We start from the raw sequence: 72,089 nt of genomic DNA, 5'->3' as shown, positions 1-72,089 counted from the left end.
TCATATTTCATCGCAAACTTACAAAAAATAAATATGATACTAAGAGAAACTACCACGCCTTACAAGAATAATAAACCATGGATTTTAATTTCATATATTAAATTACAAAAATATGATCAGATAATTCATAAAATACCATAAATCCCATGTTATACATAGAAATATTCAATAAATTTGGTACAAATAAAATCGATAATCCCGCCATACTCTAATTTTAAAAATGTGGGCGTACAAAATAGTATTTACCAAAATATTTTTCAATATTATATAGAAAAATATGGAAAAGAACATTCACTAATTTATACAGATGCTTCAAAATTTGACAATACGAATGTAGGTGCAGCTATTTACGTAGAAGAAAGAAAAATTACTCAAAAATTTCAACTTCCAAAATACCTAACCATTTTTGATGGAGAAGCATTCGCCATACGACAAGCTTTATTATACATTAACCCTATATTGCGCCGTGTTAATCCAAATTAACACACCATGTTGAGCGTGATACTTTGAATGTAATACCATAGATGGTGCCACTCCTCTTTTAGATGGTTTCCTTTTTGCCGTACCATCTGTTATGAACACTCATAATTACCTCTGTTGCGGAAGTAGAGACTTTCCAGCAGTTTCTATTGCAAGCGGGGATACAACGTGCGTAGATGCATTGCTTTGTTTATTTTTGAAGCAAGAGAAGTCGAAAACAGGAAAATTTTTCCTTGAAAAAATATTTTTCTAGAAGGTAAGTGTCTCTTGTTTATGTTAAGTGCTTGTAACTTATCATACTAATTCCATTTTGTATTTTATCGTCCGAAATGTGTTTGTATATTCTGATTAACATTGAACAACTACGAACCTCTTTTACTAAGAATCAAAGATTTCTTCGATAGACCTAATGGAAAGTTTGAAATGTTTGTTTCTTACCTTCTTTTCTTTGAATTTTGTTATCTTAGATCTGAAAATTCATTTTCGGCTCATGGAAAGCGCTGTTGCGCGCAGTGTATGCCTTCAATGTTGCCAACTCATGAATGAAAATAATCCGAAGTTGAACACGAAAAAAAAAATTACTAAACATAGCAACGTCATTTCCGACATCATCTTCTATTGATTTCGCTTCTTTTAAACCTCTCTCTCTTTCCTTTCTGTTACTCTTTTGTATTATTTACTGATTTATTGCTCGATAAAGATTCTTGAAGACTGTGAAAACTTTATATTTTTTACAGATGAGCAAGAATATATTTTCAGAAAAACGACTCGCTCAGCCATACATACCGCCAGACGACAATGAGGATGAGCAACTCCAGGTAAGCGATGATGATTTAGAAGGAGTTCTAGATTCAGATAATGAAGAATGACGTCCTAAATCTGAAACTTCAAAAGGATCTGAAGATATTTTCAAAACGAATATACTCGAGTATTTTGCTTTGATTTCATTGAAATCGATACTTTCAGATTAGTAAATTGATTGAATCGTTTGCATATTTTACAGATGAAACAGTAAATGCCAATTCCAGTCATTCTACAGCTGCTGGCAGTCGTCAGCCCCAATGGAATAGGATAACAAAAAATGAGCCACCTCTTCAGGCACCACAATAGAAATCGCAATTGTCTTCTCCAAATGAAGTAAAATCTCCAATTGAATATTTTCGAATGTTTTTAGTGTTGATATTCTGGAGTTAATCGTTCATGAAAGCAATTTATATTCTAACTAGAAGGACCCCAATAAACCTTTGGAACTAACTAAGTTAGAATTAGAAATATTTATAGAAACCGTTATGGGGTTCATGTCCATTATTCGTATACCAAGGACAAGATTGTATTGGAGTTCTTCCTGTAGAATTCGCCAAGTTGCTGATAACATGTCTTACGGCATTGTGTTTCACTCCAAAAAAAGTTTCTTGTAATTCATACCCAATAGGTGTGACTTCAATGTAACCATGAATTATATGTTAGCAAGTTCAGATTAAATGTACCGTGTTTCAGCATACCTTAAAGTACGTATTGTTTACTAAAGCGTTATGAACATCTGCACAATACTATATGTGTTAAAAAAGTTTGTAACGTCTAGAAGATATTTTGTATTGTATATCAATGAAAAATTAAAAATTGAGGTTCAAATTGCGCAATTTTAATTCAAATACACAAACCTCCTGACGTCATATTTTAAATATGTGAGTCACAATTTGTTATTAGTTCGTTTTAGATACGCGAATGCAGTAAGAAAAACATATAAATATTTTTTTCTCGAAAACATAAATAAATTGCGCAATATAGGGTTAAAAAAAACAAATACGCAAGGCAATAATATGCACAGATTCTTTAAGTGTACTCAACGCTCTAGGTAATACTCACTGGAATTATAAAGTTTCATGGATTATTCTCAATATTAAATGTCTCTATTCATCTTTGACTAAAGAGAACTACTCAATACGTTTTTTATTTATGAGATCACATGTAAACATAAATAATAGTGACATAATAGACCAAGCTGCTAAGAAATCATGTACAGAAGGAATTAGAATATCACTAAAGTCAGCCCAAAAAATCTAAATTCAGAACTAAAAGACATAGTAGAAAATGAAATTCAAAGTTATAAAAATCAACATACGAATCTTCCAGGAAAGCTTTATTGGAGTATATATTATAACAGAAATAAAAATTTCCATCAAATTCTACAATCATGGTCTAGAAGAGAAGTTATCATATACTATAGATTATTATTTGGTACTGCTTTGACTCCATACAAATTATACCAAATAAATAAATATATATAAAAAAAAAAAAGGAAACCTATCACTGTTGGTGCGATAAAGGTATTGGAACTATGAACCATATATTATTTGAATGTGAATTGTACCAAAATCTAAGGAAAAACTTATATGAACTATTGATCAAAGCTCATGAAAATACTCCTATTTCATATAAATATATTGGCATCTCACAATTGGAATTCAATAAAACTGATTATAAAATTCTTGATAGAAACTGGTATCAACTTATTAAAAAAAAAAATCAATTATTTCATACTATCAACTTTACAGGCATAAGCATACAGAAATCAATAATAATTAATTAAAATTAACATTATAACTCAAGAACAAGAACTATGATAAAGAACTATGATAAAGGATCAGTTATTTGAGAAAATGGAAAAACAATACATATCTATATAAAATAGAAAATTAAGTTCTATGAAGCTATATTATGATCAAGAAAAATGTAATCAACATATCAGGAATAAGAAATCAAGTTAAATTTGGACAAGGGCAATTTGGAAAAAATAAATAAATAAAGTAAAAACTTCGACTATCAACATAAGCAGTATAGCTTCAAAAAATAAACATTCAACTATGATAAAGAAGACACGAATTTGATAAACAAACACATAATAAACATTAATAGCATACTGGCTTATAATAGCTAATGCTTTATAAGGAACACCGATAATGGTGAAGAAGACAAGACAAGACTTATGCTCGTGTCATTTTGGTTATACCGTGACTTATGAATATTTAGTACAACATAATTTAATCCAATTTCTCAATTTTGGCGCAATAATAGTGTAATATTCGACTTGGCCAATATGCTGCGACTCTAATCTTAAAATTTCATTATCCTGGGGATAAGAGATGGCGCTGTAAACACTAAGTATTGGGGAGCTTTGCTCTCATTTTTTATTCAATTTTTACTATTTACAATTATTTACTTTGGACAATTTTATTATTTATTACAATCTTCATATACTGTTTTTCATTTTCAATATATTCATGCGCCGCTTATCCTTCGTTATAACATTAATAGTGTGATAAACAATTATATTTCAAACAGGCAAAATCGGCCATCGTGGCTCGCCATTTTAGTACATATTTATATTTCAAACAATTTATAATTGAAACAAATATCGTGACATAGCCCACAGGACTCTAAGGCCGGAACTTTATAAATCTCCTGAAAGGGAGAATCCAGAACAAAACAGATATTATCCTGCCAGCGAGAGTAGATGTCGCTGCAAGCGTGACGAACTTCATACGCTTGTTTTTTCATGTAGTTACCAATCTTGCCGTTAGGCGTGTTAATGAAGTAGTTGTTCAGATAACTTGAAACCCATGTTACTAGCTACTATTTAATTTATCACCTCATTTATTTTGAATCTCCGTAGTATTTGATTTGTGAATTAGGTTGATTTCATGAGTATTTAACATAAATTTTAATTTTTAAATATGTTTTAAACTTGAAAGATATGCGTGGTATAAAAGTAAAATAGTGTATTTATCCTGTACATTTTATGCACAAAACAAACATATACAGGGTGTTTCAAAACAACACCGACAACGTTTGGGAGATAATTCCTGACACCAAGATAAGATGAAAAATATAGACTAATCTGCGTGCACAAATGCTTCCTTTTGGAGTTATGGGCTGTCGAAAACATGAAAAAATGAAACTGTGGGACCTACCATAGTCGGGTCAAGATTTCATTTAGGAACTAATATGTGCGCTATCCAAAAATACGTTTCAGAGTTATAAGGTATTCACCCAACAATGTTTATTGAGGGAGTTTGGCTACGGGCATATAATTTGAAGTATTAACCAATTACCTCTATAAAAGTTGTTGCGGAAGTACTTTGGATAGGGCACATACTAGTTTTTCAATAAAGTCTTGACCCGACTATGGTAGGCCCCATTGTGTTGGAGCAATGGACCTTTAAAGTTAATTTTCTCATGCTTTCGGCAGCCTGTAACTTTGAAAGGAAGCATTTGTGCACCCAGGTAGGTCTATACTTTTTGTCTTATCTTGGTGTCAGGAATCGCCTCCCAAACGTTGTCGGTGTTGTTTTGAAACAGCCTGTATACTAGTAGTAACTTTGGTCATTATTATTTAAAATATATTTTATGAGATCTTAGAGTGGTAGTCAATATAAATTGGCAAACATTCATAGAAATCGATACCTAACCTAGTTTAACTTAAGCTAACCTAACTTAACCTAACCTAGCCTATTACGTACAAATAGCAGTGATTCTGTTCCTGCAATGCTAGATCATTTTCACTTGTTTCGCTCAAGTGCACTCTTACAAATAAATTAGTTGTGGGAATGCAAGAAATCTTTCGTTATAAATTTGATTTGGTATCTTTGTAGTTTGTACTTGAAATTATTAAATATTGCATCAGTAAGGATGTTCAGTAACTAGTATAGTAACATATCTTAATATGTCTCTTTGTAATCATAAAATTAGGAGACCATAGTGTACCCTTTCAAATTTCACCCAATTCAATCACGGCTACTATGATCAAAATTCTACTTCACGAGTGACTTTGCTTTAACGTAGGTGATAGAAAGCAAATTATTATTGTATACATGGGCGTCTCTAGCACGTTAATATTGTGGGAAGGACTAGAATACTAGTAGACCTCAAACAAATATACGTCAAAATTGTAAGTAAATAGGAATCTACTTGAATTACGAGCTAACAGAATCCTTCTCCTACCTCTACCAATACAATTCACCGTAATTTTCATCCATTACTGGTGGGCTACTTCTACAAATTTAAGTTTATATACAATATGGTTTTTAGGTAACTTCTTTCTCTTGACAGGAAATACACTTTTAATACTATTCATTAATTTAATCTTTCTTTACCACCCTTGGTTTTCTTTTATCACACGTTCTAACGTCATTGAGTTGATTTGGAGTTTAACGTCCCGTTCAGCAGCGAGGCTATATGAGACGTGGGCCTACTGATTAACGTGGAATCCGAACCACTTGAGCTCCCGCCGGGAATCGAACCCGCGTCTCCCGAGTTCTAACGTCATTCAAAATATGGTTTCTCTGACAAAGTCTAAAATATGGCGTCTTATTACTCCCAATTATATTATTTTAATTCATTATTCCCAGTGCCTCTCATTGATTCATTGTTCCAAGTTTTACGTTCATTCCAAACTAGAAATTTAGAGAGCACCAGTATTGTTGTTTGTCGTCTCACAATGCGATACAAAGAGTATCCGAGTCCTTTCTGTAACTCTTCATTCAGTGACTCACATTGTATGCTTCGTACCATAATCTTCACGATCTTCTTAAAGATTTTTCACCATTTTCCCAATTGTTTCTATTTGAAGTTTACATTTCATATGTTCGTTAATAATATTACTAAGTATTTAAATATAGGCATAGCTCCTTCATGGCTAAGTGGTTAACGTATGCGACTTTGGCGTAAGAGACCCAGGTTCGATTTCCGGAGGACGCTGCTGAAAGGGACGCTAAACGAAACTGAAATCAAAATCAAATTAAATATCAAATCACAAATTAAATCAAATCAGACGTCTATCACAGCCTCAGTCATCTAGCTACCACTGCTTTTCTTTTTCATATTTATTTTTATCTCATATTACCTTCAGAGTCTTTCCTTGTGATGTCTGATATCATGCTAGTTTTCGATTCATATCCTGCAGTATCAACTATTTTATCTTAGAGTAGGTAATTATATTAGTCCTTCACTATATTAGTCATCCTATAATCAACGTATTTCTTGATCAAATACTTTGCTCCTTTTCTAGATATTAAATGATGGTATTGGGAATCCTTTTTTTTTTGGTCAAACGTCTCTTTTCATTTCACCATCCTATATCATTTCTCGCATGGGTTTCTTCCAAACCCTGAGCTTTTCTCTCGAGCTTCTTTTATATCTTTATCCAAATTGCCAAAGTAAAGCAATTAAAACCCTTATAAATCAACGAACACTACATACACTTTTTTCTTCCTTTTGTCTAACCGCTTTCACCAATTTTATTCAATGGAAGTTATTTACATCTTTGTGTTATGTCTCCTTCCAATTTAAACTCTTCAGTTTTCTTTTCGTCGTCAACAGAATCTCTTTCATGTTTGACCCCTCAATTTTTGCAGCATGTAGCGTGAAAATAAGGTACTGGTGGAAATCATTTTATATTACTCTCGTATACATATTCATATTTGGGCGAAATAAGTACATCGATCATTGTAAACAGCACGCAGATCATAGTGTCTATAGAGGCTGTAGAATCTATAGAGTACGCAGACAAGACGAACGTAGTTAAGTATAATCACATTGTGTGTCTGCAATCCTAGAACGACGCCAGCAAACGCTTATTGTATAACTAGGTGTCTTCGAGTGTAGCCGGAGCCGTATACTGACAATGTGAGAAGACGTATAAATGTTCCATTGAGTTGTCTCTAGCATGAGTTATGACGTCTTAGTGATCCTTCGATGATATACATAATCGGAAACAGAGGATTTTCACATCCGAAGTGCACCTGGAAAGAAGGATCGTTTGGGTCGCCGTAACTGACAGGACTAATGACAGTTCAATAGGATCTACCATGGTTCCCATGTTATGATATGTACATTACACAATTAACTGTTGAAGACTGATCTACCATCCTGTATTCTTTTGCACGGTTACTCCTGACAACTGGTCAAGGCCAAGAACGTCCTTTTAGTAGCGGGAGAGACTGCAGTGGCAAAGCAAGTGAAAGATTGTGGTATTCAGGGATGAGAATAGTTTTTGGTTTGAACACAGTGACGTCCATGTGTTCGTATGTAAACTTGCAGGTGAGGGGGAAAACCAGCATGTTTCCATTTATCGTATAGGTCCCACACTAGATTTTCTGGTAATAGTAACAGAGGGGTTGATAAAATAAGCTATATATCCGCCTTTCTTCAGGGAAACATCACCAGTACGTCGTGCCTTCAGATGTTGTCTATAGTGTTCTCAGAGCATATATAGACAATTATCTTCATCAGTACAATGGGCGTCTCCATACTGCCAAGTGAACCCCTCACTCTTTACCCAGAACACTCCTTTTACCCTGACCTGCAAGTCTCTGGACCTAAATCTTACCGAACTGTGGGACATAACTGCTAATTTGACTTCGACAGTGACCATCTCTCAGACAGACATACAGCATCTGTGTTTAACGACCAGCCATGGATCTGAACTGTTGCTTGCGTAGCTGTTCAGGGTAGTTATTTGTGCTATTAAGGCGAGTGCTTACGTATCTGAACAGTCTGTATAAAAAAAAATGTAATGAAATCTTTAAGTTTTACGTCCCACGATTATGCCGGTTAGGCTAAAGGAGACGGTGATGATGAGAAATAATTGAAATGATGGAATGAAGAAAGTGGGAGGAAACGGGTGAACTCCGAGAAAATCCACGAGCACGGTGTTTGTCCACCACAAAGTCCACACGGCGCAAACTGGGATCGAACCAGGAACTCCAAGCACCGGAGGTGTGAACAGTCTGTATAATATGTTCAGGATAGGTCTATCTCATGGATGTCATGTTGGAAACAGTACTAGCTAAATCACTTTCTAGTGTACAACTTTGGGCTAAATCCGTGAATTTCTACTCAGTGTTATATATATTTCTACTTTTTTAAATACCAAAATCTTAACTCTCTGAAAGAAGCCTTATGAAGACGCTCATGATTTCATTACAACTTTAGAATATTTCGTTTTCCTTCCTCCCTTGCATTCTTAATAACATTTAAAGGTATATGTTCCTATCTTGTGGGTTTTCAGAGAGACTTTTTTTGAAAATTTATTTAGTCATTAAAAAAATAAAAAATAAATAAATCTAGACAAGGGATGGCTGAGTGACGAATGGGAGGCGGTTATCACAAAATTTTCACAGCATTGGCGTGATAATAAAAAAAATAATAACCTCCATCAAAAACAGAGAAGGCGCACAAACTGACTTTGCCATATTTTAGTTTGCTTCAAGACCATCTGCAGATCGCTGACGCACTTGACAACGTGTTTTGCACACAGCTCTTCTTCTTGTTAAGTCCGTTTCTTTTCATTCCTTGATGTTTTTTCTTTTTCTTCCTGTTTTTAACCTCCGTGACCAGACTCCAGGGGAGAGTCGAAAATTTGGAAATTTAAAGATTGAGGAATTACAGAAACCTGTATGTAGGATTATTTTTTTTTATTATTTGAACATCTTTGTCTAAAATATTCGAACTTCTGATTGCACTGATTGAAAAGTTTTGAATAGATGATTTAGTTTGAAAATTACACTTATCGAAAAGCTTTTTTGAAGTTTCAAGTTGAAAATTTGATTAATTTTTTCACTACCTGAAAATTTGAAGATCATCGAAAGATATTTACAAGTGTAAAAAAAGAATGGGAACAGTTTAGAATAAAAAAATATGGCAACACTCTTCACGAGAATTTCATCATCATGATCAATAGTACATGTCAGAACGAACTTATGTCAGGATATGCATTGTATCACCTCCGGTTATTATCGCTTTTGATACCTTTGGGTCGTACATGAAATGATAAATACAAATGATTTAAGATTATCATTTTAGTTTTTACTTTTTTTACAACACTGTTTGGTTAACCTTATACATCCGTGTCAGATAAAGGATTTGGATATTGTTTATACAGTTTATTTTGGACTTCTTGAATTAATTTGTCTTTAGCCTATAATTTGAATTCGAATTAAAATCTTCTCAGATCTGTGGCAATATCTATAGGTAGAAAATCAATGTCTAAATTGTCACAAATAAACCGTTTATCGATGCATGTACGTATTCAGGAACAGTGTCGTCAAGGTTAACACAGTCTCCATAAATGTTGTACGATATGCATTGCACATTTTTCAAAATAATACTTTTTTAAGAAATGTGCTTGTTTTGCAGCACATTTCGACAGAATATTTCACATAATCCAATGAACTTGTAAATTTTTTTTAATAAGTTTGTGACGAGTACACAATATTGCGAAACACATACATGTTTTTCTTTTTTTCTTTTTTTTTGTTACGCAAAAGCACCATTTTCTTACCAAGTGTTGTAGGTAGCTCTGCTTCATTGCTTGTGTCTAATAATTTCACAATTATCCAGTTTACCATGAAAATAATCACTAATATTGTCAACTAGTGTAAGTAATGTTTTCCACTATTCAATGTCCAATTGCACACCCAACAGTTCTACTTTGCCAAATCTTATGACAGGTTCAAATGAGGCAGCACTTATACTTTTTCCCTGCTCTTCGTTGTTCATGATGAGATAGCATACGTAAAATCGTAGCTTTTAAGATTTGTTCTTTGTTTTGAGACGAAGGGGGGGGGGGAATGATGGCATTGCACGTGGCGACAAATTGCTTAGGACACTGAGCTGAGTGATGGGAAAATATGTGATTGCAGACGGGAACTAGCTTAATTACCTAATTACCCAGGTATTGTATCAATAGTTTTCTTTTCGGCCTTTGAAATTGACGCACTTGGAACGAACATTTCATTCGCACCGACCCAGTAACTATGATATGACTTGAAATACCCATCTGCGATCTACTATGTGAATTTCTGAAACCATGAGTTACGTCTTTTAAGAATTAGTTAGGTACAGTTCCACTTCGTTTTTATTTCATACTAAGATATTTTACTATATAAAAATATAATAAAAAATGAAATGGAAACGTATTTCTTCCGTAATATCGCATCCGCAATTAAAACTTGCACCACATATTCTCTTGGTAGATTATTCTGGTAAACGGAAAAAGCAGGTTAAGGGTGAAATAAATATTTGTGTGGAAATAGAACACTTGATGTTCGACATAAGAGTTCTGGTAGTAGATGAATTAAATACCGAATGCTTGTTAGGTCGTAATTTCCTCACAATCGCCCATGCGATGATAGATTTTTCGAAAAACATAATTAGTTTTTCTGACGGGAAAGAAATTGTTGTTGTTCCTATGCTCATTGAAAAAACACATAGTAAAGAAAATAGTTTTTGTGAACCTAAGAAGATTTTGACTTATGCTGATCGAATAAATAAACCTGTTGATACTGAGTTTGGTATTTCTGTAGAAAGTAATAGCTTTTCAGATGAGAGTTCAGAGTTCGAATCCAAGCGTGACTATACATCTTCAGTATGTCCTGTAATTAATAGTTTTGTTTCACAAAAGGGTAAACTAGAACAAGAGTGGATCCGTGTTTTAAATGAACGAGACCAGACGTATTCACAGTTGAGAAAAGAGTCTAAAGATTTTCAAATAAAAGATTTGAATATAAATCAAGCTGTAGAAGAAAATTTCTTACTTGAGTATTGTGGTTTACAAATATCAGAAATTGATAATGAAATTCAAAATGCTCATGGTAATGTTCAAAGCAAACAGGAAAGTTTTGGGGATAAGGTATCAAACGATAATGCTATTTTAGAGACTGTGTGTGCTATAGCAACAATAGATGAAATCAGGGAGAAAGTACATGAGTGTGATCATTTAAATCATGAAGAAAAACAGCAGCTATTTGATTTGTTGGTAAAACATCGTGATATATTCACTGATTATCCAGGTAGATGTAACCAATATGAATATTCTATAGATGTTGACACTACTGACGCTATTGTAAAAAGACAATATACTTTACTCTACCATTTCAAAGAAAGCATTGACAAGCAAATTCACGAATGGTTAAAAGTAGGTGTCATTGAACCAGCTGTTTTGATTCACAGCCATCCTATTTTTTGTGTACCTAAGAAAAATACAACTAAACCCAGAGTTGTGGTTGATCTGACTGAGCTGAATAAACATGTTAAATTAAAACAACTTAAAGTTAACCGAATTGATGATTTATTGTTAAAATTTCAGGGTGCTAAGTATGTAAGCTCAATTGACCTTGTGTCATCGTATTCACAAATTGCTGTATCTGAGGAATCTCGTGATTTCATTGCCTTCTCATGGAACGGCCATATGTACAGATTCACTGTTATCCCGTTCGGATACATAAATGGTTCTGTTGCTCTCATAGATGCGTTAGAGAAGGTGTTAGGGTACGCATTGTATAATAAACTTGTTTCGTATATTGACGATTTGAGTATTCTAACCTTTTCTTTTGAAGAACAATTGAACCTGTTAGATCAGTTATTTACTAAACTAAGTAAAACTAACATGACCGTTAACCTTTCAAAATCTTCATTTTGTAAAACTACATTTAATTTTTTGGGTTTTATTGTAACACCTGAAGGTATTTGTAAAGATCCTTCTTATGTAGAAGTTATTCGTCAACTACCCCGTCCAACTAATATAAAACAATTACAACGAGTTTTAGGCCTTTTTGAATGGTGTTCGAAGTTTGTACACAAGTTTGCTGAATTAGCTGCTCCTTTATTTGAACTTATCAAGAAAGGAAAAAAATGGATTTGGACTCCAGAGTGTGAACATAGTTTTCAGTCCCTTAAAGGCAGTTTGGTGCCAGATGTACTACTTACTCACCCAAAACTTGATTCTGATTTTTCATTAATCACCGACAGTTCACAGGTAGCAGTAGCTGGCATACTTTTTCAAGAAATCGATGGTAAACGTAACATTATTGGATTTTGTAGTAAAACTTTAAATAAAGCGCAGCGTGCGTATACTACAACTGAACAGGAGGCGTTAGCAATAGTGATATCTATTCGTAAATGGGGACATTTACTGTATGGTAAACATATTAAAGTGTATACTGATCATAACTCTTTAGTGTATTTACATAAAATCAGAAATTGGAATTCTCGTTTAGCTCGTTGGGGTCTCGAATTACAAAGTTTTGATTTGGAAATTATTCATATTCGTGGAATTGACAATAAAGCCAGTGACGCTTTGTCACGTATAGTTTTAGCTCCTAAAACTGAAACTCATACGGTGAATAACCTTGAAGTGTTACCGTCATTCTTCGGAAATATGACCATACAGGAACTAATTGAAAAGCAACGCGAACATTCAGAATATGATTCAATTATGAAATTTCTTCAAAATCCTAATGACCCATACTCTAAGGTGAAAAACAGAAATCTTGAAAAGTTTTAAAGTTTTATAAACTTCAAAATGGTGTACTGTTGAACAGAAATTTTCATTTCCCAAATTCTTGGAGAATTTGTATTCCACATTCATTAGTTCGTATTGTTGTAGAACATATGCATGGTCAGCGAGGTCACTTTGGAATTGAAAAAACCTTTGGTTTTGTGAATGAAATTTGTTATTGGAAATCCATTAGAAAAGATATCAGTAATTTTATCAATGACTATATAGTATGTAAAGAAACGAAAGTAGAAACCTCACCTCCGGCAAGACCAATGGAAAGTATTATTGTTAATGGTCCTCGTGTACTTATTTCAATTGATATTTTAGGGCCGTACGTTTCTTCTTCCTCAGGTTACAAATATGCATTGTCAATTTTAGATGTTTTCACTAGATATTACACTTTGTATCCTATGCGAAATGCTACCACTAAATGTGTTTTACGTTGTTTAGAATCATTGTATTTTTTGCATTTAGGTATTCCTAGTGCTATCCTGGTTGATAATGGTAGCTGTTTCATTTCTTGAAAATTTAAAGAAAAAATGTCAGAATATGGAATTAAAATACATTATGTAACACCATACCACGCTTCTTCCAATCCAGTTGAGAGAATCCATCGTGAGACTAATCGTCTATTTAAATTGTTTTGTAGTGAGGATCACACTGCTTGGGAAAAATTCATCCCTCAAATTGTAATTTTGTTAAATTATTCAATTTCAAGTAGTCTAGGTGTAAGCCCTGCCAGCTTGCACTTGAATGTAAAACCTTCTGAATCAGTATTTAAGCATTTTGGTATTGTGGTTACTGAAAAGGACACAGACGAATATATTTTGTGGGATAACAAATTTGTTACCTTATACATCGTATAAGGTAACATGGCCCGGAAGTTTTGGGCAACCAGTATATATATGAATTTAATATTTATTAAAATTTGAAGTAGATCGCAAAATTTGCGTTAAGTTCCTTGAACTAATGATTTTAGTATATTTAGAGGGAAATATATGGTAATATATTTACATTGAATAATTATTCGTATATTTAGCTAAAATATAATATTATTTTGGGAAATAAGGTAATATCTGGTCGTATTTAGTCCTTTCCAATCAATTTTCATTCATATTTGTGGCTTAGGGGATCTTCAAAAGAATTCAAAATTTTTATTTCAAAAATCTTCTTTAAAATTTTTCATTTGTAAAGTCAGCCATAGTAGCTTCTTGGAGCATCCCTTTGTTTAACCTAAATTATCTGTGATTGGATCTTCCGCAATCACAGGTATGGTTGAGATTTTTCGGCTTCTTTGATCTTGAGAGATACACCTATCATCGTATAGTTACGTCACAATGAACCTCCAATTAGGGATCTTCTTCCCATTGTCATTGTCTTTTCCAGAAGCGGTGTTTAGTGATGGACGTACGATTATCTCCGTCCATAAAAAAAACGTGAAAACAGAAGTATTTAAAGGTTACGACACAAAATAATTGATACCTTTGATGTCTTTGGGCAGTCTGTGTATACAGAGAGTGTTTTGCTGTGCTCAATGGACGATGAAGCTACAGTTGTGAGAGCAAAATTCATACGTCAGGGTGTGAGTGGCTGACGTAAGCCATTGTGTTGGTGCAGCTCAATCGCCCGGATTCGAAGGAGAACTTCAATATTTTTTGGAAGACACCGTGTAACCGCTCGGTAAGAGGCGTTGGTGTGGAATGTTTCTTCAAGAGTACCAAACCCGGACTAATCAGGTAGGAGAGGAACTAGAATTCTATTTTCCATGGAGGGAACTGACCAATAAGTGTGTAAGCAGAAAATCCAAGTAGTTGTTTTCGGACGTACTAACCTGCAAAATTTCTATATTATCGGATTTCGTCATGGCTTATTCTTTTAGTGTTGTGATGTTTTATATTATGTGCTAAACGCTGCGTAGTTTTCCCTAAGTTGTACAATATACAAACTCTGCGATGTAACATAAATCACTCGTTCAATGGAGGGGGGGGGGGGAGGATTGTTCTTTTGGAGTTTCAGTGTGGATGTTTGTTACCAACAGTCCATGAAATGTGTATACTTTCGAGTACATACATTTCACCCCAAAATTATGTTTTGGATATGTAATTTCGTATATTCTTTTTCTGTTATTTATTATTTTCCGTACTGCTATATCACAGAACAAAATCCATTCTCTGGTTTGTGCTTACCTTCACTTTAGTTTGAATACGATGAGACAAAATGTATACAAAGTTTCGACTCACATTGATAACAAGGGTACTTGCATAGCTATTGGTAATGGGAGATGCTCGTCAACAACAACACGTTCGTTATGTATTTTAAATTCCTTTCACCAGAAACCAGAAATTCGAATTTTAAGCCCATAGTTTAAGACTTTTTTTTATTTTAACAATATACAAAAGTAGAGCTGAATGGTCGACGTCCCATACGTCCTCGGTAAGAAGCAGGGTGTGTGCTATATTATTAATCTGTTGAATAAAGTGATTTTTATATGTTTTAGGTTAAGTTAGTTAGATAGTTAGGCTAGGGACTAGGTTAAGTGTACTTTCTTTTCATGTAGATTTATTTAGTGTATGTACTGTCTCAAAAGAAAATGTTTTGTTGTGGAATTAAAGTGGATGAGGTCTGAGCTCATACAAGGGAGGTCACCTTGTTGGTATAAACCCTCCGCGCTGACCCTACTTTCACAACGGTATCCAAAAGAGAGAATACTAAGAAAAGAAAGTAAAATATGTAGCATACAGCCGTAATGAGTAGCACATGTGTAGTGCAAGGCTTACGTGATTTTGTAGTAAATGTCCTTATTTTCAATTTTTTTTTTTTTGACTAAACCAAACGTATGTAGAATTGTTCATGATATGTGCAGAGAATATGTAATGCAATGATAGACTTACCCATTCAGCTATGTCAAGAATTTTCCTCAATTTCCAACATTTTTTTTAAAAATGTATTCTCCTGTTATCTCTTATCATACAGAAAGTTAGTGTAAATAAAGCGTGCGAGTCGAAACAAAATCTTTCATTGTCCAGTGCAAAGCTAATTATTTTAAAACGATGTAGTATAGTAACTTCAATAGTATTGTTGGTACTCAGAAAGTAGAGTGTTTAAAGCAGTACGTGAACAGTGTAACGAAAGTAAATCATAGCGTCTTGAAAGTGTACAGAATTGGTTTCACTTAGTGTGACCGGGGTTGGAATCACAGACCTGCCAGGAAATTTCACTTCGTTAATAAGATCACAAAATTCACTTTGGCATTCAGTTTTCTTTTTTCGAAATTTCATCCCGTTGCGCGTTTTAGATTCGATTCGAGATTTTTTTTTATCTGGGTTAGTAAACACAAACATGTAGATTTTCGAAGCACCCACCGTCAGTTTCACTCTTGGGTCAGTGTCTTATTCTGTCGGATTATGGTTTGTAACCTTATCTCGCGATGGGATGCAGGCTATGAGCTGCGGATCAGGATACTGGACTGCGAGTGAGAATGAAGGGGGCTTAGAAATCTTTATATTTAGGGTCAACTTGAGTTCTATTTTCCGGAGATGATGGGTGTAGTGGATGGGTCAGTGAGTGTTGATAGCTTACCCGTCTGGGCCCGGTGGGTTCGCGTTCAGCAATCGGTGACACATTCACGCAGCCATAGTCTCGAGGAAAGGGAACATCATACAGAAACACAATATCAGTATTATCATCATTATTTTTAATTTTTATTTTTATTTTTATTTTACATTTTTTTATATTTTATATGACTTTTTTTTGTAAAAAATTAGTTATGGCAGATTTGAAAAGAAATGAAATCATTCGTAAAAGAAACGTCAAGCATAACTTAAAACAAGAAGCTAAATATAAGGTGAAGGAAAATGATTTAGTTTTCTTAAAGCAAACAAATTTGAGTTCAGCAATAGACAAAAGAATCTCAAAATTTCTTTATCTGTACAAAGGTCCCCTGTTATGTTCTAAAAAGGTCTCAGAAAAGGTTTTCGAGTTAACGGATCCACTTACTGGTAAATGTTTAGGATTACATTCAGTTGACAGGTTAAAAGTTTGAAAACCTACTAAAGAAACAAAGAATATTTGGCTTAATTTAGCTACTAAACACTGTGGAACCAAGAGTGATGAAATACTAAAAGAACAAAGTAAAAGTTCAGAGTTGAATAGTTGTATTGAAGAAGTAACCTATGATTCTGTCAATGCTGTAATGGTAAATCTTTCAAACCAATGTGATTCCAAAATTAACTTGAATAGAATTGGTAAAATCCTTGATGAAATTTTAGAATTAGATTCATATTTAAAATACCTCACTGAATCATCATGGTGTAACGTACATAACTTAGAGTTTGCGTTGATAAATTTTATTAATCCTCTCGTTTTGTTTAATTAGCATTCTGGTAAGATCACAGTGATCAACTTAGGATGACTGACTCCTACTAATGTGGTGGGCTACCGCAGCCTTGTTTTCCAACTGAACACGCCTACGTGGTGAACTACTGAGTCACAAACGGGGGAATAATAATAATAATAATAAATGAATGTATAAGAAATGATAAAATAAATTATGGAATCAATATTGAAATGCAAACGTAAGTCTAGTAAAAGTGACACTTACATGCTAACTGTTAGCAACAATTGTTGCATTCACCTTGTATTAGTCTTTTCGTTGAATACGAAAATATTTCAAGTAGAACTTGAAAACATGGAAGCAAAGGTTCCCTCCAATATTGTGGGTTATTCATATTATGTAACGCCCGGCGTAGGCAATTTTCTTATTAGTCCCCTCTATATTATTTTTAAACTTTAACCAAATATTCTATCTTTTCACTTTGCTTCGGGGATGGAAACATATTAATAAATAACTGGGGTAGGGTCTTCTACATTTAATGCAGGCAGTATATTTTTATATACTTCGAGCGTGACGAGCTCGCATCGGCCCAGTTTATTTCATTTAATAGTAAATGAAATATTTTTTAGCGTTGTATTTACCTATGTGTTTTAACCTGTAATTTTGATTAATCATGAAATGACTACGTGAACTATGTCGTATGTTTTAGTTGTGTTGAATTACTTTGAATATTCTTGGTAAATATTTTGGGTTAGCACGTCAATGAACATACCCTTTTGAATTTTATGAATAATGTTGATGTTTAAGTGTAATAAAGTTTTATGCATTTAGCAGTAAGGAATATTTTATTTTCATGAAAAGCAAAATCATGATAATTCCAATCATTTATTGATACATGCTATATTTGAATGATGTTGTGTGTTTTATTTTAGAATAAATGAGTATTATTGTAGAATATTAAATCAATTTTTAGTATTTTAAATTTATTGGTATATGTTTAGTTTGTATTACCCATATCTTATTGTGCATTGTTAAATATGGCATTGAATACGATACCTTATCAAACTTAATATTTTATCAAACATGATGTTTTATTGAATACGTTATTGCATTGAATATATTAATATGTTTGTACAATTTGATTTGAATTTTGAGAAACATTATGAAGTACAATGTTGAATAGTATTTTGAGTTATAAGTAACGATTGATTTATATTCAAACATTGAAATTATAGTTGTGTTTACATTTCGAGGAATTATTAAAATAAAAGGAAGATATAAACCAATGATAAAAAAAAAGACTTAAAAGACATTTACGCCGTAAATGGCCCACGCGTTCGTTATTCTTCGAATTTCGCGACCATGTGCGTCCGAGTGAATTTGTGAACTGTTATACTTCAATGTAAACAAATTTTCAACAAGTTTAACCCTCAGTGGACTATTGGAATACTCAACCCAATATGCTGTGATTGCCGTTATGTTGCAGTGTGATTATGAAGATTTAGATTCCAGGGTTCTTGCCCACTTCTGTGGTAACATCAGTGGACAGTCCGCCGACCACCATATATAACGATATGGATAGACATGAACTTTTAAATCAACCCTCTAATTTCTCAACTTCGATTCTTAGAAATAAAACGCAACCCGTTAACATCTGGAGGAGAACAATGCTCAGGAATTTGTCACCCAAAAGATGCCTCACTTTTCCAGACAGTCTTGCTTCCTCCCGTCAGCCTATATTAGGTGAGGAATTTCGCTACTCTCGTGCTCTACACCCACGCAGCAAAGATTCATGTGATGATGACAGATTTTACGTGACAATGTAAAATTTAGTTATAATTATTAATTTCATGATTTACTGGAATTATCAGTGCTTTTAATATGATTTCAATTAACCTATGGATTATCCATTATACATCATTAGTAAAATAATGAAGCAAAAACTTAATGTTTCCTATGAACTACATTTCAGTCTGCTAGTGTATCCTTATGCTACTTGACTGGCAACTATGTGACGCATGAACAGACGAGCCAGAGCAATCCCAGGACATCAAAAATTAACATGGGTAAAAACTAGGCTCTCGTATATATCAAATGCATTAGTAAACACAAAATGAGAAAGTGTTCAAAGATATTAAGTCTCACAACGTCAAATTAGCAAAATATTTTTCTACTAGTGCATCGAGAATTTGTATACCTTTAATATATTATGATCTAGTGACATAAACAATGTCTTTTCACCGAATATTTGCAGTTGGCATCTTTTGAATGAAGAAACTCATAGAAGAGATTAATGTACTCCAGAAATGAAGTCGTCACACAAACTCATCTTCATTCAGCAGTGAAAGTGATATATTCCCCATAAACATTTATCATTGTTTGAATCATCGCATCCGTCGATCGCGAATATCGTGCGCGTTAACGGTATCGTCCCGTAAAAAAATGGGTCAATGCGTAGAAATGAAAATTCTGGTGATAAGTCAAAGGTGTTTTGTGTTAGTGCCTATATGTAAATATTTCATTTTCACAGAAGATAAATCTGAAATATAAGTGTTTTACAAAATATTTCTTTTCCTTTTAATATTCGTGAAAGTAATATTTAATAACATCAAAGTGTGTGATTTTACATTTTTTCTTTCTTAGTGAATGAAGGATGTTAAATTCTAAATCTGTGTGCAGCTTAAAGTAGTGCGTCACGAGGTAAGGTATTTTTTAAGCAGTGAAGTGCAAATGTTTACTTTCGCCTCCCAGTATTCGTCTGGTGTTGCCAATGCATGTCCGTTCCGCCTTATAGTCTTTTACAGGTATTAAGGAGTATACCTTTGGGTTGGCGTAACAGTGACGGTGTGCACACGGCATATGCCTCTGGTTTTTATAACGCCCGAATCCTAAGACCGTGGGAGTGGAGTTATTTGGTTTGTTACTCGTTTCCTATTTGATCCCATTAATTTTTGCAATCGAATGATGTTATAAAGAAGATTTCTAAAGAGATCCAAGGTTCGGATCCCAATAATATTATGAGTAGTGCCGTGTATTGGATCAGGTAAACTTTATACTACTAAAATAAGACGTCAATTATCGCAAAACCTTTCTGGTTTGATTTTAGGGTTAAATAATAAACTTTTCGTATTGCTAGGTTAAATATTTATTAGACAACATTTTGAACAATAAATAATTTGTAACAGATAGATATTTTATTCGTAATGATAAATATCAAGTCTTTTACGTGGAATTTGATTAGTGAGGCCACAAAAATATTCAAAGTCTTCTAAATCAATCATCTCGTTCCGAGCCCTGCTGAGAAAGACAATAGCTGCTGTAAAAGAGAGGGAAAGTAAAGAAAAAATTATTAAAGATTCTGTTTATTGATTTTCATCATGTACTGATATATTAAGATGCTCACTCTCACTGATATCACAAATAAGCGCAGTTAGCATGTAAGGACTACATAATTGTCTTAATGGCGCTATTCCTTGATTTTCGTTTTTACGAAATGTTGGTTCTGATTATACACGATACACTGGAACCTAGGATTGATTGGATACAGTTTAATGAAAGGCCATTCGCCGACATATCCTGTCCATTAGTAATCTAAATTAAACATCTAAAAAAAGTATAATTTACATATTTTTACAAATTAAGAGAATAAACAAAGAAAAACTATTAAAAAAATAAACAGGTAGCGAAAAGACTAGAAAAATAAATAACAAAATATAGAATAACAAACTAGAAAAATAGCAACAGAAAAAATAATACTACGACAAAGTTTGCAAGAAGAACGTGAAATTAAATTAAGTACTCCAATCTCATGCTTAAAAGTGCGAACATGGTCACTAACGACCAAGTCAAGATTATTTTAGGTAGTTCTCCTAGGTTTGAGTATTCTGGTCATTCTACACGAATGATAGAGGCTGGGAGGAAAGACTCTTTGGATCTCACTTTTTCTCTCTGTGAGGACTCACTCCTCAATGTCACAAATATTTCTTACGAGGGAAGGATGTGATATCACTCACTTGTCAGAGATAATTGCACCAAATTTGGAGTAGGTAATGGGAATAGAAAAGAACATGTGGAAGCATTCGTTTTGTAGGCGTTCGAAATCGGCAATAATGGGCCCTACAGTTCTGGAGAAGTATAGCCTGTCAATCAGATATTGATAGAATAGAGACTTTGCTCGCTGTTGCGACCAATGCAGAAAAAGTTAAATAAAGTAAAATGAAAATAAAGAAAATATTTACACAGAAAAATATCGATGTCGAAGACGAAGCTCGAACCTGCGACTTGTACTTTCTGAACTGGTCAATGGAACATTGAGGCTTACTCAACCATCAAGATGCTAATTGATTTGTACAGTAGTAAGGAGGCATAAACAGATTTGGAAGATCAGACTTGTGCACAGTTTGTGATGTCAGACTCAACGCGTGCTGTGGAGCTATTGCATTATAAACAAAACAGTTCAGAGAACAGTATTGGTGTTTAAGTGCTGCCAACCATATACCAGCATATTCCAAAAATTAGTAAGGAATACTCCAATTATATTGTACTGCAACTGCACACACACATAACTTACTGAACGTCGTCATTTTACTCTGTAATTATGGAAGTATGCTTAAGTACTTAATTTAACTACCAGATGGCTTGTTAGTACTACGGTTCTTTTTAAACTAGGGGTGGTGCGATTTAGAACCCGGTGCGATATCGGGAACTCTCCCCTAAGAAATAGTTTTTTCACGCGCAAAGCTATGCGTCAATTACTATGTATAAAAATAGATGTATTAAAGGTATCTACTTTCCAGTGACGGTATGTCTTGATCACTGAAAACTCAGAGGCGGTATGGCATACCACCGCACACCGTCTCACTTCGACCACTGCTCTGTACTTGAATTTATCATTTAAAATAATTAGACACGTGTTTCACCGTTTTATTATATTTCCCCAAGAAAGAAGAAGAAAAAAAAACAGGCGGAAAGAAAAGAAGTGGGAGTTAGAATTGTTATAATGGATGAACGTATCTCGAAATTCGCTAAGGATAAGAGTCATGAAATTTGGTAATTTCGTTCTTAGGTTTTTCATTTAAAATAATTAAAGAAGTGTTTCAGCTTTTTAAAAAATGTTTCCCTTAGAAAGGAAGAAAAAGGCGAAAAGAAAAAAGGATGGAGGTTGCAATTGTTATAGCAAAATGTTCATATCTCGAAATCCCGTGAGATTATATGTGCAGTGGCGTATTTAAGGGGAGGATCCTGGGCTTAAGTCCCCCCGAAATCGTACTTACTATAGTAAAGTAAATCAAATATCTTGTAGAATTTTCACATTTCCAGGCAAGGCCCCCCCGAAACAAAATCGTAAATACACCAGTGGTCATGAAAACTGCGAGGCTGTAGGCCGAGCAAATGCAGGGATGTTGGTAGGAAGTCCCTAGCTAGCTGAAGGCTATAAAAAGTATAAAAATTATTATAAAAAGCATAATTAGAAATATATCGAATAATGGACACATTCACTTTTGGCATAAACGGCACTTTAAAGACCTGAAATTTCGTCATTTTTCTCGTGATCCCATGGATGGACAAGTTTTAAAATAGTTCCATTGGATTTAACACCCTGAAATTAGTGGAAGAAGTGGAATTAGAAGTGCATTTAAGTACTGGCAGTTTTACTATTGACATAAGCGGTACTTCAAAGACTCAAAATGTTAAGTTATGACGCCGAGGACGGATAACTTTTAAAATAGTTTCTTTAGATTCAGCGTCCACAAGAAAAAAGGTCCAATTAGATATTTATCCAAGTGTGGGCACTTTTTACTTGTGTCATGATCAGATAGTCTTTTGGAGGGACAATGGTAAATTTGGAAGTAGGGATGCGCACGAGTCAAGTCGAGACAGACTTTTCCTGAGAAAATTCGAGTCGAGACACAACTCTTCCAATAGAAAAATATACGTTTTTCGAGTCGAGACATCACTTTTACAGCACATTTTCGGGACGAGACAGCCCCAAATCTTGTCTCGTGCGCATCCCTATTTGGAAGAAGAAATGCACATTTGCAGGGGACAAATATAAGCTTGAGAGAAGAAACGTAAATTCAGGGAGGGAGAATGGTAAATTTTAAGAGACGGCACCTCCATATCCTCTGTTACACCCTATTTTTTCTACAATTTATTGCTTTTCTTAAAAAAAAAAAAAAGATGAGTATAGTTATATTGAGGGCATAACAATAATAGAAAATAATTACCTTCTAACTGTACTCTAGTCATTAAAACTCGTCGACCAATATAACGAGCCAGTAGATCTTTATGTTCTTCCAGCCTCATATTGTATCGTTCGGTTAGAAGACGCAATACCCGTTGTTGTTGGACATTTAAACCTTCATTAAAAACATTTGAACACTGAAATAGTAGAAAGATAAACTTTAGGCTATTTGGTGTTGGCTCTCGAGGCAAGTCACAAACATAAATACTGCAAGTAAGTATCATTCTTTTAGATTGAAGCTATGAAAGTTTAATTTTGTGATTATCCGCAAGAGCCTCCTGTGTTGATCTGCACCTTTAACTTATATTGTTTTGTTGAGCTTAAAAAGCAAGCAGAATAACTCGTACTTTCAGCAATAGTATCATAGTGTAATGAGAAGTCGAGAATGGCTGTTTGGAAATACAATACTATTGACGACTTGGGCAATGGGGACCAGTTGTCGACAGGGACGAGATGGGTATCATTCGATTCGTATTAACAAGTAGATCAATAATTGGCATGCCATTTTCCCAAAAATCCTACTTTAACCCGGGAAATTATTAAAAATTCGGGATTTTGGACAATGGGGACCAGTTGTCGACAGGGACGAGAAGGGTATCACTCGATTCGTATTAACAAGTAGATCAATAATTGGTAGACCATTTTCCCGAAAATCCTACTTTAACCCGGGAAAGTATTAAAAATTCGGGATTTTGGAAAATGGGGACCAGTTGTCGACAGGGACGAGATTGGTATCATTTTATTCGTATTGACAAGTAGATCAGTAATTGGTATGCCATTTTCCCGAAAATCCAATTTCAACCCGGGAAATTATTAAAAATTCGGGATTTTGGGCAATGGGGACCAGTTGTCGACAGGGACGAGATGGGTATCATTCGATTCGTATTAACAAGTAGATCAATAATTGGTATGCCGTTTTCTCGAAAATCCAATTTTAACCCGGGAAATTATTAATCCATCCCTGTCGACAACTGGTCCCCATTGTCCAAAATCCCGAATTTTTAATAATTTCCCGGGTTAAAGTAGGATTTTCGGGAAAATGGTCTACCAATTATTGATCTACTTGTTAATACGAATCGAATGATACCCATCTCGTTCCTGTCGACAACTGGTCCCCATTGCCCAAAATCCCGAATTTTTAATAATTTCCCGGGTTAAAAGAGGATTTTCGGGAAAATAGCATACCAATTATTGATCTACTTGTTAATACGAATCGAATGATACCCATTTCATCCCTGTCGGCAACTGGTCTCCATTGCCCAAGTTGTCCCCAATACTATATTGTCTAGCTCTAGGTTAAGGTTTCCAGGTTTATTTCCCATCAGAACCTACATGTGATCCGCTCCTTCCTCTTGATCGTCTTAAAATATATATTCTAGATTTTATATTGCAATACATTTGCTAAATTAATTAAATTCTATATTAAAACATATAAATTAGAAATCGCTACTGAGCTTGCACAAAGCCTCCATTTTGTGTGTTCGGTGCTGTAAGTGCATTAATGGCAAATAAAGTATCATACTTGCTGCACATTTAACAAGAGAATCTACGTAAAGAACTCCTTGGAACTCAATAGAAAGACTGAAATCCACATAAAAAATAAAATATGTTCATTCATATATAAAATACATAAGTCTGGGAACAAGGTGCTTTAAGAGAGACTACAACAGCAGAATGAGTCTAGTGGTTTTTCTGCCCATAAGTATCCAAGAATTGTTGTTACTCTTTTATAACCGCTTGGCATACACATACACAATCGCCTGTGAGACGGACGGGCTTGCAAGGTCGATTAGATAACCAGTTGCAAAGCGGTCTCCGCCAGCTGCGAGATGGTTTCAACCTTTGATGTCTTTTTTAGCTTTCTGTTAGAAAATAATTTGTCTTATACCGTTTGAAAGTTGAAATATCGATCTTTCTAATTGTATTAATCCTCTACTGTCCTATAATGTGAACGCATACCGTAACCCATAGCTTGATACATGTACTTATATCTGTAACATACACTGCGATCTCTGAGCTGCTTTTTGGAATAAAAGGTCATCCAAATTATGAAATAAATGACAATTTGGACCTTTCTGTAATAAATGAAGAATACGAGGATATAACTCATTTCATACTTCTGATTTTCTATAACGTGAAAGAAGGCGTGAATCGACAATACAATTATAATAGATCATACATATATGTGGTAAAAGTAGCGTACCAAAGGGTTAAACTGAATTTATTTCCACTCATTTTTGTCTTTCGTAAATATTAGTTAAAAAATAATCTTTAAGACTTTTGCGTTCATTTTGATGGTCTTGATTCTTGATACTGCAAACCAACTGTTAGTTGTCTTTCACCTTGTTTTGCTGAACGTACTTATCAAGAAATCAAGGTAAAATAGCTCTATTATTCTTCATAATGTTTCTTCTAATGTGTTTAGACAACCCTGTACAAGAGTCGTGTCTGGCCTTTTTGGATATAAATCGTGGATAACACAGTCAAGTGTTTCTAAATACAGAAGTTAGCTTCAAGGTTAGTCAATTTCTTAGTACGACGCTAATCAGACGTGAAAATGTCTTTAAATTGGCTGATATTGTTTAATTCATGAGTTCGTAAACTAAATTCCGTACGAATTTTCATCCATTGCAACCATAAGCAAATCAGCTGCCAACGATTGATCAAAAATGTATTTTATTCTCTGTTGTATAATCGACTACCACTTGGCCGATTTATGACCTGGTAGTTGTAACTGATAAAATTAGCGCTTGCTATCTACTGTATCTATTATGTTGGAGCAGTTATCATTGTTCGTGCAAACACATTTCCTACATTAGACTTAGAGATTTTGTAAGTACGCCAACAAGGAGGTCTTTTTGTACCCATGCGCTGACATAACTTAATCATAAAAACAACTCAAAGACGAAAGCAACAACAATAAAACTAGTAATAAGTTAATTAAAATACAAGAAGGAACATCCACACACAAGTTAAAATTAAATGGTATGCAAAACCTGGAACTCGAGCAAAAATAGCAGCAGTCCGTGGAGAAAACGTGTGTCGTTACCTAGGAGCAAGTGCAGATCGTCCGGAAGGTTGTAACGTTGTCGATGCCGAGCCAGAGCGGAGCAATCGACAAGAAGATGGCGAATGGATATTGTGATAAACACATTTTGGAGCTGCTACTCCATGTAAAAGATATGCATACATCAAATTACTGTATCCAATACGCAGTCGAGTTAAAAGTATTTCTTCTCGACGGGATTGTAAGGGAACTAGAGGTCCAGACTCCTAAGCAGGGTTTAATGGCATGAAATTTGTTGTCATGTGCGAGATCCTATTCCGACTGCCATTGTTGTAAAAGACGAGATGTGAACACCGAGTAAAGATCAGTGCAAGTGAGAGGCGTCATAAGTGCAATACCTTGAAGAGCTGCATCTTTTGCCACAGAATCCATCTTTTCATTACCAGGAATGCCAACACGGCTAGGAAACAAAAGTGGATACCTGAGCCGGTACCAAGTAGAGAATGGTATTTTAACAAAATACGTTGAACCAGAGGATGCCTAGTGTAAACATTACTAAGGCTGGTAGGAGCACTCTTGGAATCAGATAAGATTAGAAACGGGCAATGTTATGAGACATAGCATAGTCTGAGGCTTCAAGAATAGCCAGCAGCTGAGCACTGAAGATGGATGTAACGGCACCGACTTTCCAAAATTTATGTGGATGCATATCAATGGCGGGTGGTGGTATATGCTTTCAGGGATCTCTCGATATTTTTTGATTGATTTCCTTTTAGTTAAAATCTTTTAAACACTGTCATAAGTTTAACACAGTTTGATTAAGTTACTTCTTGCATATTCTGTGTGTTGTTTAAAGTTAAATTTATTAGGTATTTTAACTCCAAGAAAGGTAGCAGTTTCTACATGTTTAATTGTATTATTATCTATTGTTATTATTGTAGTGGTTTGGTTATTTTTAACATTATGAAAACTTAAGGCACATGTTATATTTTTATTTATAATTAACTTATTTTTAGGCATCTAACTTGAATGTCGGTTCATTGCCAATTGGCAATTTAAAGCTAATTCACTTTCATCTTTCCCACTGACTATTATATTTGAGGTGCCTAGTATCAAAATCAGTCACATCCATTTTGCTTAGTTTCAAGTAATCTCGCAAAACATGCAATGAAGCTCCCTATACACGCGTGCAAAGTCCCATATTTGAACTAGTTTTTTAGTATGAAATATTGTTTTTAAACAAAATTTTGTTTCCATGGCATTCTTTTAGATCAAACATATAACAAGTGATATATAACTCAATTTTGGTTTAAAAAAAACAGAGAGAGAGAGAGAGAGAGAAAGAAAGAAATGGATTTGTGGCTTTTGATACTAGGCGTCTCTTTTGTATCATCCGCATATTAAGTCATGCATAAATTGTTAATATTTTCAGAAAGATCATTTATATAAAGAAGAAAAAGAAGTGGCCTTAGAATTACTCCACGATTTTTAACCTCTTCACTCAATACGCATTTTTTGTTTTGATTAGTAATTATTTCTGTGATTTCACTTATTTGCCTCCGATTTTTAAGGAATGATTCAAATAATTTATTTGATAAACTCCTAATTTATAGCAAAGAAGTTTTTCTAGTCATACATTATGATTTATTAAGTAAAAGGCTTTTGATAGATCTAAAATACTCCTATACATAATTCATTCCCATCCAACAACTTCCTACAGGTTTAAAAAAAATGGCTGTCTCAGTGGATTTAGGTTTCAAAAAACCATGTTGAGTGTTGAGTAAAATAGAGTACTTATAAATGAAATTTATTGCTCGGTTGAACATTAATAACTCTAGGATTCTATCTATTATGAGTAGCAATGAAATCGGTCTATAGTTTTGTGTTTCATTGCGTTTATCTTTCTATGTAACGGTTTAATTTTAGTAATTTTTAGTTTATCATTAAAAATAGCTGTGGCGACCAAAATACTAGATAGATAACATAATGATTTAATAAATTATTTATAACAACTTTTCATTAAATTGTTAGATATTTCATCAGTCCCAATCAAATTCGATTTTTTCATGTGTTTTATTGTAATGATTATTCCACACTTTGTTACAACTTCCATAAATATCAATTTATCATTTTTTATTTTTAGTTCCATTAAGTTAGTGTTACTGTCACTTCGTTTTTGATAAGAGGTTCTCCTACATTTGTGAAATATTTAATAGATGATATTACTATGTCCTTTGGATTTGTCATGTTTACGCCCTCGTCAAATTACGCTACTTATATGGGTACTACCTACGCTTTTGCATTTTGAGATCCTCTTGAATTGTTTTCCACATCGCCTGTGTTCTATTTTTGATTGGAAATCTTCCTACTATTATAATTTTGTTTCCCCATCAACAACATTTTTATAATATGTTTGTGTTATCTACAATTGAACTCATTCAACCTAATAGGGTAACATTTTTCTAATTTTATTTAGTTGTATATTTAATGTGTTTGATTTTAAGAAAAGGTATAAGCCATTTTATTTTTTCTTGTTTGTTTTGATAAAATTATTTTTATTCCAAATGCGAATTCAATGCTATGCTTTATAGTATCATCTGATATACATCAATCACGCTGGTTGGCTTATAAATATTATCATATGTTCCCAAGGTAAGCAAATAAGTAAAGTAACTTACACTATTTGATCTGAAACACCTTGTTATTATATGCGTTTCGTTTGTCTTCGCTAAAGTTGGGGTGTTTGTTTAAAAATGTTATTTCTACAATTTGTGCTTCGTGATATGAAAAGCCTTTATAACTTCTGGCTCATACTTTATGCCTAATGGATTTACTAGAATCCGGTCAATGTTCGATACTGGTCTTTTGTTATTGTTCTTGGTAATTTAATGGTGGAAGTTAAATTGTATGTTTGAAGTAACGATTCAAAACCTTCATTGAGTTTTTCACTTAAAAAATTTACAATAATATCACCTACAATAATTGGCATGTATTTTTTACCATGGAATTATTGGTACGAAGGGACTAAGAGAGTAATCTATGAAAGATGATAGTTTTCAACTTGGGTACGGAACGATGTACACTACGAAGTGAAGACATGATAAATCCATTATAGGAGAATAGCTATACTAATCAATATGCTTTCAACCAATATCTCATTTTAAAAGGTTCTAGAAAAATTGAGTTATCATGTTATATTTAACAATTCATATCAAGTTAGTCATAAAAGTTTCGACTAAAATTCCTGTATCAAATTCACCATCTCTCTCTCTCTCGCTATATATATATATATATATATATATATATATATATATATATATATATATATATATATATATATATATATATATACAAGAGTGGTGAGTGAAATACATTTATAGCCAGATTCAAAATTAAATTACTTCCTAAAGAAACGTTTTTGTCACTAATTTTCAAATGAATTCATCAATTAGAACTCAGAGAACCTACAGTATATACCTATAATTCCTGCAGAAATAAAGCATCTCTATACCTAATGCTTCAATCAACTAATCTGCTGTTTTTATCAAGGGAAATTATAAACAAGTTTTCTTATAGATTAGAAAGAAAGTCAAAAGCAGACAATTAAATAAATTTACAAAACAATACAAAGAACATTGAACAGAAAGCAATGACTTGTATTTTTTTCCCTTTGTCATATAATATAAATTCCTGCATTCTCCTTAGAGTTGTTTCGATTTTGTTTAGCGTACCTGTTTTGTTTTAAATAATTCTTGACTTAATTGTATTATAAACTATAAAAACTTGTTTTTCTTTCTCGTGATAAAAGCAGCAACTTAAATTAGAGAAATATGCAGAGAAGATTCTTAATTTTGAGGGAATAGTATAGTTCATAATATCCAGTTACATTTGTTTCCGATTATAATGATCTATGTCTTAAATTTACAAAGAATTACAAAATTGACTCACCTGTTCGGGAGCTCTTCTAAAAAGATATCCAAGTTACTGTGTTTGAATCTTTATATTCAAAGATGACTGCAATTATTACACACATTTTACAAATTCCATACCTTATAATGCGAGACGTGTTCGTAAAATAAGGTCTTCATTGTTTTTCACATAGAAAACAGGTTTATTGGCAACAAATTTTAGACCCATGAAAAGGCTGGTCTTTCAGCTATTTTTCGACGTAATCACTGTTGCGATCAATACACTTTTGCATGCGCGATGGCATTTTTCGTATACCCTTGTTATGGAACTCTCCAGCCACGATGTGCAGGTAGCACTCTACCCCGTTTTTCAACTCCTCCTCGGTCTGGAAATGCGTTCCATCCAGGTGCATCTTCAACTCAGGAAAATAACTACGTGTTAAGTCTGGGCTGTAGAGGGAATGGGGAGATGTCCCATCCGAATTGGGCCAGGAGATCGACTGTTGCACGGGCAGTATGGGGACGAGCATAGTCGTGATGAAACACACTCTTCGTCAGCATTCCCCTCCTTCGATTTTAAATTTCACAAAGCACCTTTTTTTAAAGTTTCGCAGTAGTGATCAGCATTTATTGTGCCAATAGGCATAAACTCGCACAATACATCTTTTCTGCCCCAGAACACACTGGCCATCACTTTACCGGGAGACACTGTTTAAACTTTCGCTGTTTCGGCGACTTCGAATGCCATCACTGACGCGACTTTTCCCTATTTCCCGGTGTCGTGTAGTGCACCCAGGTTGCGTCGCCCGTGACAATTGACTCCAAAAATTCCTCGCTCTGTTTTGCATAGCGCTCCAGGAATCCGTGAACTGTTTCAACATGTTGCCGTTTATGTCTTGGGTGAATAATTTGGGGACCCACCTTGCACACACCTTATGATAATGCAAATGTTCGGTCAAAATCATGTGAATCGTACTCTTACTGACTTCAGGGATCCGTTCGCACAGCTCGCGCACTGTCACACGCCGGTCTTCAAGCACTGCTTGCTCCACGTTTGCAATTGTTTCGGCCGTAACAGAAGGGCGACCAGGACACTGATCAACATAGATATCTGTACGTCCGTCTTTGAACTCTTTCACCCATTTTCGCACAGTTTTGACGTCCATACACTGTGACCCATACGCTTCGCATAACTGGCGATGAATGCCAATCGAGATAGTGCCCTTGGCACTCCAAAAATGGATCACTACATGCAACTCGCACCTGGCGGTAGATTTGGAGTGGGCTCCATTGCAAATAGCTGCCCACTCCAAATTGAGTATTACAGCTGGCTCTGTTTGGTGGTGATGTTAAAAGGGGGAGCCAAGCTACACGCCAGTGTTGACAGATCTCGCGTTAAAGCGTTCCTAACGGCTCCAGCGCCTTGAAGCCCTTATTTTACGGACACGCCTCGTATTATGTAAAAACATTTGTTTCTTTATCTTTCTTCTACCTTTCAAAATAACAATGTTACCTACTTAACCAGGATACACGGTTCTTAAAAGAAGATTGGATTATCTTTGACTGTAATTGCACTTAACGTATTAAAACGTAGTTACATATCTTTCTTCACGATTTTTCACTTAGTAGAAGAATAGAAAGAAATACATACTTCGACAGTGGCTTTGTCTGACATTTCTAAAAGTATTCGATTTGCTTGTTGTAAATGGACCCAGTCTTCGTCAGTCGTGTTTTCATCATCCTATAGAAGGAAACATTGAAGTGTGTAATTTGAACATGCTATTCAATTAATGACATTGAGCTTTATACAAATTCTATTCTTAACTTTGGTAAAAGCATTTAGATGAATAGTCACCATTTTATACGTTGCTATTTAAGATTTTACATAAAAGTCAAGAATACTATGCAGACAATTTCAACAGTAAGACATCAATTTTAAACAGTATTCAACTATTTTTCTTATCAGAAACTAAAATATTTTGTACCAATGATATATACATTTTACATTATGATAAAATTAATGTATCAAAGCAGATTGCTTTTCTTCTGAAATGAAACGAAATTTCTAATTTTATGTCCCACGTTCATATCCTTTAGGCTAAACGAAACGGATAATTAGTGGAAAGATAGTGTGGGAGGAGAAACAAAGCAACCCCAAGAAAATCCACGGAGATAATAATGTCCAACACGAACTTAATTGGCTTTGGATCGAACAAAAGACTCTTCACTTTAGGGGTAAGTGCTCTTCCACTGATCCAGCATGCTATCATGAAATCTTTTGTGAAATTTTACTTGAAAATGTAATAAAATGATTTCTAAAATAGCTTATATAGAACTACAACATATGCCAATGGCAAAGCTGTCCACCATTAAATATAGTTCTAATTATACTTTTTATATTAATTTGAGGACGTGGAATCCAATGAAACTTTTAAAATATCTTTACAGGTTCATGAAAAAAAATAATCTCAATAATGAAATATAAATATCCCAACTTTGAGGTAATTTTTCTCGTGACCCTATGAACAAATATGATTTAAAATAGATCCATTGTATCCCGCGTCCTGAAGTTAATATAAAAAATTCAATGCCTAGATATTTACCCAAGCATAGGCATTTCCACCATTAGCATGAGAATGGCAGTGCTTTGATAAGAGACACGTATACATTATGAGTAATCTCTATTGTATTAAACTTAGGGTTGCCATAGTTTTTTAATCCAAAATACGGACAAGCCTTAAAATTACGACTAATCAAAAACATGGTGCTCAGAACAAATATTTTGAAATTTCTTACCTAAAAATTACCTTCTTAAGTTATCACACAATTGTTTACTGTAATACTTAAAACATTATTGGAAACTAACATGTTTTATATTTTATTCATTAACACAAATATAATAAATCACGCCATTAAATTACGTATATTAAATCTAACCAAATGAACCCTGGAATGGAAAAATGAGACACTTAAAAAAAATACTTTATTAATAGCAACTAAAATATAAGTTACATGATGAAAACACAAATCTTTTCGCCCGAAATTTTAGCGGTTCCCGACTAAAAAATTTTCGGGCAGCTCCAAAAGCTGTCATATACGGACATTTTCCTATTACATACTTAGTACGATACGGACACGATACGGACCAAAAAATACACAGTCCGTACAAAATACGGACATATGGCAACCCTATTTAAACTATACTAAATACTCTTTATTTTAGTGTGAATAATGAAAAACAGTTAAATCTTGTGTTAAAAGCAAGTCAAAATACATTGCGATTCCCTCCAAGATATTACTGACTCGTAAAATGTTTAGTATGTAAATTAACATAATTCATACTAGTAGAAACATTTTGAAAGCGTAATTAACCCTTTTCTTCTATACAGTGGTGGAGCAAAGGGAGGGCCAAGGGGGGCCAGGCCCCCTTGCTCAAATTCTTGGCCCCCTAGTGGCCCCCCTACACAGATGATGCTATTATAGGTCGACAAACGGTGAGTTGCCAGTGGCTACAAGTGAAACTAATTTCCAAAACATCTCTCGACAACAAAGTTACGAACTGCAGGATACCGTTGCGTTCCGAATAAAATAGCTCCACTCGTTTTAGTCTGTAGTACGGGAAGATCTAATTCACGGAAATCTGTGGGATGCTTGCATTGACCTCGCCACCTGGACGTTCATTTTAACCTCTGTCCATTATCTAGTTATTTCCTTTGTTTTTGACAAACAACCAGAAAAATAGAAAATCAGTCGGCATTCTCATTTGCTTCAATGTTGAAAGTCATACTAAAATATGATATGCATACTTACAAATAACATGCACTGCAGTAAAGCATTACACTTGTGTTGGACGAAAAAAGTCTTCGTACACTAAGTAATTGATTTCCATTGATTATGGCGACATAGAACAAATGCATAGCATCAATTAAATGATTTGATATTATTATTATTATTATTATTAGTAGTAGTAGTAGTAGTAGTAGTAGTAGTAGTAGTAATAGTAGTAGTAGTAGTAGTAGTAGTAGTAGTAGTAGTATGAGTTTATCTACCAAACAACTATTTATTGATTAATAAAAATGATTAATCAATTATATTTAGTTACGTATGGTAGATGACTTCAGATTACAGGTATATTATTTACTGACCGACAGTATCCCACGATGTCGTATCTGTGCATAAGAGGTAAGTTCTAATCTTTTCTTTGTAGAAGTTAAGTAAAAGAACCTGTCTTACCTCGAAATGATTAATTACAATTTTATTTACACAAAGACAATTCTAACATACAAGATGATATTAACGATGCTATTTGCATATACGAGTAACTTGTTACAAAACCTAATTACGCTAGGAAACTAAAACTATGCTCAGACTGTCTTTCTTAGCTAACTTTTACAAGTGGTAGCAATTGAAACTCACATGAGTATATGGTAACCTCTCACCCGAAGTCCAAGGTTAATCTCTGCACATGGCTAAAACAAAAAGAAAAAAAGAAAAGAACGTCTCTGTTGCCTCCGTTTTCACTCTCCCCCTCTGCCAGCCTGAATCCCCATTATATTACCAAATGTTATCAATCTTTAATTTCAAATTAAGTGCTTTATGTTTTTTTTTTGCAATTATAAAGTCTCATTAGTTTCTATCACCATTGTCCCTTAGGACAAGTTATTATAACAAAGGAAAGACATATTAATGGTTCCTCTTGATTACTTTTCAAGGCTTTTTCTTATAATTCACTTAAGCACTATCACTTTTTTTTTTTACAAATTATCATATCCATTTATTACTTTTTTCCATAAAAATCTGTTTTCAACACATTATATTATCATGCGGTATTAAAACAAATCTGGAACTTCTGATATTTATTTACCTCCATCATTACATCCGGAAAATTAGTGTGATCTGTACACGAGGGAATGTTTTCGGGCTGCTAAAATTAAGATTACTGGTGCCATGCTATAACTTTGAGTTTCGCCTTGTCTCAAGTAGATGCAGACATGTCAGAAGGCTTGATCTTTGTAGATACACTAGTTCAAACGCTGTCCAAGGTGAGATCTGGTAAATATGACTCTCAACGAACAATATTCGAACAAATTTGTCAAGAATGTTTGGATATGTGCAAAGAAAATGCTCTCGAATTCCAGAGCCGGAAACAAATAGAATATAGAGGTTCCTCGTGGAAACGAACTAGACATCCGCCATCGGAATATCACAAATTCATTTTGGATGAATCTTTTCCTTCATTGGATGCAGAAAACGAATTTTCTAAAGATAATATATCTATCAAGAGACATTTTTCTCCCTACTATTGATAGACAATCACTGATATGGAAAACCGCTTTGTATCATGTTGCAAAATCATCAGATCAATCACCACTCTACATCCAAAAAGTAAAAACTTTTTTAAATTACAACATTGTCGAGCCTATAACCCAGCATTATCGAGTGATCTGCAAACATTAAAGTGAAAACTCAAAATCCTCCCAAACACAATTAATAGAGCAACCCAAAAGCATAAAAAGCATATAAAGCATAACAGCAATTTACACATATGATTGGTACCTTGAACATGATTGTGATTGTCTAAGAGTCCAGAAGAAACCAGTTTTAAAAGCATAATTTTAGAAAATAAAGCATAAAGCATAATTTAAAATATATAGCACAATTCTTGGAAAATTCTCTTTAACTGAAAGTTTAACATACTGTGTTAATATTTTTTAAAACCAATATTTACAATGCAAAATCATTGAGAACATAACAATGCACAATGAAAAGCTTATTTTCATTTCTGTAAACTTTTCGGTGTAATCCTTTGATGTGGAGAAAAGAAAAAAGTAAAGAACTTTTTCTGCCAACAATGAATGGTATGCAAGAACTCCATACTATATTGTTATGTTTACTGTTTGAACTTAAGCACTTTCTGTACTTTTTGGTGGCATCTTTTACTTTCCCTTTCTGTGTTATCGAATTTTATCTTTGAATTTCTACTCCCATGTTTCTAATTCTGAGCTACGCTATCTACGCCCCCAAGACTTGCATTAGTTTAAATTACTTCTTGGAGGAACTGGGTGGATGTTAAGGCCATTCAGTAGTTTTCATGTATGAGAATTGTTTGGGGTTTGCGGCCCAGACAAGAGGTCTCCGTTCGACATGCCTCCAGAAGTTTCTAACTGCCTTTTACGTCACAAAACCGGTCACGTTTAAGGTAGATTGCAAACCTATTTTAAGGTTTTAGCATGGTGGAGGCGCCGGGTAGGTTTGTGGATGTAGAGGTGTTCGACCAGATCTTCGTTTGTTCACCTGACAAGATATACACTGCTGACAACGTTTCTGTATGTACTGCAGGCTGGCATGTAAACTTTCTTAACTGCGGCTGAATACGTTTTTGAAAAACTTAGATGTCCCCCTCCTAGATTAGAAGAATGAACACAGTCAAAAACATAGTCTCTTAAAGAAGAAGGAATACATAATAAATAATTAATTCCTCCAGGATGTTTTTGTTTACGAAAAAGACGTCCGTCCTTGATCTCAAAGTAGTACGATTGTCTTTCCGTCTTCGCGTCCTTCGGTTCTTCTCCTTCCAAAACTCGGATGATTGGACCGCAAAAAGAGTCCTCCCTCTGAATTTTGCCGACATCAACGTCCTCCTTGAATGAAATGAATGTATTCAGGTCTTCAACATCAAAGTCCTCTTTTGTTGGTTGATTATTTGTTTCCCTGGAAAGTACATCTGCCACATTGTCTGAAGACTTAACATGAATAGGAATATACTGATATTCTGCTAGCTGTAGTTGCCATCTCGCTAGCTTCGATGGTAGGTTAGGAGTATTTTTCAAGTAGGTAATTGACCTATTGTCACAAAGCAATTTGAACTCTCGACCAATTAAAAATACTCTAAGCGCTTTGAATGCACTTAGCACTGCGAGTAACTCTAAAGAATAAATGTCCAAATTCTTCTCACTGTCTCGCAAATTCCTGCTGTAGTAGGCTATTGGATACCACTTCTTATCTTCATCGCATTGCATCAAAATTCCATTCACAGATTTTCGGGAAGCATCTGTGTACAAAGCTAGAGGTTTCTTCGCATCGTACGGCTTCAATATGGGTGTCTTCATCAATTCCGATTTTAATCTATCAAAACTTCTCTGGTGTTCGTCTGTCCAATGAAATTTCACATTTTTTCTCGTCAGTTTTTGAAGAGCGTCCACTATTTCGGCATAATCCTTGACGAATTTCCTAACATAATTCGTAACTCCCAAAAATGATTTTAATTTTTTAGTTGATGTAGGTGTCTGAAATGTTTTGATTGAATTAATGATCTTGTCCGAAATTTTGTAACCAAACCTGGATAATTCATGTCCTAACGCTATTACTTTATCGTGGATAAACTTACATTTCTCAACAGAAAGCTTCAGACCTACATTACGTAATCTTTGAAACACTTTTTCTAAAATCTCAATCATCTGCTCCTGAGAATTCGTGGAAATCAGGACGTCATCCATATAACACATCACATGTTCAGGATAAACGTTCGCTAAACACATGGACATAATTCTACTAAATATTGCTGGAGAATTTAAGAAACCTTGGGGAATCGAACGATAACGAAATGAACCGATTTGAGGCAAATTAAAAGCTGTATAAGGTCTAGATTGTTCTGCCAAAGGAACACAATGAAATGCATTCTTGATATCTAACGAACAATAGTACAATCTTCCTCCTATAGTAGATAAAATGTCATGTATTGGTGGTAACGAGACGGATTGTAACACTGCGTGAGAGTTAAGGAGACGCGAGTCCAAACATAGACGTAAATCTCCATTTTTCTTCTTTACAAACAGCACGGGCGAGTTATATGGGCTTTCACTATATTCAATAACTTTTTGGTCTAAAAGAAGATTGATTTGTTCTCTAATTTGTGGTCTAAGGGCCGCAGGAATGGGATACTGTCTTCTATAGAAAGGGACCTGTGTTTTTAACTCTATTACATGCTCATAATTCTTAATTCTCCCTATAGAATTCTCTGACCAAGCAAACACGTCGGCATACCTATAGCATAAATCAATCAATTGTTCTCTAATCTCAGGTTTAACCTCTGTACCAACATCTAGTTTTGTACTATCAAACAGTTTCTGATCTTTCAACAACTGCTCTGAATCTACATCCTCTGACTGTACATTGAAACATTGAAAATCACTTAAATATGCCAAATCTTCGGCATACCTTAAAATCTCATTTTTCGCTAACGAAATTGAAGACACAAAAGGATTAATAACTTGTACAAAGTGTTGTTTGGGAGATAAAACTGTCCTAGGAATCAAAATTCCTGTCTTGTCTTGTAATGATTTGTTTGGTTCAAGTAACCATTCTTTTCCTGTCTTTGAATTCGCTAATTTTACTTCAACAAATTGTTTCGTTCGAGGCGGAATAGTAACATCATTAACCAAAACAAACGCAGGGTTCATACTATTACAAACTAAATTATTAGCCTGTGGTGATAATTCCTTTGAAATATCCCTGTTATCACTTATAGCAAACCTAGGAGGTTTTCCAAATCTACGTAGCAACAAAACATTTCTATTCAAGTCTATTTGTGCTCTCTGGGATACTAAAAAGTCATTCCCTAACAACATGTCTTGGGAAAAATTGTTTAATATGCGAAAAGCATGATGAAATGTTGTCCCATTAATCTTAAAACGAACAATTGCTATTTTATTTATCAAAAGAGAATTTTGAGTAATTCCTTTTATGCGTGTATCAATATTCAAAATCTTAGCCTTTGGTGAAACTAAATCTTCTCTAATTATTGATATCTGTGAAGCAGAATCTAACACAGCATGAGCATTCTTATCTTCTATCAGTATTGGCATTAAAATCATATTGTTTTGAGTGGTAATGGAGGATTTTACAACGTGACCCTTGTTCCCGAATACTGCGTTATCTGTAAATGTACCTCCCACATTTACAGACATTACGCGTTTAAAGACTGCTTCCGCAATAAACATGTATCCTCTGTGTGAAAACCATGACCACAAACAGAACAAATGGGATGTGTTTGTGCCTGAGTCGGATAATGTTGATAATTACTACCATACATAGGTGTTTGGAACTGGTAATTATGAAAATTACCTCTAGGATAAAATTGATTTCTCGACTGGCCTCTAAAATTTCTATAGTTACCACGGAATCGACCTCTAAAATTTCCTCTTTGACTAGAGTTATGATTCTGATTTCCTCTATTTTGTCTGAAAAAGTTATTCCCTTTTCCTTGAAAATTCTGTCTGTTTTTATTACCATTGTTTTTATTACTACTATTACTGTTATTCTGATCAGATTGCTGCTGACTAATCTGTAAAGTTAACTTCTCTAACTTTTTCTCTAACGACTGCAATTGATCGGAGCTAACTGGACTTTGTGCCTGATTACTTGATTGACTCTGCACTTTCGGTTCATAAGCCTCCTGCTTAACTAACTTTTTCTTTTTCTTCCTCTTTTCCTGATTGTTCAGCGCTTTCACCTCTACTTCACTATCTGACTCGACCTCGGAAGAATCTGCTGTTAATGAAGTTTTCAACTTTGGAAGTACGGACTTCCAAGATTGTTTCGTAACGGATGTATTACGTTCGCGTTTTTCCTTTCTCTGTACACGAGCTTTATTTTTCTCAAGCTTAACTAAAACACCTAACATTTCTTCTACGGTTGTAAATTCATATACTCCAATACGCTCTAAATAATAAGGTTGTAATGCAGAGGCTATAAGAGCAATCACCCTTTCCTCTGACAACTTGTCATCAAATCTCTGAATCAGCAAAAGCATGTCATACACAAAGTTCGTAACTGGTTCATCCGGTTTTTGTATTCTTTCTCGCAATTGATCTTCTATGTCTAAACCTAGTGTAGATCTACCAAATTCCTTAAAAATAAGTGTCTTTAAATTGTCATAAGATTGTGGCTCTTCACTTTGTCTCTGTAAAAATATCTGTAACCTTTTTCTAAATTGCCCTGTAAATGCTAACGGTAACATTTCCTTTTTCTTAGTTTCGTCCCAACCATTGATCCTACATACATCATCATATTCTTCCATAAATAAACGTATATCATCACCACTTTTGACATCGAACCTCGGAATAGACAACAAATCTCGTGCAATCTCAACCTTAACCGAATTGTTTGCCGGAGTTTCTGTATTCGTTCCCTGATTCATTTTGCTGTTTAGCCTAGTATTATATTTATGTGGAAATCTTGTTTGCGTTTGCGCTGACTTTTTCTTTAATTTCACTACATGTAAATGTATGTCATCTAACAATTCTGTTAACTCATCAATGGGCATGAGCAAAATAAGGCAAGAAAAATAATCTTTTAACTTAAATAACTAATATAACATTGTACTCTATGTAATATAACCTTAAATTCCTAAACCACCTTAAATACAACCTTAGCACTTAAATTCTAAAACGTTTAAATACACTTTGAAATATGATTGCACACTCCCGCTCTTGGTGAAACATTACGATACCGAAATCAATTTGAACAGTGAATTTCAACATACAAAATAGCTTGTAACACTATCCAAAAGACCGCGCACTCCACCATGCTAAAACCTTAAAATAGGTTTGCAATCTACCTTAAACGTGACCGGTTTTGTGACGTAAAAGGCAGTTAGAAACTTCTGGAGGCATGTCGAACGGAGACCTCTTGTCTGGGCCGCAAACCCCAAACAATTCTCATACATGAAAACTACTGAATGGCCTTAACATCCACCCAGTTCCTCCAAGAAGTAATTTAAACTAATGCAAGTCTTGGGGGCGTAGATAGCGTAGCTCAGAATTAGAAACATGGGAGTAGAAATTCAAAGATAAAATTCGATAACACAGAAATAATTTAGAATAAGAATTTAATGAACTGATCTTGAATGACTGAATAACTACAGAGCATGATGTGGACTGGTATGACTTAAAGACTAGAGAAGACAATGCATAATCACTTACTTTTGGTAACGATGACGAGCAGAACCTCTGATGGACAGAATGACGGAGTGACAGAAACTAATTATGAATAATTTGACTCGCAGAGTTTCGACGTCAAAATAGAACTTCTCCTACCCGGAAGAGAATCCGGTAGTATTTATATGATTTTTCCGTCATGTCAACATTCTTGCACATTCTTTCTGAGTCTTCCTAGTTCTAGAAGTCATCGCCGGTCATTTGCATTGTAGAAGTCAAGGCACTCTAAATTTTCCATTGGATTATGAATCCTAAAGAATATTCAAACTGCCTCCACTTCATACATTGCCTGTTTTATACAAATTTTAAAATCCAATTAAATATTATGTTTCTTTACATTGTGGTACACAATAATATGTACCTATAAGGCGCACACAAATGATAGAAAAAATTTATTCAAGCAAAGCACATCTCTTTACAATGAATTAAGTAGAAAGTTCATTAAATATGAGAGAAACTAGTTGCAAAAATATCAATAAATAGATCAAGATATTTAGAATATTTAATGTATAATAAATATTATACATTATACACGATTAATGTAAAATAATCATTGAAATTAACAATAAAGCATAATTTAAAAAAAGCATAATTATACAAGAAATAAAGCATAATGTGGGTTGCTCTAACAATTAAGTTGTATGAAGACGAGAAGAAAACCAAAGCTGATTTCTTAACGAATTTCGTTGATCTTCTTTGTGTCTACAAAAACGCATTCCTAGAAACCTACAAGCTAGTATCATCTCTGTGATTATATCAGTTTCTAGTGCTACATGTGAAAGGTCATTCTCTTCTTTGAAAAGATTAAAGACTTGTATACGCAATTCAATGACTCATGATAGGTTGGAAAGCTTAGTGTTACTTTATATTGAGAATAAAATTGCTAAATCGTTAGATCTTTAACAAGTTGTGGATATGTTTGCTGCTGCCCACACAAATAGAAAGATCCTCTTCAAGTAGATGCATGAATCTATAAGTTATTTTCTTTACCTGTGACAGTGTGTTTGCTTCCACTTAAGTCAACCAGCTACACATATTTTAAACGCCATGATTAAATAACTATTTACTTATATTAGAAATCAATTGCATTAATGAATCCTAGTTGTTTGAGGTGCTAAATTCTTATATTTTCATGTGTTCCAAAGAGTAAAATCATGAACAACAAAGATGGAAACATTCACCTTGAATACACACACACACACACACATAGACCCTATATATATATATATATATATATTGGAGATGGCCCCCTCAAAATCCTCTTGGGCCCTTCATTGGCCCCCCTGAAAAGTCTAGCTACGCTACTGCTTCTATAAAAATTAAATATGTAGAGAAGATCAACCATTTCAAGCTTTAACGTTGATCGCCACAGAATAAGAACGGTAACAGGTAGTGGCAAGGAGTTTCTTGAAACCGATTCAACGTCTCAAGAAAACGTCGCATCACGCCCACCTGTATGATTCTACCAAAAGCAGAATTTATACTTTCGGTTTCAATATTGATTCACATAGAGCAGGAACAGCAAGAGATAATGAGAAGTAATTTTTTTGGGATCGATTCAGCGTTCTAAGAACAGGTTGTATCTCCTCTAATAACCCTCTATTGAAAGTAGGAGTGATAGAAATCAACTGCTTACTGTTTCAACGTTGATAGCTATAAAACAAGAACTGTAATAGATACCGACAATTGCTTCCTTGGAATCGATTTAACGTATCTATCTCCCTCGCATTACTCTTCTAAAACCGGAAGTGTCAAATTTTGCTAGTGCCTCAGTTTCAACGTAGATTGGCATACGAGAAAAACGGCCAATACATACATAGTGGCAAGTATCTTTTCAGAATCGATACACCGTACTAAGAAAATATACCATTTCCATCTGTAAGATACCATCTCCATCTTATACAACACTCCACTAAAACCAGAAGTGATAAGACATTTACCGGTACTCTCGATTTCAATATTGATCTGCACAGAGATAAAACGCCAATATATACCGAGAAGCGGTTTTCCGGAATAGAATCAGCGTCTAAAGAGTAGCTTCGATATCCTCTGTTAATCATCTACTCGGAAATGATAGAACTAATCTATTTCCGGTTCAACATTTATCGTCACAGAACACAAATGCCAGCAGATAGTTACAAACGATTTTTGGAATCGAGTCAGTGTCTTAAGAAAACCAACTTCTCGAGTATCTCTGTACTAAGACTGGAAGTAATAGAAATTTACTTCTGAACAGGATTCATCCACTATCCTCTATTCGAGCCAGAAGATATAGATGTTTCAATATTGGATTCGTATACTTTCGAAGTCTACCGTAGTTTCACGACTGGAATACGATACTCATTTATTATTATTGTCCTCTGGCGTAAGAATACGGGATTTTACACAGAAGTTCCACTCTAGATGTGTGTATGTGTATATGGTACTTTATTCCTTCTTAACTACTGTTCGGATCTAAGTCAAATTTAGTGGACAAGTAGCCCGTCATCTAAGAAATAAATAATACTATATATAGTGGCCAAGTTCGGCCAAAGGACAGGCTCGGGTCGGCTCAGATCGCTTGGTATGTAAAGTACTTTATTTCTCGGTAACTAGTGGCAGGTCTGAACCAAATTTGGTGGACAAATAGCTCATTATCCAAGGAATAAAGATCACTATATTTGGTGATTGAGCTCGATCAGGAAGGCTCAACTTGGCTTTTTATTATTACTATAATTTAATTTTGCTTTTTTGGTTTCTTTTTATAATGATATTTGCCACGCAACGAAACAAACGATTTGAAATCCAATAGGCTAACCTATGATACTATTTACACGATGTAGCAGCATATTCCCTGTAGAAGGACACGAAGTAGGACCTTCAGCATTAATCTATTTTAAGAACCACTCGGCCATACAGCAGGAGAAATATGTACTATTGAAAATTGCCATTGTAAATAACCGTTGTTGAAAATTTAAACAGACATAATTGAGGGGAAATTTTAAAAAAATCGAACAAAATAGATAAACGATATTAATAATGAAAGTGTAAAATAATTAAAGTCAATTAAAAAGAAATAAAGAGAAAATTCTTACTGTTACTCCCATGACTTTGCTCATCTTCAAATTGCCAGTATCAATCTTATAAATAAGTCGAAGATAAGCTGTGAAAAGAAATTAAGAACCACATTAGCGCTTGCTTTTAGTGTTTGCATACACAATTGCAAATAGTAGTTTAAGGAAGTTTTTCTTTCTTTTCTTTTCTTTTCTTTTCTTTTCTTTTTTTTTTTTTTTTTTTTTGAAAGTATGGGTTTCTCAAAATTGAAATGTTATTGTAGCAAAGCATTATCTCCATTAAGTCGACAGATTTCTAAATAATTATCATTTGTGCCCAGGAATGATCCACATTCGTAAGGAAAAATAACGTACCATATACAGGTTTCTCTTCTATAAAAATGGGGCCACGGTCAAAGGCGCCCATCAGGGGGGGGCAAGGTGGAGTGCTTGCCCCCCTAGAGGAAATTGTACTTCAGAATATCGAAAATCCAATAGAATTTTTACATTAGTTGCAGCAAAATTTGAAACTATTTTTGAAGCGTCGCTTATACTTGCTCCCCCCCTTGGAAACTACAACATGGGCGCCCTTGGCCACGGTGGTTCAGTAATAGTAGAATATATATATAACAGTTAAATGTGCTGTTAATTGTCACAGTCTACAATATGATTCTTTTATATGAACCAATGATTTCTAGTAACATTGGTTTCTGCTGGGCAGTAAGAAGATTAAAGCGTAGAAACAATAAAGAAACATTAAGAAATATCAAGATAATGTTTTGAGTAATTAAAAATATTTGTTTCTCAAGAAAATATCAAGGCGTCATGTAACGCCCCACTCTTGCTGCAGTTTTGCAATTTTCATTAACATCTTAGAAGTTTTTGCCTTGTTATGTATCCGCCATTTTGGCATGAATTATCTTGCTTCTTACAATTTTTACTTCAAAAATTTGTTATCTACGGTTGTTATTGATTTTGCATACACATCAACTACGAAAACTTTTGTTGAAGGTAGTCAAAAATATTGATCTTATGTTAGTTCAGCTTATATATGCTGATGCCATCTGTTGGCAGGGTGGCAGAACTGAGTAAGACATTATTTAATATATCTGTTGGGGTTCTGTTGTGAAAGCTCTTCTTGAGAAGGAGGCGTCGAGTAATAGAGTGTCGGTCGATGTGCTCCGAATTCCATAGAAGATCAAGGCACATTGTAGAGAGATATTACGTGAGTGCTTTGAAAAAGGTGAAATCGATGTCGTACAGTAAATACTAATATAGGAGATTAAAAGGCAGACATAATGACAAAAACATTATCAAACGTTAGATTCGAAAAATTATGTCTGTTGATGGGTGTTTCCACAGTCTGAAACAATATTATACGTTGGAGGTATAAGAAATGATACCTGCAACCTATACTTAATATTGTTTCTGACTTTACATAGTTTGTGTATTCTGTATTCATGTAATGAATTAATTTGAAAGTACAAGGGTGCAATTTGTAAGTTATCATAGCCCTTGAATATTTTTGACTAGGAGGAAGTGTTGAAGATAGTAAAAATATTAACCTTATGTTAGCTGCTTATGCATACTAATGCCATGTGTAGGTAGAGTGGCTTAACTATGTAAGATGTTATCTCATATGTGTTGGCTTCTGCTGTATATATAAGGTCTCTTTCTTGAGAAAGATTGCGTCGAGTAATAGTTAGATTGTCGGTGTGCTCAAGAGAAAAGTATTATTTTATACAAATTACGCACAATAACCAATTTAGATAATGTTTATATTTCTCTTAAGTGTTTGTAACTCACTCATATACTGTAGGCCTATACAGGGTTTTCATAAAGTCTGGACGGATTTAATTTGCTTATAATTTTCTAGTAACAAACTAAAAATGCTCATAATGAAAATGCTCATAATAAAAATGCTCATAATGAAATCAAATAAAGTGCAAACGATAGCGGAAGGATTAAATTTTTAGTTGGCAACACTGTTAGATAAGCGGTAACTCTGAACACGTTGAGAGAGGGAGAGGGAGGGCAAGGCCAATTCTGGTGTGTCGAAAGTTCACCAAAGAGTTCAAAAAAGCCGGCACCGACTGAGAGTGCAATCCAAAAGTGGCATGCTAAGTTTTTGGAGACAGGAAGCGTCCTGGACCGTCCTCGAAGTGGGAGGCCGCCACCATCGCCTGCAACAGTGAGCAGGGTAAGGGAAAGCATCATCAACAGCTCACAGAAGTCGATTCCTAGACGGTCCTACGCGAATGTGTGGACGTAAATAGCGCCCAGTTGGAGGTGTGGCGGTGAATGAACTGAGCTGGTGCAGATTACAGGTAAAAATTTAATCCTGCCGCTACCGTTTGCACTTTATTTGATTTCAATATGAACATTTTTATGTAAATTATAAGCGAATTAAATCCGTCCATACTTTATGAAAACCCTGTACATATGATAAAATATATATTTCTACTCTCATATACTCTTACACAAATGTTTCATAGCATTACATGCTAACTCTGCTAAATCATTCGTAACCATATGTAGTTACAATAACTTTCTATGAAGCAACTATTTAAAGTTGAAATAAGTTGAAGTTAAGAAGACCAAAGGAAGATACTTTACTTATTCGAAAAATGCAAATTATAGCCACAGATCGTAAGTACGTTTTCTGGCATAGTGTGGAAATAACGAACTTAAATATGGGTATCTAAACGGGTTCATCCTTCACAATTCCTTATCTTAAGTTGCTACATATGTAAATTTCTGAATAATCATACCTAAATTTATAATTTTTAAAATTCTGTCTCATTCTCACAGTAAATAAATTTTACTTTTCTGACTATAGACTGAATTAGTGTGACGTCACATCCTTTTCGTTGCCATGGTGATCGCTATTTTATTTTATATACAAACACGAGCGAAGGCTAAGAAATAAAGCATAAATGGTGATGTGTTATGTATTTAATTGTAAACATTAATGTAATTGAACAGAAATGGCACAAGCAATATCCTAGAATTCCTTACTAAAGATTTTCGATACTCTGTAGGCAACACAAAATTCTTAATCGTAAACGTAAAATTACTAAGGCAAAATAAATGAGCAAATATGATTCGATCAGAACACACAATTGTAATATTACATGATGCAGACAAATAAACATGATCTTTACATAAGGCTTGTTCCCCTTCTGTGTAATATATCGAGGCATTTATATTAGCAAATAATGGATACAAACTTACCTCTACTTCAGTTCTTCATGTTTGCCTCCAAAATTCACCATCATCATTACTGAAGACACGTGATTTGATTCGTCATTTTCGCCTTTTTCCACCAAGTTTACTTCGTTCTCAAAGTATTTAAAAATTCTAAATAATTTCACAGCCATTGTTTACTCAACACCTCATTTACACACTCACGTTTGTATAGAAAACAAAATGGCGATCACCATGGTAACGGAGGGGATATGACGTCACCACTAATCCAGTCTATTGGCCGCGTTTTAGAGAAGAATATGGTGAGGTAAAATATTAAATGTTATACTCTAGGTGTTAATGGTTTCGTCTGAAGATGATTTTTGAAAAGATTGTTGAAGAATAAGAAACTTTATATATGTGAATATGTGAAACTGTTTAATAAATAATGAGCAATAATCGAGGAAAGGGTGGTTGTAAGTGACGTGCTGCATTTGGAATAACAATGTTGACTTCGCTGCTGTATGAATGGATGAATGATGCGTTACAATGATTAGATCCTGTACAAATGAAAATTGTCTTTGGGTTTGGAACCTTAAGATGCTTATGTTGATGAAAAATTTTGATTAAAAAATAATCATTAGTTGAATGACCGTTTTTTCTTAATATACATGTTTGTATTCTTTTACTCTGATTATAATTTAAAATATTATGCTTATTTAATATCACAATAATATTAATTTGTAAGAAATAGGTCTGTTCTCGGTATCTTACTTATTTAAAAAAAATACATTGGTAACCATGATTGAAATGACCTGACATAGTCTCCTTGAAATAGCCTAATCACATATAGGGAATCGAAATTGAAAATGACTTGACTTTAGTGTTGCCCACGAGGCAAGAAATAAGCTTTCTCGGTTCGCGTTGTAAATCTATGTACAAAATTTATGCCTGATTTTCTGCGTAATTTTATCTAGAAGTTATCAGAATTTTCCCACTTCACGGAGAGTCCACGAAAAGTGTGATATAACAACATTTAAACCAGGGCTGGATTAACCCACCTGGAGGCCCCGGGCTAGAAAAACTATGTGGCCTCTCCTGACTTCACCTAATATATTATTGTGAAAGTACAGTAGGAATGTTAAGGGAATATGTTTCATATTTTTTGGTCATATTTTATTTAATGATGATGATTGTATCTTCTTAATTCTTTTTAGATTACCAGTTGGTCATAGTAGTGGCCCCTGTTCACCTGGAGGCCCGGGGCTATAGCCTCCCTAAGCCCCCTTAATCCGTCCCTGATTTAAACCATATTTTTTTTATTGTGTTGTATTGCGTAATAATTTATGCATGTTTAAAGGCTGATAAATGCTCTTCATTATGTTCGTACTATCACTTCATCAATTTATGTTTTTATACTATGAGCCATCTAACACTAGAACACTGTTTGATCTAAAACTTTGGTGATCTAGTATTGCCCACGAAACTCGAGAAATGTCTCGTCTTATCTCAAAAACGAGACAAAAATTAACATCTGTCTTATGTTGTCTCGTCTCATATTTAAAACTGTACTTCTCATCTGGTTTTCGTGAGCAACACTACCTAAACTTGCGCCCTATGAGAATAATCTTGGTACACCCATGGATGCAAATATTTTAAAATATTACGTTGCATGAGGATTGTATCTTTAATCTACTTGGAATGATAGATGTGCTGAAAAAAGAAAGAAGATTAGCTATGCGTGTTATCTTTCAAAGAACTCAATATACGTACCCTCCAATTTGGCAACTGTTGTGATTCTTCTGTGAACAATGGCTTCTACTAGCAGCAAAAAATAACGCATAGTCTTTTGTGTTGATTTTAATGACAACAAATAAAGCAAAGTTCCTTGTGTCTTACTCAAGTGGTTCACCCAAACATTTGCCTGTAAAGAAGAAGGAAAAACGTATGTAATATATTATACATAAGTTACACACAAAAGTTGTATTAAAAGCTCCATTTCATTTTCATTAAACTACATATATTATACTAATCTATTAGAAACAAAAAGCGTTTGAATCACTTGTTAATATTAAAACGTTGGACAAATTATAATGTGAAATAATTTCTGCTACATTGAAATTCTGAGTTTAGTTTCAAGTGTTCTGTAATAGACCTATATGTTTTTGATCTCAGTTTCATTGGATCATACTTAATGAAATAAGAAAATCAACATTTAAGATTTAGGCTCTTCAAAAGGAAAAGTATACCTGAAGTAAGCATAGAGTATCGTCGCTGCGCCTCGAAGAACCGCTATGTGGCATTTTTGTCAAAAATGAGTTATGTCGTCCAAATAAACCAGAAAGCCGTCAGGCAGCGTCCCTTATAATGTCATAAGTTAACATTCAATTGTTTCGCTACAACAATGAAAAATTATAAATTGAAATTAAAGTCTTCAGGTTCTCATCACCTGCGCATTGAATAATGTATACAAATCCTCTATGTGCTTATAAAGGCGCAAAAGGTGCTAGGTAAACACAAAAATAGTAATATAATACTGTGGAAGCAAGCTGAAACAATATCCAGTGCATTGCATAATATACGCAGAACCAATTTTATTGTATTTCTCAAGTATTTCCGTGTATTTGGCCAAATATTAAGAGTTCGGAATGTTTTTTTGCTTCTCCCGAAAAGTTGTGGATTTAACACAGAGCGGTTTTTCGAGGCGCAGCGATGTTGATTCCGAGTATTGCAAGGAAGTTACATATGAGTAGATATATGGAAAAAGTATACTTATAGGAGAAATTGGTTGAACGCTATAACATTATGGACTCATTGTACTCTGAATGTAACTATCCTTAAGTAAGCACTGTAACATATCGTGTGGAGAAGTTAATTTTTCAGCATCTGAGGAGCAAGAGGTGTAACAATGATTAGGCAAAATTTACTTATATGTACCGAGTACCGAGTGTGATTTTTCCGTTTTGGTAAACCAATGATGCAATAATTTTAGTAATGCCTTGTCAATAAATAAAATTACAAGTAATATCGTTATGAATAATAAAAAGACATTGTTTTACTGGGAAATATATAGATATGCTGATTATATTTTTCGTAACTAGCAAAGTAATCGGCGGAGTAATAGGCCTAGTTCCCGCCATAGTTTCATCAATATGGCCCAAAAGTCAGAGCGTTCTCAAACGTAATTTGTATTTTAGAATATACTTACTGTGCTATCGTTGCAGTTTAAATCTCTGAGAAATATATGAAATATGAGTAGAACATAAAATGTGCAATGAAGTTTGAAAAATTATAATATTGATATTAGTCTTATAGACTTTAATTACGTATGGAACTGCCATATGATCTGGAAGTGTATTTTACGTATTAACTAAACTAATGTAGCGTTCTCGTGCGTCTATTAGTCTAGGACAAAGAAAATCATTAATAGTGTTGAAGTGTTTTCAATTCATTCATCGATGATATTTTATGAGTATTTTTAATTGACAAGTAAGATGGCTATGTTGAGTAATAACAGGTCATCACATAAAAATACTGTTTGATATTAAGTATTATTTAGAAGTTATAAATATTTATTTGACCTAGCTGAAGCCTAACTGAACTAACTAGATTATCATCCTGAGGAAAATATATAAAGTAGCAGTGTCACATGTAAACCACGTGTAGGAGTTTGGTTTGTTTGCTCCTACATTTTCTAAATTATTATTCAAACAGGAAGTTGTATTAGGTTTATACTACTTCCGGTTTTAGTGGAAATATAGAATATATTCTTGGGACTCTTAATTGATTACCGAAAATAGTACCTTGTTATTTGTTACCGTTTTCGCTTTATAACAATGGACGTTAAACTGGAAGTGGTTGACTTCCACCACTTCCGGTTTGAATAAGGGTTAAGAGATTGTACTTATTCTTAGAACGCTAAATCGATTTCATAAAACCACTTCTCGCTAGCATATCTTTTAACATTTTTGCTCTATGTAGATAAATATTGAAACAGGAAATTGTAATGGATTTCTACAATTTCGAGTACTTTAGAATGGAAATAAAATGTATTAACGACCAACGTTAAAACCGGAAGTGGTTTATTTATGTAACTTCCGACTTTAGTAGAGAGATTAGAGTATAAATGGAATATATTTTGGGGGCGCTTAATAGATTAGAGGAAATCGCTTCTCGATATCTACTAGGTTTTTATTCTAAGGTGATCAATGTTCAAACCAAAGTGGCTGATTTTTGCCACTTCCAGTTTTAATACAGAGAGAAGATGGTACCTGTTGTTAGAACACTAAATCTATTCCAAAAACCCGCTTCTACCTATTTATTATCGTTTTTGCCCTACACAGCAAAAAAATGAGGCGTTGAAACAACACAAATGACTACCACTTTGGCGTGTTACTTGTGTGTCAACTCAACACCAAGTTTTTTTAAGGCTAGCCATGGGCCAGCAACCTCTAAGAGGACTACACCCTCTTTCAGAGAAGGGAGTTGAGTGGATCACCATGGTAGTGAAGGATTGGTTGTTGGGCTATGGGCTGTGTTATTTATTTAGTAAACTTTATTATTATCTTCATCATTCTGGTTGAAAGATCTTTATGATCTGTACGATCATAAACATATTTGCGGTCATCCTGGAACATAAACAAGGTATAGATATGAGCATAAATACAACAGAGTTTATAATACAGAAATAGGGGTAGACACACATTCATATATAATCACAATCACATACACATTTACTGGATATAAAACATATTCTCATTCACTTAGAGTAGAAAACACAATATAACGAGTGTGAGAAATTGAATACAAGAGACAAAGAGCAAAGGAAAAGGAATCATAAGGCATGATGAAAATGAGTGATGAGGTGAAGTGCACTTGACGCCACAACACAAGATTGTTAGAAAGACGAATGAGGTTATCTTCTGCCTAAGGGTAGCTCTAGGCTAATGGAGACGTGATGAACCCTGTTAGTGAAATGGAATCACTGTGCATAGGATGGAAAAAGATGAGAAAGATGGACATGCAAACAATAGTCTTCGAGGATCTGTAGATCGGAATGGTCTGGAGGGACTGTGTAGCAATATAGTGTAAAGAGAATATGAAGTGGAGTATTTTGGTAGCGTGCAGGTGATGAGTGAAGTGCAAGATGGTGATTAGTGTAGCGTTGAGTGATTAATTTTAACCGAAGACTTTCAAGATGGTAGCTGAGTATAGGAAATGATATTAAGGAATATAAATCACGGGTTGGACTGGAGAGAGAGAAATGTGGAACGCAATGCGGAAAGCATGTCTATCTAAAATGGCTAGTTTCTGTAGTATGAGGAACGAGCGAAGATCCATGCCGGACAACCATATGTGAGAATGAGTCGAAGGAAAGCCTTGTATGTGTTGAGAACAATGGGTGCTTTGAGTCTCCAGGTTGTGCCGGTGAGTCGTTTCAGGAGATTTAGGCGGTTATAGGCTTTAGTTTTAAGATGAGGCTTCAAAGTTAAATGATGGTCGAAAATTATACATAAGTTTGTAAAGGTTCGTGTGGGAATGATGGGCGTATTATGGACATGAAGTGACAGAAGAGATGGATTTCAGTGTACTTTAGTTCGTTTACGTGGTGGTATGAATACAATAGCTTGAGTTTTTGTGGCGTTAATCTTGAGTCTCCATTTAGAACACCAGTGGGTGAAACGATCGATGGTTATTTGTAGTGAGAGGTTGATATCCTGAATAGTTTTGCCAAGAGCAAGAAAGGCTATCATCTGCATATTGAAACAGGTGGACGTCGGTAGGAAGATGTGGAAGGTCGGCAACAAACAGAATGTACAATAATGGGGAAAGAGCAGAACCTTGAGGAACACCGCACATGAGGAAAATTGGATGAGATAGCTGTTCATTAATGGCAATGTAAGAGATGCAACAGACGAGAAAATGATAAATGATGCGAATGCATGCCATCGGAATTTGAAATTTAATGAGTTTATAAATTAACGCTATATGCCAAACCTTGTCGAAAGGTTTTCCAAGATCGAAAAGAACAAAACAAGATGGTTGAATAGAGTTGTAATGATTTGTTATGAGGGTTGTGAGACGAAGTAACTGATCGTTAATCGAGAAGGAGGGACGGAAACCAGCTTGATGAGTCAGTAGTAGTTGACGATCTCGGAAATATGGGTGTAGGCGTTTCACAAGAATGCGCTCGAATATTTTGCTGAAAGTAGATGTTAACTGAATAGGTCGGTAAGAAGAAACATCGGACGGTGGTTTAGCTGGTTAGGGAAACATGAGGGTCTTGGATGCTTTCCACTCTGTGGAGAAAAAACCTGTGCGTAATATGAATGTATAAATGAGTGCCAGAAAAGTGAGTAATATAGCGGGGCTTTCTTTAACCCTTAAGGGATCCGGGGTTCTGGGGGTATTTTTTAGACTTTCAGTCAAGCAGCTACTGCATCGTCACTATTTATCCTAGGATCATGGTCTATACCTCATTCTCTTCAGAATGAAGCTGACTTTCAAATGGTACCACTTGCATGCCCATATCATATACCAGAAGAGGGAAAATTGATGTCAAAGGGAAAATTTTCTAAGGGAAAATTTTTTTCACACTTTGGGCCCCTCTGGAGCAACCCTGTGTAAACGTAGAGATCTCAAAAAAATCTAATAAATCGTACTTGGTAGACTGAATGTGTGTGCCAAATTTCAAGTTTCTATCTTGAATGCTAAGGGCGGGAGAAATTTTAGCAAGAATCCCCACAATGCCCCAAATTACCGCAAAAGACCATGATCTCAGGTAAAAAATTCCTGAGACATCCCTAATTACCCTAGGGTCATGTTTCGCCCATCATTCTCTTCAGAATAGAACTGCCTTTCAGACGGTATGACTCACGTGTCTCCATCATGTATCTAAGGCGGGAAAATCCCGAAGAAAGGGATTTTTGGTCTTAATATCCCTTTTTTCAACTTTTGCCCCTCTGAATCTCCCTGTTTTAACGCAGAAATCTGAAAAAAAATCTGGTAAATACTACTCGATGGACTGAATGTTTGTGCACAATTTCAATCTTCTACGTGGAAAAATAAGCCCGCCAAAAATACCGAAAATGTCCAATATTCCCCTATACAGAAGTATATTTTGATAAAAATTCCCTGAGACATCCCTAATTACCCTAGAGTCATGTTTCGCCCATCATTCTCTTCAGAATAGAACTGCCTTTCAGACGATATGACTCACGTGTCTCCATCATGTATCTAAGACGGGAAAATCCCGAAGAAAGGGATTTTTTAGTCTAAATATCCCTTTTTTCAACTTTTGCCCCTCTGAACCTCCCTGTTTTAACGCAGAAATCTGAAAAAAATCTGGTAAATACTACTCGATGGACTGAATATTTGTGCACAATTTCAATCTTCTACGTGCAAAAATAAGCCCGCCAAAAAATACCGAAAATGTCCAATATTCCCCTATACAGAAGTATATTTTGATAAAAATTCCCTGAGACATCCCTAATTACCCTAGAGTCATGTTTCGCCCACCATTCTCTTCAGAATAGAACTGCCTTTCAGACGATATGACTCACGTGTCTCCATCATGTATCTAAGACGGGAAAATCCCGAAGAAAGGGATTTTTTAGTCTAAATATCCCTTTTTTCGAATTTTTGCCCCTCCGAACTCCCCTGTTTTAACGCAGAGATCTGAAAAAATCTGATAAATACTACTAGGTGGGCTGAATGTTTATGCACGATTTCAATCTTCTAGGTGCAAAAGTAAGCCCGCCAAAAAAATATACCGACAATGTCCCATATTCCCTATACAGAAGTATATTTTGATAAAAATTCCCTGAGACATCCCTAATTACCCTAGGGTCATGTTTCGCCCATCATTCTCTTCAGAATAGAACTGCCTTTCAGACGGTACCACTCACGTGTCTCCATCATGTATCTAAGATGGGAAAATCCCGAAGAAAGGGATTTTTGGTCTAAATATCCCTTTTTTCAACTCTGCCCTTCTGGTTCCCCCTGTTTTAACGCAGAAATCTGAAAAAAATCTGGTAAATGTTACTCAGTGGACTGAATGTTTGTGTAAAATTTCAATCTCCTACGTGCAAAAATAAGCGCGCCAAAATAATGAACATAGGCTTAATAAGAGAAAATATATATTTTAAAATTATAACGTCATCACCTCCTATGTCTGAACGCAGGAAGGTGTGAAACCATATGTAAGGTCTTCTACAATGCTAATACAAACAAACAAAAAAAGAAACCGGACGAAAAAGCTCAAATAGAAGAGTTATAACGCAATGTACCGAAACACCAGTATGAACGCGATGTACCACAAATTGTACCATCGGATCCTTTAAGGGTTAATATGTCGATAAGTGATGGAGTCGAATCCTGGTGAGGTATTGCGTTTGTGCTGGATGACAGAGATGATTTCTGATACTGTGATGGGAGTGGTAAGAACATGATTGGGAAGTGTATGAGAGACATGAGGTTGAAGTGAAGAACAGTTACGATCAACTTGATCTACTGGATGATTGTTGCCTATAGTATCTGATTCTGAGGGTGTGAATATAGTTTGGAGATAGTCCGCAAAGGCATTGGCTTTTTCGGTGTCGGAATGCAATGGCGTATTGTGTAAAAGAATCGGATATGGAGTCCTCGAGTGTTCGCCACAAAGGGAATTGAACCGTTTCCAGTAGCGAGTAGGATGAGTTGTATCGGATAGTTGATTACAAGTTTTAACCCACTGGCGGAATTTGTAAGCAGAAACATAGTTGTGGACCGTGCGTTGAAGTTAGTGATGAAGTCTTAGAGCTTCTGGATTTCTGGTGCGGAAAAATCGAGGTAAGATTGACGTGATCGACGGACTAAGGCTAGATATTGTGGTGGTAGTTTTGGACGATATGGGATTGATTCAGGTTGAGGGATATAAAGTGCAGATGCCTGTTGAATGGAAATGGTTATGAGAGCAACCTGTTGTGTAAGTTTGTCTGGTGAGGTAGGAGGTTCGGAATCGACCAAGGCATTTTCAAGATAGGAACGATATTGAGGCCAGTCGGCTTTATCATAACGGAATGATAAGCGTGATGAAGGTAAGGATTGTGCAAGAGCAAGAACTGAATGATATATGAGCTTGATGGGTGCATGATCACTGACGATTAATTCAGAACATCTATAGTGCAACGATTAATGATGGTATTTGAAACAATTGCTATATCGGGAGTGGTATTGCTGATAGGGCTAGTACAGCGAGGAAGATTAAGAATAGTGCCTTTAGTATGGACTGTGATAAAGTCAGTAAAGGAGGTTTGGTCGGTGTGTGAACGACTATGAAAGTTGGCATCGGCCAGAATTATGAAGCGTTTATAAGTATTTGAAATGTGTGAGAAGAAGGCATGAGGTATAGGGAGGCTACGTACATAGATGGTAGCAAGAGTGAGAGCGATATTACGAAAATATAATGTGGTGATGACATATTCTGGAAGATGGAATATAGGACATTTGTGTGATCGAAACGGGATTGAAAACCTATTGCAGCTCCACCATTGGCTCTGAGGGCTGGTATATGACTATCATGGAGGAGTAAAGTGTAGCGAGAAATAGAACAAGATGAAGTGGGTTTAAAAAAGGTCTCGTTAAGGAGGAAAGCTGTGACGTGTTCTTCTAGCAAGAGTGTTTCGAATACCACTTTGTGCTTAAGAAGAGAGCGAATGTTGAGAAACAGAATAACGATATCCATGATGAATACGATTATACGGATGTTTCGAGTCGAATTGTGTGGAAGTGGACGTAGTTATTTGAATAAGTGGCGTATAATGAGACATGAAACGTAGATTTCGCAGCGGTTATGATTTGTTGAAGGGCGTGCTGACGTTGAAAAGAGTGAATATTTTGTAGAGTTAGAGCTAGAAATTCAAGAAGTTTGCTAACCGTGACGGGATCGTTAACTGAGTTGTCAGTGGAAGTAGATGACTCGACAGTTTTCAGAGGAACAACGAGTTCAGGGCGGGACTCCTGAGCGGGAGGTTTGCCTTTGCACTTATAGTTATAAGCTGTGTTCAACACCAAGCGCATCGCCTTCAGAGCATATCTGGAATACCGCGTTACTGGCTGTGAGTATTTGCATTGTTTTTTTTTTATTGTTTGGTATGAGCAAAGCTTTGCGAATACATTTCGCATTTGTGGCAAGTAAGAAAAAACATTCTATGTATTCTGTAGTCGGTCACAATAATATTGTTGTAAACCTGTGAATCATCTGGCAACAGTTACACAGATACCAGTTCTTCCTTCTACTTTCCTGTTATTATTGTGTCTTAGCAAGTATTAACAGAAGATGGCAGAACCGTTGCTTTTGTAACTGTTGTCAGACGATTCACAGGTTTACAACAATATTATTGTCACTGATTACAGAAAACATACAACATTATTCGTTACTTGGCACAAGTACCAAATATATATTTCGCAAAGTTTTACTCATATTAAACGATAAATACCAATGCAAACTCTCTCAGGTAGTAACGAATTATTTCTGATATGCTCGGAAGACGATGTGTTTGGCGCTGAATTAATACACAGGTAACATGCTAAAGTGGTAGTCATTTTGTGTTGTTTCAACACCTCATTTTTTATAGTGTATATAAATCAATATTGAAACCAAAAGTTGTAGTGGATCTCTATCACTTCATTTATTAGTAGAGAGTTAAGTATAGAGATGTAATATGTTCTTGGTACGTTTAACGGATCGCAGAAAGCCACATCTCTCTTATCTATTAGTGGATTTGCTCTATAGTGTTCAACATTAAGACCAGAAATGGTTCATTTTTAACATTTCTGGTTGGTGTTCCGGATCCAAAAATGAATTCAATTTCTAACTTTTCACCCTCTACATTTTCACAAAATTTGGTGATGATTGGTTATAGTTTTAAAGATTTTTTTGTCTTCCGGACGGACAGGGTATGAGGAATTTTGGTAAACCAAATTCCTTAAAAATGGTTTGCTTTCATTATTTCATATCCACGTACAACAGGAAGACAAGTAATAATTATTACAGTCAATGATACGATTATTTGAGTTGGCTAGAACCAGACCGCTCACTAACTACATTTTCCCTGATTTCTGACTTGTAAATAGTTTCACAATCAGTCTCTGTTAGAGTTGCAGTGAATTTACAATTAGAGAATGATGAAATTTTGCAATTAGAAAAGAAAACAAATAATGAAGTGAAAAGAGAATCAAGTAGAAGAGTGGTAGAAATAGAAGCAATATGATAATTATCGCGAATAAATGCAACTTTAAGTTTGGATAAGTTAAGTTTGTGTTTGGATAAGTTTTTTCATGTAAATAGGACTTTAAACTACAAAAAAGACCAAAAAAGGATTTTCTTGGTTTTTCTTAGATGCAAAAGGCCATAAAGATGCCATTGCTTATATGGAACTTAACATTAATAATAATAATAATAATAATAATAATAATAATAATAATAATAATAATAATAATAATAATACTTTATCCGCGATTTTTAAATACAAAGTTCAATTCTCTATAATATTTTTTTCTTTTCTTATTTTATAGCTCATTTAGTTTTTAAATTTTTTGTTGATTATCCTTACATACTCCTTATTATCCTACTATTGAAAATGATTGTATCTGTTGAAGGCAACACATAAATAAATAAATAAATTCACACTTCTAATCTTGATGGCCGTTATCTTGATGACTTATTTATTCTCTTCAGCTAAACTAGATGAATGACAATCTTTAACGTTAACATGAGCTGGTCATACTTTCCTCATGATTTTGTACTTCACTGAGAGACTAAAAACTGAAACTGATTAATATAGTCTAAAATTGATTGGAAAAGTGTATAATTATAAAAGCAATTCTAAAAAGGAAATAAATATTTACATTTCATATTATGTTTATGTAGACGCATAGTTCAGTAAATATGGAAGGATTCTTGTAATAACTTTTAAAATTGAATTTAAAATTGTTTTTAAAATATAAATAACATCATGTCATGCCTGTGAAATTAGAACAGGTGTGAAGAGTATTATCTATTTTAATACATGAGAGATTATGTAATTACACTAAAAATGTTAGTAGTTGTTAATGTAAAATTTAAATTTACATTTCATTACGATAATAAAACTGAATCAATCCATACGAAGTGGTCCAGAGCAGGTTGCTCGACCACCTTTGAAAATTATAAAGAAATTGAGTGTCATGAATCTTGTATGGGAAGGTCAATAACATCATTCACGTTGTCATATGCACAGTGCTCCTGTTCCGCAACGTTGTGAACATATTAACTTCCGTACCTGGAATTGGATTTCAATTATACTTTGCTGATACATTAAGTGCTTCAATACCGTAGTCCAGTTCGACAGTGGGTGTCGTGGATGCAAGGGGAAGCTAACCCCCTCACCATATAGACGTGACAATGATCATGGAGCTAGAAAGATGGAACAAACGCCACTCGCAAGCTTTTGCAAAACTGAACACAAACAAAAGTGGACCTAATTGCCCTAACAGTACAAGATGTGCTAGGCATGTGCCATTTAGGTGTCCCAGCTACTTTTTTTAGGTACTCGACACTTGGCACATATGGTATTCATGGGCTAAGTATGTACTTCAGCTACCTAAAGTTTTACATACTTGTTACACCTAACTGATATTCGCGACTATGTACCACAAATGTAACATTTATAGGCCTGGCTCAGTTTCGCACTGTGACAGTCATTTGTTTTTTATGTTGTCACTTGGAACATATATCTTTCATGTTCTAGGTACGTCCTTTAGTTGCATACTTTTTCAGATATTTATGATACATAATTGATATCTGCAGCGAAACACGAATGACAGTCAGCTGTTTGCATTTGCTCATGCGCAGTAACATGAAACGGTTTCTCACGCTTTCTGCTCCACTTCCTGTTCCTGTTTCAAATGGCAAGCAGTGATACGTATCTCCGTGTTATTGTGAAATGAAAATTGAAATGAAATATATCAGTTTTACGTCCCACAGTTATGTCGGTTAGACTAATGGAGACTGTGATGATGAGAAGTGAATGAAGTGGTGAAATGAAGAAAGTGGAAGGAAACGGGAGAACCTCGAGAAAACCCACGAACACGGTGTTTGTCTATCACAAAGTCCACACGACGCGAGCTGTGATCGATCCGCGTTATTGTGAAGTAAAAATAATAATCCTATTACTATAAAGTGGATGGTGCCTATGGAAATAGAGTTCTTGCCTAAGACATAATTGGTAGTATAAGGTAGTATTGTAAGATTGGTAGAATTCAATTATCCATATCCGTACTTTTCGTTTTAGCCTACAAATGAGCATTTCCAGAAGAACATTTTCTTCCTCTATTGGAAGATACCTAATTAGAACTATATATGTTGAGATAATCTTATTTTCAGTACTCACCAATTGTGGATCTGAATGTAGTAGTTAGGTAATATAATTTAATATTGTTAGGTAATATAATTTATGGATGAGATGCGATGGCAAAATTTTCTTTGGGATCGTTGAAGACATTGTGAATGGACTTTGTTTTCCTGTTTCATTTTTGCAGTGTCAACTTAAACTACTCTTGCACTCAGATACGCAATTTCTACACCCATCTCAAACACTCGAATACCTTCCCTTACATAAGTAATACTCTTTGTGAATTTGATAATTTTGAGCACGTTCTTATTCTTTATCTCTAACATACGTAATAATTAACTGATCACATATGTATGAAAGATTCATCTTAATTTTTATTAATCAATTACGTCATCTTTTCCTTCTAAATTAATCTCCCAAATTTGATGCATTTGTTGTTTCTTTCTCCTAAGCGATTGTGTACTAGAAACAACAAATGCATCAAATTTAGGAGATGAACTTAGAAGAAAGAGATGACATAACTGCTGAATAAAAATTAAGATGAATCTTTCATACATATGTGATCAGTTAATTATTTACGTATGTTAGAGATAAAGAATAAGAACGTACTCAAAATTACCAATTTCACCAATGATACGACTTATTTAAAGGGGTACGATTTACAGGGATACATTTGACAAGTGCTAGGTGTATTCTTTAAGGTTCTTGAGATACATAAGGTGCATGTCAGGCACATGCATAGCATCTACTAAACAGCCCAAACACATGCTCTGTATGTAACTAGAATGTGCCTAAAGTGCTGTGGACGATATTTGGTTCTGCCAAGAACATGCTCATAACAAACTAGGCACGTACTCAGGTACATGTCAGGTACGTGCCTAGGGGCGTACATAGACTGATTATCACTTGCAATCTATGGATTTCTCTCTCATAGGTACATAAGGCACATACTAAGCACATTCCCATGTACCTGAGGGAACATGATAGGCATATACCTAGTATGGAATTGTGCTGTTAGGGTTGCTGCGCCGTGTGTAGTTTTTAAGACCTAGCATAAAACATGTCGAAACATTTAAATTTTTCCGGGATACGACCATCGTCACGCACGTGCTTTCTTCGTGTTTTTAACATGTCCTCACTTTTTTCTCCATGTAATATCAGTCATTTTTCTGCAATAGTTTATTCACATACAGAATTACTTTGTGGCCTAAGCTGCAATTTTTATAGCACTTTGCCCTCCTGAGATATTATGCCCCAAAAAAGGCATCAAAATCACAAACTTCAACATTTGGACCCCCATAAATCTACGATGCCAGTAGTATCATAGCTGTGGATATTTCTGCAGACTCTTTACGTGCAATAGTATTTAGCACAAAACTTATGAACCCCCACTTTATGCCATTTCAAAATACAGCTTCTTTAAAAGTGTAATTTTCTGTACTTTTTCTAGTGATTTCATGTATTGGTTTGCAACCCTGCATATTTATTTAGAAGTAAGACTGTATGTTATTCGTGTATCTCAATCTCTCCTCTAAACATTCGTTTTTGTTTGGTGTTAGTCTGTTTGTTACGTCCTGAGCAACTGTAGTTTTCGTAAATGCTTGTAAATGCAAAAATTGACACTCCACCGACAACAAAGATGGTCGCCATTCAGGAACATTTGTACATATGACAAGTGAATGACGTTATTGACCTTCTCATACACAAGGATCATCATAATTCAATTTCTATAATTTTCGGAGATGATCGAGCAACCATTTTCACCGTCTTTGGACCACTTCAGATGGATTGACCCAACTTGCAGAATTTTATGTAATAAGTAACAAGGAAATAAATGTTATTAAAATGTTTCAAACGTTAAGTTATCATAATATACAGACCTCGACCACAGCAGCATGCATTCTTCTTCTCACTTCTTCATCTTCCAAGGCGCGGGTAATTTCCTCGATAGGATATCCAAGTTTCGTAAGGAACTCTTCAGGGTCCTCCTTTTCAGAAAAACTTATTACTTCCTCATCGTCTGCAAAATGAGATTCCATATCTGGACTTATGTATATACAGATATCTCCTCCTAAAGTCAAATTATCACTTCTAAATCCCCGTCTTAAGTCGCGAGCCATAGTTTGTTCATTTGCTTCAGCCTCCAACTGTTCTTGATATTCTGTTTCATTTTCAGTTAACATAAACTTGGACCACTCGTCATCTTCTCCTCCATCCATCTGGCCTTTATCTTCTTTATGCTTTTCTCTTATAACAATATCGAAACTCTGATCACTAATGTTTGTCTTCAAAACCTTTTCAATATATTCACGCATTCCTAATTTCTCATCTTGAGCTGAAATAAGGTGTGAATATTTAATCTTGTTTTCAAGGTAACACCCACATTGCTGACATTTCATCACTGATTCTGGCGGACGATGATCTCTTCCACGACATACACATTCATCTATATTCTCATTGATTAATCCTAAATCACCTGGTTCTTGTAACATACCTTCTTCGAAATCACCTAGTTTCTCACTGGTGGTATCTTGTTTATCGCGTATTTTATGTTTCCATCTAAAGCACAAGGATTTTAACGGAAGGCATTTGCTGCCAGAAGGCTCAGAAGGCTCTGATATATTTCTGTCATCTTCTGAAACAACAATAGAAGACACTTCTTCCACATAATTGTCACTTAACCTCTTCGGTGAACCGATATCAGTAGTAGCAATTTGCTCCATTACCTCTACTTCATAATCATCTCTTTGTTCTGACGTATTCTCCATCGGTTCATCTGTTTTGTTTTTACGTGATCGTCTAAAGCACGAGAAAAGTCTAGATTTCAACGAAATGCATTTTGTACTAGAATTCTCCTCCGATCCTTCCTTTTCGTCTTGCTCTATGTTTTCGGAAATGGAGGGATTTCTATTTTCGTTCGTTGGACTTGAAGGTGTGGTTGAATCATTTACCTGTTCTTCAATGAACTCACTAGAATCAACTTCAGATGACGCTAAGTATGTATTTGCTAATATAGATGGAAAATACTTTGAAAAGCCACCTGTCGAAGTTATTTTTGAATTATCATCTGCATTTTGTTCCAATTTCATTAATTTTGGAAGCATCCGTCTTTCTTCAACTAGAATTGGTGGAAAATTAGTTGCATTTTCATCCCCAGATGTCAATGATTTAAGAGCAACTTCAGAAATATTACGAAATGCACACGTGTCCTTAGTCTGAGTTTCAGTTCTATTATCAGAAGAAATTTTATTTGTATAGATCTGATTATCTGCGATAATCACGTTAGTCGATTCATGGTCAGAGGTACAAGGAATTATTGTATCTTCATGTTGACTTTTCGTTGATATGGACTCTTGTACATTATAATTTGAGGTATTTTCTTTGTGTGTTGCTATATCTGACTTTTCAATATATTTATCCCTTGATATTCTTCTTCTGATAAATTTGCTTATACGCCTCAACGGAAAACCTTCCCATTGTTTGTTGAACTTTTTTTGTTCTACGAGTTCCTTACTAGTACTTGAAATAACTTCTTCAACTGATCTTTGCTTCGGTTTTTGAATCTTCTTTTCACTATCATAATTATATTTCCGAATAATCACTTCATCTTCAGAGTCACTAGATGTACTTGATCTATAAACAGTTTTTGACCTAATTCTTTTCTTCCCTTTCTGTCTACGAGTATCAGAAATAGTAGAGAAAGATGTATTCTTATGTTCATTTAGCTTCTGAATCAATTTATTTTCCCATATTTTAGAGGATTGTTCTTTCACTTTTCGTGCTCGATTTGGTGTCAGGTCATTATCTTTCTCCTCTTGTGATTCAGATGAACTTTGATTACTTTTCTTTAGTACGACAGCTTTAAAAGATTTCTTAACCATATTGCACAGAAGTTAATAAAAGTTAAACTTATTAATATACTTGATTAAGTTTCTTTTCTACAATTTCTTAAGAATGAGAAGACTTTAAATAAATAATAATAATTCCAGTTTCTATCAAATCCTAAGTTTCTAAAGTTCCATTTTCACTTCAAGATTTTCATCAATATGCGAATGATCTAAATGTCTTCTGGAAAAGATATCGGATATGACACATGATCAGAATTTTGAAAAGTAAATAAATATATCTGATATGATACATTATTAGAACTGAAAAATAAATAAATATATCTTATATGATATATAATCAAAATTTTGAAAAATAAATATATATATCTGACATGATACATGATCAGAATTTTGAAAAATAAATAAATATACCGGAAAGTCAGAATAATTGTAGTTAAATTTTACATTTGGGAAAGAAGTGCAAAATGTCAAACAACAAAGGAAGGTATAAAACAATACAAGATTCGCAAGGTTAATATTATACGTAAATAGTAAACCACACAAAAGTTAACTGATAGGAAGAGAGAAGGATATTTTTCTTTCCTTAAACACTTGACTATAAGAATACTTATAACTTTTTATGTCGTGCTGATTAATGCAATATTGCTCTTTCTGATGAATTTGAGAGTCTACTTACATTATAGAATATATATATTCTGAACATAATTCGCTGAAAACATTCAACTTTTAACATAAATTGAAACAAAACATTTTTAATTGATAAAAATGAACAAAACAGAGTTTCCTCAAGATATGAAAGTATTCTCTTAATCGCTCTTTTAGGATTAGGACTTAGATTTCTGGGCTGACGGCATCTAAGGGCATTTAGCCTGTCATGTATATGAGGGTTGACGTCCCTCGGCGAGCACACTATCCGATGAAATTGAAGGAACAAAGGATTGGGAAAGGAAGGAAGAGGATTGGGGCCATTATATTATGTATCATCCCGGCATTTGCTTGATGTGAATGAAGGAAACCCAGAAAAAACTTCACTCAAGATAGTTGGCCTGAAAAAGCTGGTACACTTTCTCAATCAACTATCTCAACCGGAAATCGAATCTGGGATTGCTCGCACCAAAGGAGAGAGCATTAACGATTACTAATCGCTCTTTTATTAGAAATAGTAGGCTACTTATGGCTTCAAGTAACTTACATTGTTCGGCGACCTATCAATGTGCATCATATTCACAATTCACTATACAGGGTGTTTCAAAATAACGTTTAGATAACGTTTGGGAGGTGATTCCTCACACCAAGATAAGACAAAAAGTATAGACCAACCTGGGTGCACAAATGCTTCCTTTCGAAGTCATAGGCTACCGAAAACTTGAAAAAAAAATGAACTTTAAAGGTCCATAGCTCCAAAAATATGTGATCCACCGTAGTCGGGTCAAGATCTCACTTAGGAACTAATGTGCCCTATCCAAAAATCCACGTTTCAGAATCTTAAGGTACTCACGCAACAATTTTTATAGAGTGAGCTTAGCTACAGGCATATAATCCGAAGTACTCAACAATTACTTCTATAAAAATTATTGCGGAAGTACGGCAGGATTCTGAAACTTGGATATTTGGATAAGGCATATACTAGTTTCTAAGTGAAATCTTGACCCGATTATGGTAGGTCCCACAGTTTTGAAACTATGGACCTTTAAAGTTCATTTTTTCATGTTTTCGGCAGCCCATAACTCCGAAAGGAAGCATTTGTGCACCCAGGTTGGTCTATACTTTTCGTCTTATCTTGGTGTCAGGAATCACCTCCCAAACGTTGTCGGTGTTGTTTTGAAACACCCTGTATATTATTCAAACTTAAGAAACGTACACGAAAAGATCTGTTATCAAAATTGCATTTGTTAATTATATGCGTAACAGTTAAATTAAATAGGTACTTTATAACTCTTTATTTACTGTTTCTGGTTCATTTTATTTTACTTTGAACAAACTATTTGACACTTGGCAATATTGAGAGGTATTTTACTATATTGCTGGAGATGAATTTTGTTGTGGTTTTTCTAGTATTGGGAATAGAGGAAAGGTGAATGGTTCTATAGGATAACAGTATATCTGTTTTACTATGTGTTGTATTTCTACGATGATCGTTGAAACTAGTTCTACGAAAACAGCGAATGACATCATAACATGAACATTTTCTGTGTAACTCCTAAGGGCTTGTCTTAAGCTTCTAAGCAATTATTTGTGTTCTTGTCGAAACTGGTCTGCGACGAAGATGAAATATCTTCATGGGAGGGGTTTTGGAACACTTCACATTGCAGGTATTCCATTACCCTTTCCCACTGCTTTGCCCAGCGGGAAATAAGCCGCCATGTTACCTACTACCTGCTAACGAAGTAAAATGATTAAAAAAAAATGGTTAAAAAAATAACCTGAAAATGTTAATTGTTCGAAACAAAAATGAGTGCTTGTGTTATGTTCAGTGTGATATGTAGGCTCTTGAAGAGTCTTTTGCGTGTAAGAAACACATGCTTGTATGTCTCCATTATTCTTCAATTTTGTTCTAGAACACGCTATAAAGAAAATCAAGATCACTCAGAGTCTAGAGCTCAATGGATCTCACCAGATTATGGCTTATTTTGATGATGTAAATCTGGTAGGGGATTAACTAGCTAACTACCTAACTCTATGGCCTATGGAACCCGGAGGTTCAATGCCGCGTTCACAAAAGCTCTCTACTGACTTCTATCCTTAGCTAACTGCATCCAGTTTCTACTTTGTATTCCAATCTCTGGGAGATCCATCTTAATATTATCCTCCCATCTGTGCCTAGGTCTTCCTAATGGTCGTTTTCCGATTGGTCTTCCAGTCAAGACTTTGAAAGCGTTTCTACTTTCTTCCATTCTAACTACATGACCCGCCTACCTAAGCCTCCTAGACTTGACGACCCTAACAAATGCAGAAGAAAACTAAATACATGGAAAAGTTCAGTGGGATCAAAATACTGCAAATTATGATTGAATCAAAATATCAAATAATACTTTCGACAAAGTGGGTACTTTCAGATATCTAGGATCAATATGAACAAACTAAAACCATATTCACAGAAGAAATTAAATGTCGACTAAACGCAAAGATTTCATATTATTGCGCAACCCAAAATCTTTTATCTTGGTGAACTCTGTCAAAGAATTTAAAGATTACAAAATATATAAACAATAATTGTCTGTTGTACTATAGGTTTGCGAAATTGGTACCTTACTTTAAGAGAAGAATGCAGACTGAAAGTACTTGCATTTGAAATTATAATCCTCAGGTGAATATTCGAATCCAAGAAGGATGGGATTGGGAAGTGGCTGAAACTTCATAACAAGGAGCTGCATAATTTTACCTAACATTGTTAGGATGATTAAATGTAGGAGACTCAGGCAGGCAGATGCAGCCAGAATGGAAGAAAATAGGCACGCTTTCAAAATTTTAAGTGGAAACCAAATCGAAGAAAAAGACAATTAGGAAGACATAAGCACAGATGAGAGGACAATTTTAAGATGGGTCTCACAAAAATAGGTCCATATATCATAGGGTTGATTAGTCTAATTGTAATTCGAATTGGGACAAAAATTAGTTCCGTGAAAATTAGAGATAGAGACATAGAATCATTAATATAATGATAAGAACTGCTATTCCATCCCTTTTTTTTCATTAATGTTCATTTTATGAGAATTTCCAGAACTTAAATACGGAGCATAGAAGAAGATGGTGTAGACTCGTACACAAGCAGACACTGAAAAGACGTGGTCTTTGCAAGAAAATTCAGCTAAAAATGATTTCGTAGAAAGACTTATCTTCTCTAAGGAAATCACATCGGACATCAATGTCAAAGTGGACAGACAAATGTCCGTATCTGGGAAACCGAGAAACCGCATGCAGGTAGAGTACCCGTGTAGCTCAGAGCCAACTTTTTCGTGCAGTGTCCTGTAAGAAAGTGCAGAATTTGATTTTTCCTCACTAAGGCAACTGTGACTGGCGATTGATTTCTGGACATGTTGAAAAATTGGTTTTTATTTGAATTAAATACTACTATGACGATTATTTCTACAACTAGACAATCCTCCTCCCTTATATGCGTACGAAATAAGAGTGATTTTTCACATTGTTAGATCGGACGTGCAGCATAATGCGGACAACAACCTTGTCCCTTGGCCATCCTACATTATGCGGTTTTTCTTTGGGATTCGTTGAAGATATCGTTCATGTACTGCTATTTCCTATATCCAGTGCCTATCCATAAACTTGGTTACTGGATATCGCATGCACTGCAAACAATTATAGCAGACATGCGACTCCAAATCTGGGATGAATTTTATTACTACGTTGATGTGAGTTGTACGAGCTAGGTTCCAAATACTGAAAAATTCATGGGAAGCTTGGACAGTCACTGTTTATGTTGAATGTTGTATTTGAGTATGGTAAGATGTTCTTTTATGAACTTTTGATTTTTTTTTGAAAATGAAATGAAATAGGGCCTATATATAGTTTTACATTTCATGACCATAATCTCAAGGCTGAGACGAATATGTAAATACAGTAATTATGGATGAGAATGAGGAAGGAAACGGGAGAACACCCACGAAGCCTGTGAACATAATGTTGTCCACTACAAATTCACATAATCTGAAATTAAGCCCGGGACGGTAACTCTTTACTTTGGGCAAGGCAGTGATATACTGTCAGTACATATTATTGCCAAGCGAGCGTCAGCGAGTGAAGGCGGGTTAGAGCCCCGCAGGGCACGTTGTTTTATGTCTTTCCGTCTTGGGAACTGTAAATATAATTGCAGGAACCGGTTCAGGTTCATTGCTTATTGTCACAGCCTTGCCCAAAGTAAAGACTTGCCCCAGGGACCCTCCACGAAGTTGAGCGCTCTACCACTAAGCCACAGTGCCCCCACCATTCTTTTGTGTATGCCATGTATGAATTTTTTAGTCCATTAAATTTCTTGTAAGACTGCAGAAACTGGTTGTTTAACATGTACTTCATAACTTAAGCTATTTGTGCAATGCCAATAAGAAACAAAAATAAAATTTACTTCGTACTTGCACCGAAAGTTCGAAATAACGAATAATAGTTAAATATTAAGCATAAGGATCTTTTAAGTTTATCGCAATGTACACATTCTAACAACGTAAATTGTTATATTATACTCCACTGTTTATTTAAAAACATTATAGATAATTATGCAACGATATTTTTTTAAAATCAAAGTTCGCCTTTTTCTATGTAAAAATAATAATAATAACTATTACCCGATTAGTATGTTATCTAATCACTACAATTCGTTTGTCATCGAGAGCTCAAGTTATTTAAACGTATTTTTCTGAATGGCAAAGATTTAATTTCATTTCAAACAACCTAAAAAGATTCATTACAACAGAACTTCCTTCGTTCCATTTTCGCCTTCATCTTCTATTTCTTCTTCTTTCCTAACCTCAATTGAATTCAGATGCAGACGTAGATCCCGGTCACTTATATCACTGAGTTTTGCTATTAATGATTATTTTATAACGAAGCCTGCCATACGTCCCGTAAAAAACGAGACAGTCCCGATTTTGGGTTTGAGTGTCCCACGTCCCCGTAAGTTTAGTCGGGACAGGCAAAGTACTTATTTTAATGCTACACTGTTCAACAAATTTTGATCGAAAGTATGTAAATTCTTTGAAATTGCGATTTTTACATTCATTTAAGCATCATATGAAAGGAAATGATAATAGAAGAATTTTCTTAGCTCAGGTTCTGAAAAAAAAGCCCTTTTACAACAGTAGCTGTATATATACAAATGTATTAATATTTATAGAACATTTAAGCAAAATCCTTGTAAAAACCTACATTTCACTTCTTTTTTTTTTTATCTATTTCACTGTGATGTGATAAGCTGGGGAGTTAAGAAGTACCCTAACTTATAGCTTTCTATAACCTTGTACTTCCTTTTTCAAAATTGCGCAAATACCAGTTTCACAGCGATACAGAAAATAAAGTAACCGTGGTCAAGTTAAACATTAACAATTCCGTAATAAAAATCAGTATTAACATCAAAACATGAAAAATATGTACAAATACCTTTTTGTGTAAGAACTACACTGCAATGTAGACAAAAGTTTCAAGTGATCCCTTGTACAGGATTATGTTTATTTTATTTTGAGCGTCTTCGCTTGGCTTGCCTTTTGTAGGTTACATCTGGAGCATCCCTTTCAATAGTCCAACAGTAGTCGGCCAATATGTTAGAACTCCACTTTCCCTCATATATCTTCTCCATGGCTGCAATATCTTGATGGAAACGCTCACCATGTTCGTCACTTACTGCTCCACAATCTTCGAGAAAGAAGTTTAGATGTGAATGAAGAAAGTGGAGTTTCAGAGACATATTGCAAGCAAGATTTTCGTAGCACAATAACAACTTTGTTACCAGTTGTTTGTAATTTGTTGCTCGGTGTCTTCCCAAGAACTGTGAACAAACACTCTTCAACACTCTGCTGCACATTTTTCACTCTCGGCTGAAGAGTTTCTCTGGTACTCCAATCACTTTTGCGGTAATGAGATCCACGATCTCTACTGCCCCATTCACATATAAAGCAACAATACTTTGTATACCCTAACTGCATACCTAGCAACAGTGCTATTACTTTAAGGTCACCACAAATAAGCCACTGAAAATCGTAATATTTAATGGCTTGAAGTAAACGTTTCAAGTTTTCATAAGATTCCTTCATATGAACTGCGTAACCTACAGGAATTGAAGGAAGTTCATTTCCAATATGTAAAAGCACGGCCTTTAAACTCACCTTGGACGAATCTATAAAGAGCCTCTACTCCGTAGGTTCGTAATTAATTTTAAGTGCCCTCATGAGACCATTTACATCTGTACATGCCACAAGTGTGTCTTCCATAGTAAAAAATGAAGTGAACATCTCCCTATTCCGATACACTGAAATATTTACTTTTTCCTGCAATAAATTCCATTGCTTTAAGCGTGACGCTAATATTTCGGCTTTGCTTTTCGAGAGGCCCAAGTCTCTGATTAGATCACTTAGTTCCTCTTGAGTAAGTCTATGTGGCTCACATGGAGGTTCTTCTACAACAAACGTAGGGTCCTTCGAAGTACTTGATTCAGGAACTTCAACTTCTTGATCATCATCAGAAAAAAGATCGTATTCTTTAGGTGGGTCAGGAACAGGTAGTCCTTCTCCATAAGGAAAAGGGCGCATTGCAGAAGGAATGTTAGGATAGATCAAGGCCCGCTTCTTCTTCGTGGAAATTCCCTTCTTGACAGAAGGAACCATACAAAAATAACAGTCT

At 34.8% G+C, this 72,089-nt stretch overlaps 1 protein-coding gene across 3 annotated transcripts; it reads right to left on the bottom strand.

Annotated features, from left to right (window-relative positions):
• Nucleotides 1-20,283: 20,283 nt before the first annotated feature.
• Nucleotides 20,284-70,197, bottom strand: LOC145690314 (uncharacterized). 3 transcript variants are annotated; one of them, XM_081765092.1, is made up of 7 exons: nt 70,043-70,197; nt 62,778-64,965; nt 49,298-49,448; nt 44,381-44,448; nt 31,961-32,050; nt 23,378-23,531; nt 20,284-20,466 (listed from the first exon to the last, which is right to left on the bottom strand). In XM_081765092.1, exons 2-7 carry the CDS (start codon nt 64,776-64,778, stop codon nt 20,345-20,347), a joined length of 2,586 nt encoding a protein of 861 aa, XP_081621218.1. In that variant the 5' UTR covers nt 64,779-64,965; nt 70,043-70,197; the 3' UTR covers nt 20,284-20,344. The 3 variants fall into 3 exon arrangements, with proteins under 3 accessions (XP_081621218.1, XP_081621220.1, XP_081621219.1); XM_081765094.1 differs by having other exon boundaries at nt 20,284-20,463; XM_081765093.1 differs by having other exon boundaries at nt 62,778-64,962.
• Nucleotides 70,198-72,089: the final 1,892 nt, after the last annotated feature.

This window comes from Thermobia domestica, chromosome 7 (genome assembly GCF_964235325.1).
Source record: "Thermobia domestica chromosome 7, izTheDome1.hap1.1, whole genome shotgun sequence".
In the NCBI taxonomy this organism is placed as follows: Eukaryota; Metazoa; Arthropoda; class Insecta; order Zygentoma; family Lepismatidae; genus Thermobia; species Thermobia domestica.
The sequence above is the reverse complement of the archived record's forward strand: the minus strand, read 5'-3'. Positions and strand labels throughout refer to the sequence as shown.

Excerpts from the sequence above, each read along its gene's own strand:
- LOC145690314 (XM_081765092.1), bottom strand. The coding sequence starts at position 64,778 with ATGGTTAAGAAATCTTTTAAAGCTGTCGTACTAAAGAAAAGTAATCAA. Across the intron at positions 44,449-49,297 it reads AACAGTTGCCAAATTGGAGG|CTTATCTTCGACTTATTTAT; the intron begins GTACGTATATTG and ends TTCTTTTCACAG. Across the intron at positions 23,532-31,960 it reads CAGACAAAGCCACTGTCGAA|TGTTCAAATGTTTTTAATGA; the intron begins GTATGTATTTCT and ends CTACTATTTCAG.